Source organism: Phaethon aethereus (genome assembly GCF_964289735.1).
Source record: "Phaethon aethereus genome assembly, chromosome: 8".
In the NCBI taxonomy this organism is placed as follows: Eukaryota; Metazoa; Chordata; class Aves; order Phaethontiformes; family Phaethontidae; genus Phaethon; species Phaethon aethereus.
In genome coordinates this window covers 11,561,169-11,633,257 of record NC_138584.1, presented here as the reverse complement: position 1 = coordinate 11,633,257, position 72,089 = coordinate 11,561,169, and the positions used below count along the sequence as shown (strand labels likewise).

The window sequence follows — 72,089 nt, the reverse complement described above, 5'->3', positions numbered from 1 at the left end:
TACAGTATCTCGTGTACTTTGTTTATGGATTGTGCCATACAAAACGATTCGTGAGAACGTCTGATGCTTTCAGAGTCAACTACTGAAAGTTTCAGAATATAAAAGTTCTAGTTATTTACAGACGCTTAATTCGGCTTCCTTGTATTCAGTAGAGACTTGGAAAATTGATCATAGAGGTTTTTGCTCCTTTTTTGACACCCTGAACAAACAGAGGTGGACTCTAAACACATTTCAAAGTTTATAGCCTTTTTAAATTTGGGTGGACTTTGAAAAGGACAACAAAAGGAGTGGCTTGTGTGGGTCCTGTACTAAATTTCATATCATTTTCAAACCTGATAATTTTGTTTGTTTTCATAACTTAGAAGAATACATGTTTTACTTCTATATCTCATCCTAGAAACAATTAAACTCTCCAAGGATTTAACTATGACTGGCTCTCAAAATGGATAAATTTCCCAACAGATAGTGAAAATCAAAGTTTTTATTCAACTGCAAATGTCTAATACTGAAAACTAACTGTAGATGGATCTGTCTGTATTGTTCCATGCTTCCACTGTTGAAGTATTGCTTTACATTGCATCAACATTGTTAAGACCAAGATTACTTTTAAACAAGGCAGTTTCTAGATCTTTTCAGGGATTGAAAGTTGCTTTCTAGGTTTGCAAATGTATTTCCTAGACTTCAGATTTTTTTTTTTTGTGGTAACGATAAAATATACCTCTCAATGGTAGCAGCTTCTAACAACTGCAACAATTTTCTTTCTAGCATACTGAAGCATGTTTCTGCCAAGATCTGTTAAAGTCAAGAGGACTGCTGATGATGACAAAAGTTGTACAGCAAAGAAGAATAAATTGTCTTCTGGAGGATCTTTGCTAGAGGAGACCACTGAGTTCCAAGACTGTAAATCAGTTAGAACAGAAACTTCTGTTTCAACATGCAATTTGAATGAAGTTGTACAAAGATGCATAGAACCTGTAGCTGCGGATCTTGGTGATGCCAGTAGAACTTTGGGAAAGGACAACCAAAATACTGATGAAAATAACTCTTCAGAAGAACCCATAAAATCCTTCAGCAAATCCCAGCGTTGGGCAGAACCTGGAGAACCTGTATGTGTTGTGTGTGGTCGCTATGGAGAGTATATCTGCGATGAAACAGATGAAGATGTTTGTAGCTTGGAATGTAAAGCCAAACACCTTCTACAATCTCAAGAAAAGGGAAAAAAGCTAAAATCTGATCGACTCACAAAAGCAGAATCTCAAGCAGAAACTCACCTGCTTAATACACCTTATTTTTACAAAGATCATTCCTTTATTTTAGGTTTGCGAGATGAGCAGATTGAGAACCTTAAACTGCAGCTGGGTATTGCTGTCCAGGGCCAGCAAGTTCCAAGACCTATTGTAGAGTTTGAACACTGTGGTTTTCCTGAAACTCTAAACCATAATTTAAAGAATTCTGGCTATGAAGTCCCAACTCCCATACAAATGCAAATGATCCCGGTTGGACTGTTAGGGAGGGATATTGTGGCTAGCGCAGACACGGGCTCCGGAAAAACAGCAGCCTTCCTACTCCCTGTTATTATGAAAGTTTTGAAAGAGGTAATGAAACTTTGTGTGTTTAGAGAAAGTGGTTTGCAACTTTGTCTTTTGGATTCCGAATGTAACTGAGAATGTAATTGCAGTGTTTTTTATGAACATTCAGTGATTTATTTTACTTTTGATTGATGGAGCATTGCTTCTTGGAGAGTTGGAGGTGCTGATTATTTTTAATGACTTTGAATGGTTTTTCACTTTTGTCAGCAGATAAAGCAACTCTATTACCTATTGTACAGTCTCTCCTTGTTAAGAAAGGTAACTAAATTCTGTGGTAAACTTCTTAAAATAGAAAGTGAAAATAATTCCAGACACTCTGCAAGTACTTGTTCTATGTCTTTGTATATCAGATGTCTGAAAGAGATTATTTTGCATTTTCATAATTTCACAGAGTAATTTCCGTCAGAATATGTTCGACTGACCATTAAATAACTACAGGAATTTGGGGTTATATAATTTCTGAAATTGTCTAGTTATACTGTCTCCCCTTCGGTAGTGTAGGGAAAAGGCAATTAAGAAAACTTTTGCTTTGTAAGAACATGAATGTATGATAAGAAGTAGTGGCAAATAGTATTCTGTAACTTGTGTGTGGTTCAGTATTGCTTTTTGCTTTAGTGGTTTTATTAAAAAAAGGACAAATCAGAATATATTTGAAAATTCTGGACCTGATTCTAGTTGATGGTTTGGACTTTAGATGCCTTTATATATATACACACACACTCACACATGCACGTCTCTATGTATATGTAATTTTTTTTTCAAATGAATAATTTAAAGATTATTTAAGTAAGTCTTTTAAAGTACTGTAGCATTAGTTTGAAGAATGGAAGCATTATATAGGAACATTTAAGAACAGGAGTATTACAGTCCAGTATCTCCTCTGTCTGATTATCACTAAAGTCTGCAAGATAATTATAAGCTGACAATAACATACACAAAATTGGAGCCCCAATGAATAATGCTTAATTTCTTTACATGATCTTTCTCATCCTTCATCTTCAGAGTACTTTACAAGTTAATATATATGTCGAGAGAGAGTTTAATTTTGTTGTTTAAAATAATTTTCATTTGTAATGTAGAAGAGAGATGAGATGTTAAGAGCATAAGGGTAATCTGGTTATGAGATATTTGATGTTTCCTGGGTTTTCCGCATCTACATAGGTGCCTTTTTTTATGGTGGTAAGTTGTTCAGTTAAACACTGTTGCCCAGTGTTGAAAATAACTTGAAAAGCCTTTCCTGACACAAGTATTTAACTATGTAGTTCTTTGATGATGTAGTGGGAAAGGAACAACCTCCTACTATTGTTCACTTATCAATATTCCAGTTGAAGACCAAGACAGACAGCCATACCATACAGAAAACTGTTAAGTGAATTTGTATCTGTATAGGAGAGAGCTTTGTTTATTTTATGAAGAGGTGATCAGTATTACTGAAATAATGCATCTTGCAGCTAGACCATTATTCTGCCCTTTTTTTTTCTCCTCTGTTTTACCTTATGTTCTTTTTACGTTGTTAGTATATGTTAACTGGACTTAGGAATCTATATTAATCTGAGAGGAATTAATCTTAGTTACTACCTGCAATTTTGTGTTTTCTGGGTTGCAGAAGTATCAGTGAGTTGTTAATTTGGTTGAAGATCTTTATATAAGCAACAACAAAAAAAAATAAGACTAGCATTTTAATGAGTCATCTCTACCTGCCTGACTAATAGTGGGTCAGAGGGGTTACTGATTTTGTTTTTAAATTTCAGAGACATATGTTTCTGCAGTATAAAGTTCCTATCACTGCTTATCTTCTCTGGCTATTACTTAATGTTTTTATTGGGTGGTGTGCAAGACTGCAAAGGGAAATAGTCTGTTCCTGTAATATGAAGACTTCCAAAAACTTTTTTTTATATGATCTCTAGATTCAACTAGCATCCTGTGTTTTGAGTTCATGTGGAATTTATTCTGAATTTCTGTTACAGATTCAGTGCAATAACTAAAATAGCTAGTAGTCATTTGTAAAGATTGCTTTTTTCTTTCTTGGCCTTTTTTTTGTCGTCAGGAAGCTATTCTAACAGTATACTTACACATGAATTAATTTTTTGTTTTCAAAAATTGAGTAATTGAGGTATAAACTTCCTTGGCCTGCATTGTTGAAGGTGTAATCTCTTTCTACCTGCTGGTCTTCAGATAGAAAGAGTATTAGCAGTTTAATTGTGAACACAGTAGCTGCACTATAGACGTTGTATTTTAGTATTGGGAGATTTAATCTTGAAAGCTTTTTATTTAAACAATAAAGCAATTCTGTATTCAACAGATTTTCCCCCTTCTTTTTAGACAGAAACTCCAGCTGCCCTTATTTTGGCACCAACGAGGGAGTTAGCAATTCAGATAGAGAGACAAGCTAAAGAACTGATGGCTGGTTTACCCAACATGAGAACAGTTCTCTTGGTAGGAGGTTTACCACTGCCACCACAGCTTCACCGTCTCAAGCAAAGTGTTAAGGTAAGGACTATAGTGTGGAAAGATCCTGTGGAGAGTTATGTTTTCATGACATTCACAGAAAAGAAAACTGTTACTGTTGGCATGTATGGACACACAAAGGCGTGTTTTTCCTAACCCTAAACTACTAAAATAGTTGTTAGGTCTTGAAAATTTTACAGTGATACATTTTTTTAAAAATGTTTTTACTTCTAATTAAACATATAATAGCTTTTTTGGTTTTGAAAAAGCTTCATGCATGATATTGCTGCTTTCAAAGACTGAAACATGCCATTTTATTAGACAAGGAGTTGTAATTTACAGCAAAAATAGTTTTGTTTTTAATGCAGATTACATTGCTTGTACTGAGACACTTCCATTAGTTCTAAAAAGTCCATTTCCTTTTGAAGCTTCATAATTTATTATCTATAAAAGTTTTAAGACTTATTTGAACATAAGTAATTTCACTAATTAGTGCCCTTCTCACCTAGGTGCTATAACTTTACAGTTTTTCTAGAACAGGCATCTGTCCTTTCATGCAATTTCTGACTCATGGGCTGTTTTGGTTTTTTTTTTTTGTCTTTTGTTAGGTTATAATAGCAACACCTGGAAGACTTCTTGAGATTTTAAAGCAAAGTTCTGTTCAACTGCATGGCATAAAAATTGTAGTGGTGGATGAAGTAAGTTTTCAGTTATCAGGGCTGTATTGCCTATACAGAGGTCCATGAAGAGGCAGTGTGGGTGCCTAGTCAAACTGATTAAACATACAGAGTGTTCATTATAAAGATAAAATATATTTCTTAAGAGAAAAAATTAATTTTTAACACATTTTGAAATGTGTTTGAACAATGCATGTCCTATTGGCTATAAAAGACTTAGATACCTGTGATGGTAATACTGCTAGACCAGTGTGAACCATTTAAGTTTTATTTTCTCACTTAGCTTTTCTTCTGACTGAAAATACTGCTGCATTTGGATTATTACATGCCAGTCACGCACATTATGGTTCTTCTGCCAATTCAAGTTCAGGATTCTGCTGTTTATGGAAAAATCTGGTACAAATCTAATATTTTTCACTTAGGTGGATACCATGTTAAAAATGGGTTTCCAGCAGCAAGTGTTGGATATTTTGGAAGACATCTCTCACAATCATCAAACCATTCTGGTGTCAGCCACGATTCCAGTGGGCATTGAACACTTAGCAAATCAGCTTCTGCACAATTTTGTAAGAATAACAGTTGGTGAAAAGAATCTGCCGTGTTCCAATGTTCGCCAAATTATCTTGTGGATAGAAGAACCATCTAAAAAGAAAAAGCTGTTTGAAATACTAAATGTAAGTGTAGTATTTTTCTCATAAGAAGAACTTATAAACTTGTTCATGTCTCCACACATCTCTGTCAGGTTCTCATCTTTAATTCTAATCTGTATGTAAGTGAAGAGGTGGAGTGCGGCTAAGCATGTAACTGCACTAACTAGCTCAGTAGTTCTGCAATGTAGCCGCTTTAATGGCAGTTTCAGGGATTACTCCACCCCCGTTGCTCGCAGGTCCTTCTGTGCAGCAGCAAACTAGATTCCTGTGCTGGGATCCAAGTTAAAAATTATAATTTTGGTAATTTTTTTAGTGTTTTGCAGTATGGCATCACACAGATTTGTACTGGTTATCTGTGAGTCGTGGAGGAACAAGATTTTCTTAAACTGTTATAGCTGCTATATGGCCTGGGAGAGGTTTGTCATTTTAAAAGTCATTAAAGAAACTGGTGAGAAAGCTAATTTAGTTCTTGCTTGAATTTTCTTTATATGAATAATAGTATATATCTTTTATGAGTGCTTTGGGGAGGGCAAGAATTTTGGACTCTTGGTTGAGGTTATCCAAGAAGTAAATAAGAATCTTTAACTGAACCTCAGAACTTAAAGAAATTCAGAATTTCTTTGTAACATTTAAAGAAACATGAAAGAAAGCTTTGACTTCTAAAAAAAATGCATGTATTGATATAAACTTCTGACTCTACAAATCATTATATGTTTATGATGTACAGATTGATACAGTTCATGGCTGGTATCTTACTCCTCCTTATCTAGAGTGTAAGAACATTTATTCATCTGAAAGTGTTGCTAATGTTGGAGATAATGAGCAGAAGAAATTGAATCCAAGTTGCTGATGGCTTACATTTACACAAGATTACAGCAGCAAACTGTTGTAATACCTTTTTACGTAAACTGTTTAATTTTACAGGATAAGAAACTCTTCAAGCCTCCAGTGTTGGTATTTGTGGACTGTAAGCTAGGAGCAGATCTCTTGAGTGATGCTGTTCATAAGATTACAGGATTGCAGTGTACAGCTATGCATTCTGAAAAGTCTCAGGTGGAAAGAACAGACATATTACAGGTTTGTGCCTTCTAAAGTTACGGGTTTTTTTCATAGCTTTAAAATGGCAGGTGTGGGTTGTTTTTTTTTTCTTGGGTGGCTTAATTTGAATGAGTTAAGTCATAATTCACTGCTTTTCTGCAGTAAAACCTGGAATATTGCTGGGGGAGATGAGAGACAGATGGGACCAAGCAAAACTGTAGATAATAATGCCATTTAAAATGTGGGTAAATACTGGAGACTCTTTCCTGGGTTATTTGCTTTGAAATGGGAATTTAAATATGCACTTAACTTTAATTGATGATTTTATAAATTAAAATTGTGGTTTTGATTTCTCTTTAATTAGTGCTCTGAATTATATTCCTCTTCAAATCAAGAATACAGGGGGGCATTCTCTCTTCTGCAATAGAATAATCCCACTGGGTGTATTCTTACACTGTATAACTAACCCTAGCCTGTGCTTGGAGAGGTTCAGGATATAAATAAGGAAAAAAGAATTAATTTTTGTTTATTCCTCCCTTGCCAGGGATTACTTCAACAGAAGTATGAAGTTATAGTAAGTACTGGAGTCCTTGGGCGTGGGCTTGACTTAGTCAACGTCAAATTGGTAGTAAATTTTGATATGCCTTCAAGTATGGATGAATATGTACATCAGGTAAATAAATTAATTGCTGAAATATGACATCTACCCGTGGAAATGTAAATTTAAATTTGAATGTAAACGTAAAGATTATTTTCCTTTTCATAGTATTGTTTTTATAGGAAAGAGAGGTAGGTGCTGAATATCTCTGCCATAAGTCTCTTAAGTAAATTACTAAAATCTAGAACACTGTTCTTGTATCTGCTATGTAAGTTACTAAAACCTAGAAGAGGGTTCTTACATCAATGATGTTTGCAGTATTATTCTTCCTGTTTTGTACTCTCTTGTATCATTTTCTGTCTATAGAAAGCAAAGTTTACCACGTTTTTACTATCTATGTGAAGAAGGGCTAAATACCCCTCTTTCTGCTGCAGCTCATCTGCAGTGTGGGATATGCATGTCATACAATCGGGAGACCAGTCGTGAACTTTCTTTTCATTCCCTTTTCCTACTCCAGTATCTCCTTTGTTGTTTTTTGTTTGTTTGTTTTGTTGTTGAGGACTTCTTGCTTTAGAAAAGATGGTGTGTGGGTTGTGCATATGTGTGTATTTATGTGTATGTATACACACTCCAACCCCAGTTTGGCTAGCAGATCAAAAGAACCAATGATTACCCTCTTTTTGACACTTAGGAAGCCACGGTACTCTTAGTACTGTGTCTAGTTTTGAGATCAATACTGCAAGAAAAGCCAACAAACTGGAGAGAGTCCAGACAAAGTTAGGGGCCTGGCACAAGTGACACGTGAAGAGGGGCAGAGGGAACTGGGCTTGTTTGGGCTGGAGTAGAGATTTAATTTCTGTCTCTGTTTGGTAACAGGTGGTTACAGAGGAGACAGAGCCAGACTCTTCCTGGAGATGCACAGTGAAAGGACAAGAGCCACTGTCACAACTTGCAGCAAGGGAAGTTCTGGCCTGATAACAGGGAAGAATGTTTTTCACAGTGAGACTAGTCAGGCAGTGGAGCAGGCTGCCCAGGGAGGTTGTGGGACCTTTGTGCTTAGAGACACTCGAAACTCCCTAGTACAAGACTCTGAGCGAACTGGTCTAACTTTGAAGTTCAGCTCTGTCCTGAATAGTTGGGAAGGACCTCTGGAAGTCATCCAGTCTCATGAACTCCTGAAATATTCTGGGTTACTAACTGCAGTGTACCTCTCTGGTTTTTAATTATCTTTCTGCTAAAGTTTCAAGTGAGTAGTAAATAAATATAAATGATCTTTCCTAGCATCAAAACTATACCGATGTTAACATACTGTCTGTTCCTAAATAATCTTTGTAGATTCTCTTCTAATTTGTTCAAGTACTTTGGAGAATATTGAGAAATAACTTCAAGTTACTAGAACATTGAAAGTGAAGGGCTTTTTTATGGTCATGCTTAAAGGTGTCATGCTTGATACAAGATACATCTAAGTGGCATTGCTATAATAAACATTTTAAAAAATGTTTTGCTTGGACCAGATTTACTGTAAGCCTTGGCCTGTAGGCCCATGTCATATATCTCAGCATCAATATTGGACTTCTGGTATGTCCCATAAGCAAGCGGTGATTTTAGATGCATTTAAGATAAAGCTTCAGATCTGCATATCCTGAATTCAGGATGTTTATTAAAACTTTCTGCTTAGAGGATGAGACAAAGAGATTTGGCACCTGACTTTGTCTGGACTCCCTCTGGTTTGGTGGCTTTTCTTATAGTGATGTTCTCAAAACTAGACACAGTAGTAGGAGTACTGTGGCTTGCTAAGTGCCAAAAAGAGATTTGTTACTTAGGTAAGTTGCTGTTTTATAACAGAAGATAAATTTTAAGGATATATGGAGGGCTTCCACTTGCTAACTTAAAATGAGTTTTTGCTTTTTCAGGTTGGAAGAGCAGGAAGGTTGGGTCACAGTGGAACTGCAATCACTTTTATCAATAACAACAGCAAGAAGCTCTTTTGGGATGTTGTGAAGAGAGTAAAACCAACGGGCACCATTCTTCCCCCACAGCTGCTTAATTCCCCATATCTTCATGACCAAAAGAGAAGGGAACAACAGAGACTTAAACAATTACAGAATAGCCTTGTAACAGGCGATAATATTATGGACATTATTAGAAAACATGACAAAAATAATTCTCAGAGGTAATAAAGATATAGTTATCTTATGTAATTATAATGCAAGTATGATTAAAAATAAACATGGAGTCATGATGCCTTGTATATTGCCTTTTTAAAGTAAGTTTATGTATTCAGTTTTTTAAGGAGTCTCTAGGTAGTGCCTAGTAAAAATACTCTGTAAGCCTTTTTCAAAACCAGTAATCTTTGGTCTTGCTTGCAACATAAACTGAGAAGATACTCTGTATTTTGTTTTAATATTTCTGAATAATTGTTTCACAAGAAACCTGAAACAGTCTTCTGGTAATTTTTATGTCATTATATTGAGGTAAGATCTTTGCAAAGGACACCTTCCTCCTGCTACTCTCTCCCCCCAAAAACCAAAAAACAGTGACAGGTTAGTCTCTGAACACAAGCCTCAAGTGCTCCCTGTTAGTTTACATAAAAGCTTTCAGGGGGAACATTTCTCCAAATCCTCAGCATGCGCTCTGGGGGTTCCTTATATGCATATATGCATATAACGTATATACAAGTTTTGTCTGTAAAGAGTACTGAAAGTTTAGCTTCTCCTTTATTGTCTGTGGACCAGTTAAAACTCCTGCTCAAGCACTTTACAATAGCAGAACTGCTCTGTTATTAGCGTAACTTCATTGTAGAGAAATAGGATAAACCACATGAGTTAAATAAGAAACTGTGTTCTTAGTTAATGAAACATTATAGTTAATATATAACTGATCATATTTCCTGACTTACAACTCATTTAAGCATAACTTGCCATGCTCTGACACCAGATGCTGTTTATTTTTTTTTTGGGAAACAAGACAAACTGTATTAAGGTAGTATTGTGTGACTTACTGTCTAAAGTCTGAGATAGAATCAAAACTTCCCTCTTTTTTTTTTTTTTTTTCTTCTTATAGAGCAAGGCTTGGCCAATTGCTTTCATCAGACCTTTCATGCTGCTGTGATGCATCATCCCTTTTTGGCAGACTGAGATGTCCAAGGTAGTTAGGCGTTAGCCCTGTGCATTTTATGTCTACTCTTTGGCCAAAGCACAGCAATACGACAGCCAGACTTTGTTTGGTAGCAAACTAATTTTTAAAAGCTTAGTAGCTTTCTACCCCCCCTCCCCGAAACAAAAACAGTAGGTCTTACTGCTCCGAGACAGATGACATAAGCATGGCACTGGGGGCAGGGGTTCTTCAACAGTAACAGGTTTATACACTTATCAGTGACAAATGTCTCCTATGAATTCTGATCATCTGGTATGTATCTGTTTATTATTATTTCCTCTATTTTCTATGCACTGTTGTTACTACTTAACGTAATCTGATGGGGTAATCTCAAGTTTTTAACTTGCCCCCGCCCCCCCGCCCCGTCCTTTGGCGTTCGTCTCCCTCTGCTGTTGTTTTTTTTTGAACTTTTTCATACTCGCGTGTACATTACCTAGAAATACCAGGCCTTTCATGAAAGAAACGCACGTATCCTTCAGCAACAGCCCAGTGGTACTATCTTACCTCCCCGGCTTTTCAGTCATCCGTTTTTTCCTGACGGGCCAGAGTGTGAGCGCTGCTCGCGCCTGGGCGCCTCTGCCGCACAGCTCCCTTGCCGGCCCGGCGGGTAGAGCAGCGCTGTGCCTGGCATTGGGGAGGGGTGACCGACTGCGCCGGGCCTCCGCGTTCCGGCCGGGGGGGGGGGCCTCCCCGGCGGGAAGGAAGCGCTTCCGCCAGGAGAGCCGCGGGCAGGAGGCCCGGTGTTCCCCTAACCCGCGGGGCTGCTGAAGCTCCCCGGCGCTCGGGGCCGCCCCCTCTGACGCAGGCGCTCGCGGGAGCCAATCCCCGTGGGCCCGGCGCATTCAAACGGAACAGGGAGAGAGCGCGCGTCGCGGAGTGAGGTTGGCGGTTGAGGCGGGGCCGCTGTGAGGTGAGGGACGGGGCTCTCTGCCGGGTCCCGGCGGGTTTCCCCGGGGCGTCCCGTGGGCTAGTGGCTGGCCGTGGCACGGGTGGGCCGTTGTTTCGGGAACGGCAGAGCTAGGTCGGCAGCGCGGGGTGGCGGGCTCCGGGTGCCCGAGGCGTTGTCCCACGACGTGGCCTGGGGCTCGGTCAGTCAGCCGCTGCGTTCTCCTCGCCTTCTCTCTGAGGGCGCGGGCGGGCTCGGAAGGGCTGAGGGGCGGCTTCAGCGGGGTGGTCGTGGAAGAGATCTGTGGTTGTGTCGAGAGTCTTACGGGGGCTCGCCTGAAGAGGGTAGGTTTGCTGCAGGATAGCAAAGCTATCCTTTTTTCCTAGGCCTTCACCCTGCTTTGAACTCTTGGGTTTCACCTCTAGTTAGTATTTGTAATCAAAGATGAGGAACTAGCGTACTTTCAACAAGTCTTGAACCTTATCTCTCATTTTAGAATGGAGGAGCTTTTCATGGCGATATTAAGTTTTCTACAGAAAAGCGTTGTGAATATTCGTAAGGTATAGCTATAGCAACAGGAGGTGGGAACTTCTGTTCTTATGCTAGCTGTTTTAAAGCTGAACAGGAAAGATGGACCTTTCAGAAAACACTGAAGCAGTTCATGGCTTACAGCCATGTTTATTTACTGACTGCTAGATGGAACCACAAAATGTGTATTTTACAACTCATGTAACAAGTAGTTTCGTGCATCAGACTGGATTGAGCGATAAATACACTCTGGTTTGAAATTCTTCAAACTTTCTTCACAACTTTTGAGCTATGGAAACTTTGTGCAGTCATGACACATGTAGAAGTGGATTGAATTGCATAATTTCTGAGACCACTTCCAAAACTATAAAGTACAAGTGTAGTATTGAAAGAAACTTCTGTTGGAGCAATGGTTAAATGGTTGCTTCTGTATCACTTTCTCTAATCTTGCTTTCCTGGTTTTTCCCCTGACAGTCTGCTTTTTTTGCTAATGATATATGCAATATCTGAAGGGTCTAAGCTAGGTGACTTCTTGTTGACTTTTAATAGCAAATTAATTGCAGCTGACAAGTCTGTACTGGGTAGTGACCCCATAACTGTGATGCATATGCAACAGTCCTTTAGAGTTTGGATATATACAGCTGTGATACATATGCAACAGTATGCTTTTCTGTACAGATTAGATATATACAGCTTTCTAAATATTTACATGTAGAAAGGATGATGGAACACATTTTACAGTTTTTGCTCTGTCCCCTAGGCTAGGTATCTTTTTGGTTTGCTATGCATGTATGTATTATAGTGAACTAAAGTAATGTCCAAATGTTTATTAACCGTCCTATTCTGATAGTGGTTTTTATATATATATATAAAAATTCTGGGAAAAAAAATCTGTTTTCTGTGTGCACAGATTCTCTATTCAACATTAATATTCTGTTGTTTTGTTTGAAACTGTTAGTTGTGAAACACTAAGAGCATAAATAGTAGTGAGTGAATGGAGGCATGATCTTGAATTCCCTTTCTTGGGGGATCGTGGTAGATCATTTGGAAGAAATGTCCATGGTCATCTTTGTTGCAAAATAGATCGTTCATTGTACCAGCTGGTGCTTCTTCATGATGTTTGTTTTACTTTCTGAAACAAATCATCAACTCAATAAATGGAATCAAATAGGCTATTATTGGTGGAAGCAGCATTCAAAGATAAAAGGTGGCTTCCTTTTTTCAAGAACTGGAGGTGAAACAGCGTACTAATTGTTATTAAGGTTTGGGAACATGTATTTACTGCAGTATATGTAAAGAGCTCCCCATTATATGTAAAGAGCTCCCCATGCACTGAAACAGAACTCACAGTGGACATGAACATCATAAAATTTTTTTATCATTGTCTCTCCAGATGCCTTAAGAAGAAGCAACTAGAAATAATCTTTTAGGAAGTTGTTGTACTTATTAAAAACCTAATGTTAACTTGCTGGAAGACAAAATGCCTATTTACAGAGTTCCTCCAAGAAGCCCCTCTGAGGCACAATGTACTACCACTTTGCAGCAGACTTCTTCACAGAATACCTGTACCAGCAGCAAAGCATCTGGGCAGCAGCTGAGATCACAGGTGTCAGAAGAAAAGGGTAGTCTACTTTCATGTTCTTGGAATAAGACTGAGGAAGTAAATAGGACCTACGTGATTTCAGCCTGTAAAGAAGTGAGTGACACATCAACTACATTTAAACCTGAAGGCAGATTAACACTCCAGAGGAGAACTGGAGCAACCAAAAAATCAGTGTCCAGGAGTGAACAATTGCATACAAACACAACACAGGGCATGGAAAATACACAAACAGAGAAAAGACTTACTCTGCAGAGGCGTGTGAGGACTGGCTCTATAGAGAAGAGTAAAATTAATCAGAATACTGTGCCTAGAATAGAAAATAATGACTCTGCTGCACAAAGAAATTACAAGATTGCACTTCCACCAAATGTTAATAATAATGATACCAATGACATTAAACCAAGGCTTAAGCTAGGTGAGGGTCAGTCAGCTATGAATTTGCAGTGTCACCTGAACAGCAAGGATCCCTTTGGCTTTGTTGATGGTCTGTGTGAAAATGATGGCTGCACGTGTTTAAAGTATAGGGCAAGTGCTGCTGACACAAAATTTCAAGATGAAGTTCCTGAATCAGAACAATTAGTTAGCTCAAAATATATTAATAGGATATCAGGAGAACAACTGAATGAAAAAGGCAATGTAAATAAACTAGCTGGAAAGCAGGGGTTACAACACTTCATTATAAAACATAACAGTCTGGAAAAACCAAGGACGCCAACAAAAGGTTCAACAGAAGGATTTAAGCTTACACCAAAGAACAGCACTTCTCAGGATCAACCATCTCTGCCTTCTTCAAATAAACGAACACCTCATCTTCAAATTTTAGCCAAAAAGAAAACTAGTGTATCCAGCTCTCCCTCTGTGAGTAGAAGTTCAAAAGAGAACACAGAAACTCTAGCTGAGAGCAATAGCACTGAGAAAGATGTTTTCAAAGTGGAAAACAGCAAAGTGGTGGTAGCTGTGCGTGTACGGCCTTTCACTAACAGGTTTGTATCCTGCACTTATTTCTGATGCTAATAGTAGCTTTTATAGTGTATGTTGATTCCTGCTTTGTATTTTTTGAATTGTTTATTCATTGACGCAATAAGGATATAACGCATACTTTGAAATTAGTTGATATTTCATGCAACATCAAGATAAAGATTTTATTAAGAGGTTGAATTCACTTTATGGGTGTTTGGGGCTATTTTTTACGTACTCATTATCTGAAGTATTTTGAGGTTGAATACTTTGTATGTTTGTCAAAGAGTTTTTTAAACAATGATTACCAATCTTTATTTTCTATAAGGCAGTTGATTGAAGTGACTAACTTAAAGCCTGTAGTTTATGATTTTTAATTGTTTTATTTTTCCCTCACCTTCCATTCAGAGAGAAAAATGAAAACTCACTCCCTGTAATCTCCATGAGTGGTTCAGAGACAGCTGTACGAAATTCAGCCACAAACCACGTTTACCGCTTCAGTTATGACTTCTCTTTCTGGTCTTTTGATAAATGTCATCCTAATTTTGCAAGTCAAGCGACGATTTATAAAACTTTGGCAGTGCCGCTTCTAGAACGAGCTTTTGAGGGATATAATACTTGTCTTTTTGCTTATGGGCAGACTGGTTCTGGAAAATCGTACACGTAAGTTCCTGATAATAACTGTTAAAATTCTGTAGGAGCTGATTGTTATGCAGTGTGAAGTCATGAAAAGAGATTGTATGGAGTAGATTCCATAGTTACTGAATTGTGTTAAAACATTTTTGCATATTTTAAAACAGAAACAATTAGAAATGCTTATAATAATTAAGACAAAGTTAGCTGTATGACACTGACCTCTTTCTACTTCTAGTGGAAAAAATAAAAGCTCTTTCTAGATATTTCAGTGAAGAAAAACTTTTATTAATGCTGAGAGCTTCTCAGACTCTCCCAGTGTTATTGTTCACCACTGTTTGTTGTTTTGAGTGTGAAGTGACATGTTCTAAAGTATACTATGTTTTTTGGACACCTTTAAGAGATCATTCTAATTATGGTCCTGACTGTTTCGGGACTTAAATAAAAAAATCCAGAAGTTTGTGGTACTGCTTATTTAAAGTTCAATCTTTACACAAAATAATCTCAAAGAAATAATATTTTGAGGGTTTATACCCAATTTTCTGTACCTTGTACATATCTTTCATTAGAATGCCTAGTGAACTGTTTTGTTTCCAAGCATGCATCTATTAAAATCAGTTTTATGAGGTTCAGTTACCAGTTTTATAATTCCTACGAGGTACTATAGACTTTTATATATGTAGTTGAGGACCAAAAACGTTTCCATTGAATTTTTCATAATTCTAATGTTTCTATCCAATTTATAATAGATATAGAACTTATACAGAGATGGGGTTTTCCTTTTTAAGTGGGAAACTCAATTTTTATTAGTAATGTTTATTTATCTTGGCCTAAAAGAAAGATATGCTCAGTGTCGCAATTGTTGTTGTATCTGTAAGTTTGTTGGTTGTTTGCTGTTGGTTAGGGTTTTTTTTCTTCACCTTCAGGTAAATAATTATTTACCTTCACCCCTTTGTACTTTAAGTAAGGCTTGAAATTAGTATCAGTAATAACTGTGTCCTTAGGTCAAGTGTACACAACAATTTTCTGCTGACAACCATGTTGTGCAGCTGGGTATGTCTGTAGACTGTAGCTGAGTTAGTCCAGTATGCTGGTGTTCTGCAGTGGCAGGACTACACAAAAAAACCCCTATGCTAGAAGTGGAGAGGAGCTTAGGTTACTACACTGGCAGTACACAGAGAATATTAAATGCATGCATGTTAGGGTATCAAAAATCTAGGTTTACTGTTTATAGTACAACTTGCTCTTCAGTTGCTGTAGGTTCTTGTTTTACTTAGGTTTTCAGCCCATTTCTCAAGGGATGGCTTAGAAAGACCTCTGGACATCATCTTGTCCAACTCCCCGCTCAAAGAAGCACCAACTTAGGTCAGCTTTATTTCTGTCACTTATTATTTCTATAACTTAGAAACATACGGCATTTCAACTTTAGAGCTATACGATTAACATTAAAACTAGATGTAGAGGGCTACAAAACTGAACTAGCAGCTTTTTTGTAACTACAGGATGATGGGATTTGATGAAGACAGAGGAATAATTCCAAGACTTTGTGAAGATCTTTTCACTCAAATAGCACAAATGGACAAGCAACAGGTGGTATATGCTCTTGACCTTACATTGAATTATGGGGAAACTGATGTGTTTCAGTATTTTGATACCTATTTTATTTTATAACTTGGTGCTGATCCATTTATTAATGTCTGCATTCCTTTGCTGAGTCAAATCTTATTTCTGCTAGTAGCTGTGATTAGCAGGGTTCCCTAAATAGTGAAAGTGAACATTGTTTTGCTTCCTTAATGACAATAATGTAACAAAGAAATACGAGCATGATATTTTTGGTATGTCACTAGACTAGGATTCTTTCCTCTATATATCATGTCTTACAGGATAAGATTTATCTAAGGAAAGGTAAAAAGAAAGCCTGATGGGTTCCATACTTTTACTGGAGGCATATGAAATGGAACTAAAATACGAATTTATCGTTAAACATTGTCACATATCAAGGCAAAGTGCACTTTAATAGTATTCTAATTCTACTATTGTACCTCAGTATTCTTGCTGAAATAAAAAGAAAATCAGCTATCCCCACGTGGATTTTTTTTTTTAAGACTTCAAAATTTTCATTGTAAACAATGTTTTGTTTAATTTTCAGTTTTGAGAATAGTTCTTTAGTCACACATAAACTATATGGAAGTGGACTTCTGAGAGAGGGTCAGAGTGTTTCATTTGATCACAATTTTGTTTTGAATTCCTGTCCTACACTTATGGTATAGCGATTTAAAAACGGCAAGGTGGTTACCCTTTCCAGAGTGGTTTAATGAAGGGACACATTTTGTTTCTGCACCAATTAATTAGTGTGGTAATGGTAAAGTTAAAGAATTATAACTAGAGAGACAATTAACTTGAACTCTTAAAAATTTATTTAAACTACTCATGTCTTAAGAAGAAAAGACACAAACTGAGAATGCAGATATGCCGGGGGTTGGTTTGTGGGAATTCTTCAGGTATATGTTTCTGTCTGACTGTTGTTAAGGCTTTTTCTAAGACTGAATTTCTGGTCCAGAATCACTTTTGATGAACCAGCTTGACTATAAGTACGGTGCCTGAGATTTGAATTGTGCATCTAAAGCTTTCCGTAGTAATAACACAAGTCATAATTTGTGGTTAGAAACTCTGAATGCCTCTTAAAATTGTGAAAAGGATTAGAAACTTCCCTTTACTTACTTTCTTGGATAAGGAATATATGATGCAAAATGTGCTGGTGACAAAGGCTGTTCTTTGTATTCTTTTTCTCTGTATGTGTGTCCATGTCTGCAAGGACTGACTTGCAGGTCAGTAGACCTTAACATTGTTAAGCTTATGCAGGCAAACTTCTCCATTTTTAACTATTCCAAATTTCTTTATTGCTTTATGCTTGAATTCTTGACTCTGAATCCTAATACCAGTGAAAACATAATACTCGAATCATATAGCACATTGATAGACACTGAGAAATCCGAGAAGGTTATTTATTACTGAGTTTGGCTAGAGAGTATAACTTCTAAAAAATGCAGAGCTGCTAGGTATGTTTGTTACTCCTTTACTTATGCATTGTGAATAAGTGATTCTGTTGCTGCAGATTGTCTTGAGTTTTGTATTTCTGATTTTGGTGTTTTAATTTTTTAGCTGCAATCTTCCTTGCCTCTTAAAGAAAATCCCATTTTATTTAAAAAAGAAAAAAAAAAAAAGACCTAGATGCCTCCTGAGGAAGGAGATGTGTTTTCACAAAAGTTTGTTTTTATATTTTATAAATCGCTGTGGGTAGAATCAAGGTTTATCTTTCCATTAGGTCATTCTGTTCCATGTCAGGATGTTCACAACATCAATCCGTTACATGTATCTTCTCTGTTACGTGTATCATGCTGTAGAAGTGCAATCCCCAAGGGAATGAGGCTAGTGCAGGTGCAAACAAAACTACTTTTTCATGTACTGAAAACCCAACACTGAAGCTTCTGAAGTGAATGTATATACTTTTTTAAGCTTGATAACTATCATCTAGGAATGGCTGTGGATGGGATTCCAATAAATTGTGTTCTGGGCAGTAGCAGATCCCTGCATTAGGATATAATTTCTCTTGGAAAGTCCCTTCAGTACAAATGCTTGTAACATTGAGTAGTTGGATGTGGTAATTTATGTTGATTTTTTTAAAAAAAGGATGGTGAAAATATTTTGTGGACTATATTAACTCTTTTATCATTAATTTTGTTAGATTTTGTATCATCTTGAAATGAGCTTTTTTGAAGTATACAATGAGAAAATTCATGATTTGCTTGTCTTTAAAGCTGAAAGTGGACAGAAGAAACAATCAGTAAGTTGCTCACAGAAACAAGTATATGCATAATCTTAAAGTAGTGGCATCTATTCTGTAAACAAAAATGCACAAACGACAAGTGATCACTCTTTTTTGTTGTCTAAGTACCTTATATTGTTGTGAATAATGGGATTAAAGTAAAAAAAACCCTCAATATATGACTTCATGCAAAATGTGTGGCACTTCAGAAATGCTAAGCAAAAAAAAAAATTTGCTGAAATGAAACAAAATGATTAAGTAGAATTTCTCAAAATTGTTAACAACTCTCCTTATCAGCAAAACTAAGATGAACTTATCAGCCTGTCTAAAAAGGAAAAGGCCCTTAGAATATTATTTGTCTAAATCTCCGGATTATATTAAGAGTCTTCTCTGCAGTATAATTTGAGTTACAGTCTTGTAATTGAGGTGGAGGTCTAAAATGGAAGGATGACAATGTCAGGAGGCTTCTAAGGTGGTTAGGGGGGGAAGTAGCTGCCTAACTGTATTTGATCCATCAGTCTCCTTAGTTCTCACTGCTACTGAAATATCCATTCACTTCCTGAAAATATCTGTGTATTGTTTATCTACTGGGATGCCACTGACTTTATGTATCTAATTGCAGTCCATAGTATATTCATGAAAAAATGTTAATATTTGCAAAAGGGGAATTTTTCTCCACTTTGTTTCCTCTGTGTATTGACATTGCCCAGCTACGGAAAACTACAATCATATAAGAGCTTAGCACCAAGATGGATACTCTTTCAGACTCTGCTCTGGGTTATTTACTGCTTAGAGCCATGGGGCTGTTGGGAAGTTCCTTTTTTTGTGTTGGTCATTTGTGTGTGTGTTTTCCAAGAAGCTGGAGGAGAGGAATGTGGAAAATATCAGCAGCCTGATCAACTAGTTAAGGATCACTAGTTAAACTAGTTTAGCTACTTTTTAATACTTGTGTGTTGGAATATGTAAAACCATAAATTAAAGGAATTTGTGTTAAGTTGGGGATGGAGGGAAGGAATTTATCACATTTGATATATATAAAAAAAAAAGTACTTGCTGTACTTTGACATATTGAACACTATGCTGGCCACTTGTGTGTAAACTATGAGTATTAATTTATGATAAAGAAGATATTTCAACAGCAAGTTGAATGTAGTATAAGTCCTTTGTCCTACACTTGGGACTTAAGTGGACTAGCTATACAGAAGTGAAGACTATAGTGTTGCTTTTATAGTAGGAGTGCTTTCATCTGAGTTTTGTCAGTGATTTTGAGCTAAGCTATTTAACTTGGAAACATAATTAATGTTGCAGAAAAGATTCTGCCCCCCCCCCCCCCCCGGTAAATATCTTATATAAGATAGATGTTCTTGCAATTAGCTCTCTGAGGAATGGCCCAGTGCAGTCTGCTCTGATTTTTCGGGCAGCTGGAAAAATTCAGTTATAGGTATTTTCCTGAAAGTATTGTTCTAGATGACTCATACTAAGTTTTGTTGATGATGAATCTCATACTAGGGACATGGATAGACTTTCTATTAATTTTAAGGTATTTCTGAGTGCTAGGTCTAACTAATACACTCCTAATAATTTTTCTTTTAAAATTGTTCTCACCAGCTTCGTGTAAGAGAACATCCAGTGTTAGGACCATATGTGGAAGGCCTGACCGTGTAAGTCTTAACTGTTCTCATTTCAATAGATGTATGGTGTAATTCTGAAAGAGCATGCTAATTATTATGTTCAGGCTCTGTGAAAGCTTGTGTACTCACCAGTAAATTAGGCAAGATCTTAGTATTACATAGTTTTACAAGAATGTGTACCCACATCTAGCTCAACTTGACGTATTTCCTTTAGTGTATTGCTTTAGTGAAATAAGTGTGTGGAAGTCTTAAGACAACTGGAACTTTCATGGTATATTTGTATTTTGTCTGTAATGGGGGAAATGTTTCAGAACTCAGGCAGCAGGGAAAACTGTAAAGGAAAACAGTCTGAATCCAAACTTTTCTTTTTCCCCCACATTAGGAATGTTGTCAGTTCTTACTCTGATATCCAGGTAAGAGTTATTTGGTTACTAAAAGGTAATACAAATATTGCTACTTGCTCCTTCTTTTACTGCTAAAAACTAAATTCCATTGATGGGAAGAAAATGCTTTACAAAATGCCCTGTAGTCTATGATATTTCAGCTGATTTTTTAAAAGGATAATGAAGACTAGTCCTATATAATGGAGCTGAGTAGATGCATACAGGCAAGTGTCACTCTCTTCACATGGTTATCTATTAAACTTAAGTTTTAATTCCTCCCTTATAGAGTCATCTTTTGTGTTAATAACTTTATTTGCAGACTTTTTTTAATCTTCGGTTAACTACGCAAAGTAGGTTTTAGTTTCACATCCTGACTTTTATCTCTTACAGAGTTGGCTTGAACTAGGAAATAAGCAGAGAGCAACAGCTGCTACAGTAATGAATGACAAGAGCTCTAGATCTCATTCTGTCTTCACCCTTGTCATGACACAAACTAAGGTATTGCTGGGTGTTTTATATCAGTTCAAATTGGGTAGTAAAAAGTTGTTTTGTGTGCTGCCTAAAAAATTGTTGTGAGAATATACTTGAAAATTATAAGTAAAGCACAGGGCATTTTAACATGGCTTTATACCCAGCAAACCTGGTTTTATTTTACATTCTTTGAGTAGATTCTGATGTCTCTGTGCTACATATATTTATAGCAGCAAAATAAGTATGTCTAGACTGGCAAATCTAGGAGTAGCTCCAAGCTTGTGAGTGTGAGTTTTGAGATGTAACTGGAATACAAATTGAGGCCAGACCTAATTTCCCACTGCTGCCAACACAGCTTCTAAGAAAGCTAGGCTATGCAAAGAGGATAGCTGTGCAGAGTTCCTGCAAGTGATGAGCTGGGACAATGGTAGGAAATGCAGTTTTTGCTCAGTTTCAACACACTTCACTGGGTAAATGTTTCCTTGCTTCAGGATATCCCTCACCCATGTGTCTCCAGGATATAGGGACTATAACTCCTCATCTGATTTACAGATGTGTAAGAGACAAAACTGACTCAATGAGATGAGCCTGAAAACAGGAGTGAAATAGGTAGAATTCCTCAGAAGTCTACAGACTATCAATCTTCTCCATTCACAAATAACTTGTTGGTTTGGGTTTTTTGGTGTTCTTGGCTGGTTTAATTTTTCAGCCCAACTCCCTAATCTTCTCCTTCCCCTTACCCTTCTCACTGCAAGATTATTTCTTTTCTCTATCAGAACTAGTCCTGAGACTTTTCCACTAACTACTTGGGTGATCTTCATTGGTATAAGTCAGCAACAGCTTACTGATTTCCATGGTTATCAGATAGCCACCAACTTCAGACCCAAACTTGTAGTTTGCTAATCGGTTGTGTTTGCAGTTCATGCTTATACAGTTATGCAACCACAAACAATTGATACTATGGTTAAAAGTCTGAACTTAGTCTCCTTCAAGGGATGTACATGAAGGTATGCTGTCAGAAAATAAATGGAAGTATCAATTTTTTATGTATTTAAAGTGAAGAGCTGGTTACATTTCTGATTGTGCTCAGGCTTTTTCTTTTGTCTTGAATGCCAACATCTCCCTTTTTTCCAGGTAGAATTTGTGGATGAAGAACAATGTGATCGTAGGCTTACCAGTCACATAAATCTAATTGACCTAGCTGGCAGTGAATGCTGCTCAACAGCTCAGACCACTGGAGAAAGGCTGAAGGTAAACCAAGATTACAAATCTGTGGAAAAGGATTGTCTCCAGCGAATACTCCTAAACTCTGAAGCATACTTACCTACCAGGGCTCTTGGGCAGGAACTGTAGTTATAAAAGGATATGTAGCCCTTATGTGTATAAGTATTGCATAGCATTTTGCTAGTGAGGGTGGATGGCTCTAAGAAGCTGTTTTGACTGTGCAGTATGGCAGGCTAGATTTTGCTCAGGACAACATTCCCCATGCTGTGCAGGCCTAACAGTCCTGTAGAAGGAATGAGAAAAAAATGTCTGCATGACAAGTCATGATTCAGATATTGCACAGAATTGGGGCTTGCCCCTTTTTTGAGGATTTAAGTAAATAGAGTTTCTAATAAGAGACTTTATTTCAAGCTGCCTTCATAAGTTTGATGGTTCTTAACACTGCTTATTTTAAACCCCGTGTCTCTGTTCTTTCTAAACGAAGATCTTCAAGGATACTCTTGCATCTTATTGTAGTTTTTTAATCAGTGATGACATTTAATATGGTACAGGTGTACCATACATTGAATAAGCACGATTAAATCAACTGTACAGTCAATAACATAGCACAAATAAATACAACTGTATTATAATTATTTTTATTTTTGCTTTGCGTAGGAGGGTGTGAGTATCAATAAATCACTGTTAACCCTTGGAAAGGTTATTTCTGCACTCTCTAAACAATCTCAAAATGGAAAGAAAACTTTCATTCCTTACCGGGAATCTGTCCTTACTTGGTATGTACTCTTTAGAATTTTTTCTATAGAAGTAAAGGCTTTCTCAGATTGTGGATTCCCCTTCTATACAGGAGGCATCACTTCCCCTTCTTGCCTCCTCTCTCTCAAATGACTTATGGAGGGAAGAAGTAGCCTGTTGCATCAGGTAAAGAACAAACACGACCTTGGTTGCTATTTTAAGTAGCTAACAATCACTCTCAAATAAGTAGCAAGATTCTAAGTATTTTGTATTTAATCTGTTCAGCTTGAGAAGCTTAATTTTTCTTTCAATACGGGGGCTGGGGATTGACTTCTAACTCTCCTGTCAAATGAAGGTTGTTAAAGGAAAGTCTTGGTGGAAATTCACAAACTGCTATGATTGCCACAGTAAGTCCAGCTGCCAGCAGTACAGAAGAAACACTCAGCACTCTTCGCTATGCAAAACAAGCTTGTTCAATTATCAACATTGCTAAAGTAAATGAAGATGTGAATGCCAAGTTAATCAGAGGTGAGGTTGAAATCTGAAGTCTTTGTGGGTTTTTCACTTGCATGTGTGTTTAACTTATTGCTCCATAAATGTTGTTACTACTGATAATCTATTCTGTTGACTTGTCAACTAGGCTAATACTGCCTAGGATATCTTCCTTTTAATATCATTCTTCTTTGTGAGCTTTTTTTTTTTTTGGCCAAAGTTCAGATGATATCTTAGGCTACACTTGAGGACCTGGAATAGGGAAAGGTGTTTCATTTTTAATTAAATAACAGGATGAATTTTCTAGTATTGTACTGAAATGTCTAAAGCCTATTTTGTCTTGATTTTTTTATGTGTACTCTGTCTGTTTTGTCTAATGTAGAATTGAAAGCTGAAATTGAAAAACTGAAGGCAGCTCAGAAAAGCACTCTGAACACTGATCCTGAAAAATACAGACGTTATTTGCAGGAAATAACATCTTTGAGGGTAAAATTGCACCAGCAGGAGAGGGATATGGCAGAAATGCAAAGGTTGGGTGGTCATTAACGTCTTACTTTAAAATAGAAATGGTAAAGTTTATATGCTGTAATTTTTCTCCTAATATGTTGTGTTATTTTCCCCTTAATACATTTAAGGGCCTGGAAAGAAAAACTTGAACAAGCAGAAAAAAGGAAATTAGAAGATATAAAAGAGTTGCAGGTACATTTTCTTTCTTCACTTTCTATAAGAGAGTGCAGAAAATACAGTATCAGCAAGCCTTGCAGAAGAATTAGAGTAGCTGTAGGATTTGGTTTCCTTAATGCTATTCTTTTAATGGTCTACTGTGACTCCATAGAAAAATTTAATACAGATATTTGAATGCACAAAGTAAATTGTTTTTTATGCAGAGCTCTCTTTTATCTAGAAAGCAGGGATTGCATTCAAAATGGACAATCATTTACCAAACCTTGTCAATCTCAATGAGGATCCTCAGCTTTCTGAGGTGCTGTTGTATATGATCAAAGAAGGAGAAACTACAGTTGGAAGGTATACACCAAATTCAAAACATGATATCCAGCTTTCCGGAGTGCTAATTGCTGATGACCATTGGTATGTAGTGTTCTTTTCATACTTGAAATGAGAGCAGGAAATATTTCTTCTCGCTTTTCCCTTTCTCTTGGAGTCACTCTTCCTTCTTGGTGGTAACCAAACATGATTTTCTAAACAGGAAAATACTGTCGAGGGAGAATTTTATACTGTTCAATGATTAAGGTAACTTCCTTCTGTTCCCTCTAGAAATCTGTTTACCAAGGTGGTTTAATTTCTTTTTTTATTTCATTTATGTAGCTAAATTTTCTATTCATGCAAAAATACTGGAGAAAGACCTGATCAAATGATGCTGTGTGATAACTCTATTACATTAAGTTAAATGGAAAAGTGTAATGCCTTGACAGTTCTTACTTAAAACTAAAAGGAAAACGCATCCTGGCCATATTGCAGAAATACTGTTTAAAGTGCATTCCATGCAATTGATCCTACACAAGATGCTGGAAGAAACATAACTAATCATATTTAATAATATGATTATTAATTACTAAAAACATGAAAGATGTGGGTATGTTGGGAAATTAAGCATTATCAAAGAAATGCTCAGATGACAGGGTGTTATAGTAATTTTTTAGCCGCTAATTTTTCTTTGATTTAAATATCGATTCTCTTTTAAAATATAGGCTGTCGCTCATTAATTTTTTATATTGTACCTAAATACTATGAAGACAATCTGCATCTGGAAAACCAATAACAGGACACTACCTAAAGCATGAATTTTAGTCCATTAAGAAACATCATTTGCAATTAATGTGAGCTACTGAAATCACAATGTTTCTTGTTTTCAGTGTTATAAAAAATACTGATGGCAAAGTGAGTATTATTCCACTGAGAGAAGCAAAGACATACGTAAATGGAAAATGCATTGTAGACCCAACAGTTCTGCATCATGTAAGTAACTGATTTGGTAAGAGTAGTATGTGCATGTGTGCGTTTCTTAGCTTTGTTAACATTAAATCTTCAGGCTGCAGGTTTTCTTAGAAAGCTCTGAAACCATAAATGTGTGTCTCTTCGTCTTTGATTTCAAGCCCCACCTGTTATGTTTTAAGTACTGTAAATTTGTTTATAAATCTAGAAGTTATAGAACAAACTTTTTTTCCCCCTTTTCTAATAGGGTGATCGAGTGATCCTTGGGGGAGACCATTATTTGAGGTTTAATCATCCAGTAGAAGTTCAGAAAGTTAAAATGCCAGTTTGTGGGACTATGTTTTTGCATGATGGTCCAAAAGATTTTGAATTTGCAAAGAATGAGCTGCTTGTTGCACAGAGGACACAGTAAGTATTGTATCTTCTTGTTCTAAACATAAATTCAGTTGTTAATGCAACAAGTTAAAGAAATAAGGAATTTAAGATTATTAAATATTTCACAGTAAGGGAAAGCTGGAAAATAGCAAGGTTATTATTAGCTCCATAATGGAAATGAAAGTTCCAGACTTTGCTGAAATGAATGTGTACCTCGAAGAGGTGATCACCACAATCTAGTCCAGTTGTCAAGAATGTAGATCGCAATTAAACGAACACTGAGCTCCAGAGGTCCTCAAAATAGTTTATCTCTTCCATTACATTTCTCTCCAAGCACATGATGAGTCTGACTTTTGATGTTTTAGAGAGATTTATAGCCTGAGAAGCAGATGCATTGGGAAAATGAGAAGAACCCAAAGTTACAACCTTGGTCTTCTGTGATGGTGGAGAATTTGAGAGACAGTAAATGTTATTTGTACGTGCCTCATTCCTGGTAGTTATTAAACTGCAAGACTCATTGACTTAAAATTTACTTTTCTGCATCTTAATGTGATTTAGTGAGTTTCTATTACAGTTCTTAATTTTGTGAAAGGTGCATAATAAAATAAATACAGAAATCAAGTGTATCTTAAAATTCTAGAATCTTCTCCATCTTTACCAGGTCTATATTTTCCCTATGAAATAAAAAATATCTAGGTAAATTATAAAAGTTGAGGTTTAAAAAAACCCACAAAAACAAACAAACAACCCCCCTCCCCAAAACAAAACAACAAAACAAACTCTTTTTACTGTTAGAATTGGAGGTGCCTCTTATAATTAAAGATTTTTAAACTCTATGCAGCCTATAAGAGATAAAAGCCAGTATTCTAAATACGTGATACTTCCACCTGTAGGCTTGAATCAGAAGTTGAAGAGGCACGGCTCAAAGCCAAGGAAGAAATGATGCAAAGTGTCCAAATTGCGAAAGAGATGGTTCAGCAAGAACTGACCTCACAAAAAGAAGCTTATGAAAGCAAAATAAAATCACTGGAAGCAGAGGTGGTAAGTTGCCCATTGCATTATTACATGAAACATATCAATAAAATAAAACAGAAGCTGTAGTATAGGGTTTCTATTTCTTGTTTGTTGTTCTTTGGTTGTGGTTTTTGTTTTTTTCTTTGGTCTTGCATATTATAAACAGTGTCTTAGGGAATGCTAAGCCTTGTTCTTTTTATTCCGGAAAAAAAAACCCCAAACAAAAAAACTAGCCTAACTAATGCAAGAAGTTCTAAAGTAGGTATGCCCTTCAGAATTATTCTAGGGATTTTGGCTTATAGAATTAGCCAGGAACTAAAATGTTAATCTGGTGTGAATTTGATGAGGGTGTTTCCGTGAGACTTTTAAATTACTGCAGTGTTTTAGTTAATACAGCTTTTCTTTTTCTTGCAAGTTTGCATGCTGCATTGTTGTTAGTCTTTTAAATACTTTTATGGTGTGTATATATAAGTCTACATAGAATAGTGCATCATGGTAGAACAAAACAATGGTGGAGTATCTTATTTCTTAACTGTGCTATTGAAGACATAATGTGATGCTTGTAAACTGGGATATAACCTTTTATTGCTGACACTGGGCTGAGTAGCCCACAGGGGCTGCATGTTTTAAATGTATTGAAGCGAAAATAAATCTTAATATCTGCCTAAGGGATGGATCAGAAATGCTATAGAAGTGGTATACCTCCTCTTATCTGTCCTTTTTTATATTAGAGAGAAGAATCTCATAAAAAGCAAATCCAAGAACTGAATAACCAGAAAGCTGCAACTAAAATACGTGAGCTAGAGAAGGCAAAGAAAAATCTTGAGCTAGAACTAGACTTCAATAAGAAACGTTTAGAAATGGAGACCTTAGCTACCAAGCAGGTAACTTAAAAAAAAAAAAAAAAAGGCACTTTTTTGGTGATAAACTGTGGTCTATTTTGTGTGTGGTTTGTTTTTTTACATGTATCATTGTAAGTTAAATGTTTCTTAAGTTTTTTTTTCTTCTACGTGATATTATGCAAAAGAACAGATGTCTTATTTACACTCTGAATATGATACTTTATTAAATTTGGGGATAAACTAATGCTGATTTTATTTGTTATATAATATGGACTGTGTTGTTCATGTACAAAACTTTAGGTACCATTGCCCGTGCCAAAAATTATGACTGCAGGCATTAATGTAAGTAATGACTGGTTTCTGGCTGGTGTTCATATATATGTGACTGCTGCAACATATATGACTTAATTTTTTTTAATTGTTTCTTTTTAATTCCAGTTGTTTTTTTTAAAGCATGTCAATATCTAAGCAAAACCAGAAAACTGCCAGAGTTTGAAGATAAAGGGTTTTATATTGAAATGGCAGATGTCCAATATAAATTCCATTCTGTTTCCAAGTCCATAAAATGACAGCAACAAAAAATTTGCCTAAATAAACCACATTAAGAGTTCTGGATTTTCTTTTTTCTTTTTCTCCTTCTTCCTTCACCCAGGCTCTAGAAGATCATACTATTCGTCACGCGAAGATACTTGAAGCTCTGGAAGCTGAGAAACAGAAGATTGCTGAAGAAATACACAACCTTCAGAAGAGTCGTGGAAGCGGGAATAAAACTATGCCTAGTATGTATATACATAAAGTTGCAAGGGCAGTGCTGACTTCTCTTTGGCTTTGTGGTCTTGGATTTAGTGGATATGGATCCAGAAGCTTTTTCTCTTTTCTCTAACAACCCTGAACCAGAAGAGCCTTTTGGCTGCTATGATCCTTCATATTCATAAGCTGTATATACCAGACAGTGCTAAAAGCTCTGTTTTATTCACACCAGAGTGATTAGCTGGATATACATGTAGTCTGTATTTACCCCAATTACTTCGAAGTTCTTCCCCCATCTGGCTTGAACTGGTTAGGTGTTAACTCACTGGGGAACTGGAGTACCAGAATTGATTCTGCTTAGTTTCCTATCTCAGTTTAGTCTAATATATAGTGTCTGGTGTTATGCTTCTATTTCAGAAATACCTTTTACCTGACCTCTTATAAAGGGTATCTTGGCTGGGAGGTTTATTTTTCCCCATGTATTGGGAATTCACAGAACTGTTGTTGCCTAAATTCTATTCAATTTTTTTGGTGGGGTTTCTTTTTTGGGGTTTGTTTGTTCGTTTTTGTTTTTTTACCCTGAAGGTGCTTGATCCAGTTAATCATTATGTGCTATATTCTTTATTAGTTCCACTTAATTGGAATTCTCTGAAGCTATCTGTGATGATCAAAGAGGCCAACACCATTAGTAATGAATTAGGGAAAAACACTGTTTTCTACAGGTGAGTATCTGAGTTAATTATAAGAGGGTATGTATTATATATAAAAAATATACATAGAAATTGGGGGGTGGTTCTGGATGTGCAGTGAGCTGTTGGTTTTTCTTTTCACACTTTTGTGAATTGAACATGACAAATAATTTTTCCAAACTGGCTTTAGATAAGTGTGTAGTTTAGCCTCATTAGTTTGAAATGTCAGTTTGAAATTTGAATTTTACATCAAGACTTTAAAGTTATGTCTACAGACAACTTTGGATCCAGTGTGCTTTGGACGTGAATCTTTGGATACCAATGTCCATCCTGCTTTGGTTCACATATTAAAGTGGTCCTAAAGCACACTAACTGCATTCCTTTTGCACAAAACTAAACCAGGGAATATGTGCTAGCCACTGGGCGGTGTTCAGTTCGTAGGACCACAGCAGAGGTGGTCCAAAGTAAAAACCTCAGAACATGCATATATTTGGATATTGAATTCTTGTGACCAGCTGTTTCACTCCACAGATACCTTGTAGCTGAAGAGTGTTCTAGTAGTGGACCTGTATATTGGTCAGGTGGTGTTAGTGTGAGCAGAGCTATATTAATGCAGAGGAAACTCTGTAGCATTAAAAAAAAATGCTACACTAGATGTAGGTAAGCTAGGACTTTCTAGCAGGTGTAAGTATTGCTGTGTTTTTCAGATGTTTTTTCACATTCTTCAACAAGAACTCTGCCAGTAGAATTCTGTAGCGTATGTTTGATCCTGAGTTTCTTGAGAGCCAAGAATTTGTAGGCTAGTACCTACTTCTATCTCTGAACGTAGGGATTCCTTTTTTCCTTTACATAAAAATAATTTTACTGGCTACACTAATGTGTGTGGTGTGAGATGCAAGTCTCAAGCAATTTTTGTGTTTGTAATCAAGGTTTTATTCTCTGTATAATCCTATCTACAGGTGCCTTGTTTATTTTTGCAATTTGAATAATGTTTTTTGTCTGTCTTTTTTTTTAAACTTTCTCAAATTCTTAGGCACGACAGAATTGATGATAAAACAGGAACAGTGTCTTCTGTACTGGTGCAGGTTCGTAACATCAAACTGGGAATAGCAACTTTCTGGAGCCTGGAGAAATTTGAATGCAAACTAGCAGCAATGAAAGAACTCTATGAGGTCAGTAACAACTGAAGGAAAACCGCTAATAATCAGTAATATTTTGTCAAAGACAAGATTTTGATAATCATACAGGAGGAAAATCTTGTGGGTTTTTTTGTTTGTGACCTTAAACACCAAGGCACATGATTATTTTTTATTAAACACATGTACACGCGTTTGTCCATCACACAGAAAGAGGACAGTAGAAATCAATGACTTTATTCAGGTCATTTTGTGTACAGAGTGTGAAGTAGTAAACCAAGGACTGCTCTGTGGTTTTTCTGTCTGTTCAATTGCTTATCTGTTTTAGACAAAAACTTGACTTTTTAAAGGTATGATGATTTTTCATTGCTATGTTCTATCTATTTTTCTTTGGTTCTGGCAAGTTAATTTGCTACTGGTTGCTTTTGTATGTGCTTTAGGTTCTTCAACGGGAGTTTTTTAAAGACCTTTTTCATCATTGTTTAATAAATGGACTAAAAAGCTGCACATTAATCCCTTTTTCTAATTCCATTGCTTTTAATCAGACAAATGGGATAATTTTCTACTGCACCTCTCTAGATATACTTTGTTTTGGAGCGTATCATATTATTGTGTTGAAGCGGAGGATGTAAAATAGAAGGAAGGGAGAAGTGGGAACAGCACCTACATTTGATTCTGTATTCCCCCCAAATTTATAGTCATTAGCTAAAATCTTTGTAATTACGTACAGGTAGACAATGGTTCCAAATTGTGTGATTCCAAAATGTCCAAAAATATGGAATACAAATAAGATTACAGTATCAGCACTTATTTGCTGGGAGAATTTTTTTTTTTATCGTCTAAGGAGAGAAATATCATAAGAAATAAGTTTATCTTCATTGACTCCATGTGAACAGACAGTCTTTTCATTGCGTTCCATTGCATTTTCTTTCCTTTTTTTTAGAGCTGAAGACTCGAGAGCCCTAAGAACTACTTAAAACAAAAACAAACAAACACAAACCAAAAACAAAACACAAACACAAAACACTATCAGATCTGGTGGCCCTTACAAGTATTTTCCTTTTTTTAGTGGCAATGGACTATTCTGGGATTTTCCAATCTTCAGGGCTGATGATTGCATTTTATTTGTTTTTTGGTTTCTGCCACATGAATTGAATGTTGTTTTAGACTGCAGCGAAATAAAGACGGGTAAAAGAAGGAAAATTCTTGGAGATGAGGAAGAGCTGGTTAACATGAAGGAAGGATCTAAAACAATCCAGTAGAACCAAAATGTTCTTCTATTTGATGCTATACTAGTTTGGATATTTTTTGATTAATACACGAAAACATGTATTTAAGACCAAGTTTTAGATTAAGAGAACAACTTGTCTAAATTTGTTCTGTGCTTGAATTTGTGATTCTCCTGATCATATAAACCTTTTTCATTCCAATATCTGTATTATCTTTAGCCTGGAGCAGTATTGAAAAATGAGTAGAAATTGCTTCAAATAATATATAAAGAAATATTTGGATGCTTGCTATTTCCAAACATATATCATGTTCTGCCATAAATAGCATACTTGAAGGTTGCAGAAGAGGAGCTCTCGACTGTTGGGGCATGGAAGGTGCTGGTAGGGGCTTTTTACAGAAGAATGGTGCTATAATTATTACTAAAAACTGTTGGGATCTTGGCAGTATCGGAGACTGGATTCTATTTCTTGTGGAAAACTCTTGCTAAAACCAGGTATAAAAATAAATAAAGATTGTAAGTTATATGCCCAGATTTTTAATAAATCTGGCAGGTGGAGAGAGCTGTGAAAAAGTTTTGTACTTGGTGTTCCTGTATCTCACATGCTGGGTAGCTAGGTGTCTTCACTAAATGTTTAGCTTGATTTAGTTTGTTTTCAAACACTTACACCTCAAGTTGTCTGGCAGTCAGTTATCTTCTAGATTATATACATCCTAACAAAAGAAAAAACATTAAAACTATTGTTCTACTGTTAGTAGAACATGTTGTCTTCATCCATGTTGTATGCTTTATTATCACTCTATTTCTGTTTAACCCTTCTCCTCCCCTTTATTTTTTCAGAGTAATGATAGCAATAAAGCTGCTGATGTATTTTATGACCCTGCTGATGAGTGGGAACCTGACCTTTCTGACGCCTCTGTTTCCTCTCTTTCCAGAAGAAGGTGATACTACTTTGTGGCTCTTTCATCTATGCTTAAAACAAAGCAAAAAATAATTTGTGTTATTATCTAAACATGCTTCTGTGCCACTAATATAGTCTTACTTCTTAATTCTTCTTTCACCTTACTAGAATGTCAAACTTAAAAATTAAATGAAAAGTTATGTATACATTTGTGAGGAGGAAGGAAAGTTTAAATATGTTACCTTACTATGCTTTACTGGCTTCACTTACGAAATGCGTCTCAGTATGCAACATGTTGCTAATAAAAATTACATGCCCACTAAAGCAGTTTGGCAGATGAAACATCAATGTTTGAGGTCAGGCATAGCATATATGCAATGCATGTCTGGTCAGTGCCAGAAGGTTTTATGTATGATTATTGACAGCTAGCTGGAGGTAATTAAAGGTTGTTCCCAACTATTTCAGAAAGCTATCTCAGAAATTAATACATTTGTCTGTAGCACAGGACTTTTAATTAACCTGCAGAGGACCCACAGGTTAAGGTTATAGATATCCACCTATTTAACTAGTAACACAAGCGATTTTTAAATAGGCACATGGACAGCTCTTCCCATCCTTACTTACTGCATACACTGTGCCAACTGATGAGGAGTTCTCTTCTGTTAATTCATTCTCTTATCTTTCCTCATGGGCAAGAAATAAGAACAAAAGTTCCTCCAAACCCAGAAGTATATTTTGTCAAAACATATGTAAGGCTTTCTAAATCTTGTATCTAGATATCATGAGTGCAGTTTGAAATGTGTAATTTTAAATGTTTTCCTCACAATTCTATAATATGAAAGCATTGTTTTTAAGGACTAAATTGCAGCTGGCCTGGGACCTTGTATGTCAAGTTTTAGCCTTATAACAATATTTATAAATGAATTGCAAACTTCTGCAATTTCTACAATGGAAATGCTAACAGATCCTTAATTATATCTTTGCCAGTGGGTAGCAGCCCATATGACTATTGTTATTCTGCTGTAAAGCAGGTCAGTTTTCCTGACTGTAAATTTTGGAAAGCGTTCCTGACCATTCCAAGTAAACAAAAGTTATCTGAAAAGCATGCAATGAACAGTTTCTTTATTCTTAGTGTAAGTAGTGTTTTAATGATACAATAACGGTGGAATATTCCTTTTGTCTGATGCTGCCTTCTGGACAGTGTTATAATGTGTGTGCTTGAATCTATGGCTTCAAGTTGCGCCGGGGGAGGTTTAGATTGGATATTAGGAAAAATTTCTTCACTGAGAGAGTGGTCAGGCATTGGAACAGGCTGCCCAGGATGGTGGTGGAGTTGCCATCTCTGGAAGTGTTCAAAAACGTGTGGATGTGGCGCTTCAGGACATGGTTTAGGGGACATGGTGGTGCTGGATTAATGGTTGGACTTGATGATCTTGAAGGTCCTTTCCAACCTAGTGATTCTGTGATTCTGTGATCTTCAGAAGTGTTTTTTGGTTCATTCTGCCTATTTAAAAATGCAACAGTAGAAGCTGAACTGAACAAGAAAAGGTACTGGAAAAGGGGACTTGGCATTGCATTCTGCATTGACAGCAGTTAACTGCTGTCAGTCACACATACTGGGGAAATAAATTAAATTCCATGTGCTACTTAAAGATTTGGTGATCCTGATGTGTAGTGTCATGGAGCATAAAGGACAGTCTGTTCCTAAAGGGAAGGGCAGTGTAGGGCTGGATGTGACAACAGAGTAGACAAGGCACTGCCCTTGTGAAAAAGAGCCTAGCCCCACAGTTTCTGAGCGGGGTGAGCAGAGTGCATCTGGCCATGGTAATCAGGGTCAGACAACAGTCCAGATCCACAGGTAAGTATGTAATAATGAGGCAGGGCTGAGGTTAAGCTGGGAAATCGTATCAGTGAGTCAGGATTAGGTGCCGGGACAGCTGGCAGGGTCAGCCTGCAGTCCAGTGATTGCCTGACACAGCCATCATGACAAACTTCCAGGTCAGACTGGGTCAGGTCTGCAGGCCCAGAACAATGGCATATATGGCCAGGCATCAGGCATGGTTACAACACAACTGCAGTGTAAGTCAGGCAGGACCAAGGGCAGAAGATTTACCTTAAACACAGCTCCTAGAAAAGCTGGGGAGCCTCTGTTGGGTCTCTTTCCAGCTGTTTCTTTAACAGCTTCAAGGCTGGTTGGGGCTTCTCAAACAGCTCTCTTCCCAAGATCTGGCTTTGGGCACCGGCAGCTAAGCACCCAGAGCCAGGCCCAGGAAGCTAAGTTACCTTGTCTAACTGACAATGGAGAACTTTACAGAACGTTTGCCTTTTACCAAGAACAAAAGCCCTCCCCTCTGGCTTTCCAAAGCAATTCATTCTGTCCAGCAGACAAGATAAAAATCCAATATGTCTGCTTTCTGTGGTCCCAGTACGTAGGAAAGAAACGTATTTTGTCTCAAGTTCTAGATAATAATAATCCAGTAATAAACCAGTAGCTTAAAAATGGCAACGTGGAATGAAAATCCTGCTGTAGTAGCAAAAGCCTGGGAAAGTAAGTAGGATCCATCCTATGGGCTGTGTTGTCTTGCTTTCACTCTGCTTTAGGTTTTGTGGTCCATTACTTCAAAGTAGATGTTTGTTTCATTTGCCTGATGTCTGTTAATATTAATTGAACTTTCAGTGGGTTATGGGGAGAGAGATTGCTTTCTTTTAAGGTTTTTTTTCATGTTCTCACTGTATCTTCCTTTCCTAGAAGTAGAAGTTTCATGAAGAACAAGAGAATTTCTGGATGTTTGTCTGAGATAAAGTTGCAACCAATGCAGAATATACAGACTTCCTATATATCAGGTACTTACTGTAGGGTACAACATCTTTCATTTCATACTGATAAATTGAAACTACTACATGTATGAAACATATGCACTTCTAATAGTCATTAAAAAAAAGTGTAGGTTGGAAAGCAAAAAATGTCTTATTTATAGTCTCTTCAAGTTTATGATGTCAAGCTGTTAACAGTAGGGGTTTTTGTATTTTTGATTATGCTGTCTTAGGGCAAAAACTTCCTGACCAGCACTTATGACCCTTATTTAAGAAATTTATCTAAAACATTACTCTGCTTAACTATTAACTGGAGAAATACGATAGTTCATGTAACAAATTGTCAGAGGCTGAGTATTGATATAAATTGGAGATGTTGTTTGAGTTGTTGCTATTCATTCAACTACTGAGGTTCCCCCAAGCTTTTTGTCAGGTTTTATGAACTTCTTTTCTGAAATACTAGATGTTTCAGTCTTGCACATACTTTTATGCATTTGGTTATTTTAGGTTGGCTGGATTTTGTTATTTTCTGTCTGTCTGTAGGTTCAATTGTTGAAAAAGATGGATTCATGTTAAAGAATTTCACTATGGAATTTGTCTTTGTACTAACTGAATCGAGAAACTATGCAGAACATTGTATACGCATTTTTTGACTTGCTATCTTCTGTAGTTAAACAATGCTGAAGAAGCAATATAAAATAGCCATTAAAGGCATGCTGACTGCTCAGTCCTATGAAGAGTTTCTTGCATATATGTTTTGCTTTTATGTCATACAGGTTCACAGAATAAGTCCAGCATATGCCCAAGCTTTTCTGAATTGTTTCTTCCAGGAATTTTCAAAGAATCAATAAGTTCAGCTTTAGACGTACTGGAAGAGAATCATGAAGGAGGAAAGAGCATAGCAGATAGTCTCCTAACTAATTTGTTTATAATTTTCTCTGGAGCTTCTGCCATTTCAAAAGCTTACGAACAGCAAGACGAAGAATGTCAAGAAAACTGTAAGTCTTATTTTCATAATAGTTTAAAGTAAATGTTACTAATTACTTGTCTTTCAGATGCGCAAGCATTCGTATGTTTGCCTATCGGAAGAATTAACATTCCTACTTTCATTTACAAAGGACACGTTCTGATAAATCTCCTTCTCTTGTAGTTTTCTCTCTTGATCATGCTGCTCAGTCCTACAGTATCAGAGTTATCTCTGCTTTTGACCGTCTTGTGGTTCTAACCAAGCTCTGGCTTAACAATGTCCAGAAGTGCTCTGGATCTATGAAGGCTGATGAAGAAATAAAACAGGAAGTAAAGAACTTGGGAGGTTATTTACAGTTACTATTGCAGGTAAAGTATATTAAAGAATTCATCTATGTGTAGGGAAGTTTTATGCATTAATGCAATATTTACTATAGACTTGTTAAAAGACACTTAAATGTCTCTCATATGAAATGACAAATGGACACATCTAAGGAAGGTGAATTGCAATGTGTGTATTTTTGCTGGCTAGACTGGTAAGTTCATATCCTAGTTCAGAGTAATGTAGAACCTTTCTGTGGTCAGGCACTGAAAATAGCACAGGTTCTTAAACATGAAAGGGGAAATTAAAACATGCAGTGACAAAAGCAAATGCTAGTTTTAGATTGTGAAGTGCTACTGTTCATAAATTTATAAACCAGTGGCCAGTAAATATTACACTTGCTACAGCCTTGTGAAAAGTAGTTTTTGGTTTTTTTTACGGTGTGACTATGATGATACCATTCTTCCCTGTGACTGTAAGGTGGGGTTTTTTAACTGTGGTAGATAAGCCATTGGGAGTAGGAAGATCTAAAGCTGAAAATGCCTCAAGCTATTGTGTGCTACAAACTCTTGCATTATAGAAAGTGTGTGCTCTTTCACCCGAGATGCTTTCTAGCTTCACTGGATGATATGCCTTTATTTCTCAGGGATGTTCTTCAGATATATCCTCCATGGTAACAGAAGCATGGGGCAGAGTAAACCAAACAGTAAAACAAACAATGAAATACATAGGATACTTGGCAGTAGTCACAAGAGCGGATATTTCCTTTTTTGAAGAGAACATTTCTGCAACTAGTCTACAGGTGAAAAAATGTGTATTAGAAATAGTAATTTTAATGTTCACATCACGTTTATTTTCAGTAATTGTACGTTGAAGCAAATTGTTTTATACAACAATTTGATCAACTGAATTAAGTATGTTCAGAGTTTATCTAATACTTAATTTCTATGGTGAAAATGCATATGTGTCAATACCCTTGAAATGTTTGTGTTTTTCCTTAGCAAAAATGCATTTTAAATCTTTATAACTTCCACCCATAAAAAGAAGGAAATACTGTGCTTTTAGGTAGACTTGTGCAATCGCAGTTCAGATACAATCCTATTTCACTGAAATACAATACTTATTTCAATAATCTGTGATTAAGTACCACATAGAATTTTCAGAAATATGAAGCAAGTTAGGAAAAGGAGGTTAAGGTGCTGAGCCCCTGTGGTCCAAGAATGGCATGTGACTGAATATACCAGCGCTGAACAACTTGCTTAAAACAAAATTATGTTTCTAGCCCACTATGGAAAATATGTTTTCATTCAAGGCCATGCAATTTCCCTTAATCCTTATGTTTTGAACCTTTATTTTAAAAGGACTTTGTGCTTGCCATTTATGATGGAGTAGGCTCAGGGCTGGAGTTCCTCATTAATACTGTACAGGAAAAAGCACGAATGGTGCAGAAAGAACTTGTGAAAGAATATCCACAAAATGAGGTGAGATGAAAGTAAGATTAAAAATTATTACTATATCTTAGAGGCACTTGATCATGTCCTATTTTTCAGCAATTCTGTTTAGAAAGTTTATATTAAGAATACAGTTATAAGTAGTAACACAGGTTTGAGATGGGTGGTAAGTGGGAATATTGACTACAGTCTTGTGGAATTTTTTACAGTGTTTAGACTTTCACCCATATGTAGACTGAACATTTAAGTGTATTTTATTTAGAATTATGTCTCTGTGCATTGGAGGGCATTTTGTGTGAAATTTTACAGTGTGACCATGGAAGAGAGGGAGAACATGAAAACTGACACACAGGAGCAAGAGGACCTTTTGTTCTGTATGCTACTGTTAAGTTGGTTGTGTAAAAAGATTGCATATCTAATACATAAAACTTTATGATTCTGTAAGTTAATTGGTATTTTATATTGATAATAGTAATAGCAGATGTGATTACTATACTCACTGTTATTGTCAGGAAGATTATTAGAAAGCTTGAAGTCTTCATTTTGTCATACGTTGTTCTTACAGTCCTGGTCTCAAACACCATGCTACCTAAATATTAAAATAGTTCAGTATTACCTTTTAAGAGCTAGTCTTCTCCTGTGCTTAACACTTGGGGTATGCTGAAGCACTTTCATGAATTGGGCACTTTAGGGGGAAATTGTTTGACTAAAGCAGCTATTTACTAGCTTGTAAGACAGAAATGTCCTGCTTGAGTTTGTGTTATTCAAATACTTTCCAGGTTGATAAAGCAGCAGTGGTATTTCAATTTGAGCAACTTCTTTATTACACTTTATAGGAAAGTTACAGCAAATTCTTCATATTGTATTGATGAGTTACCCTGTCACCTTCCAAATTTATTGTGTTATGAAAAGGAATTACAATGGGAACCTTTTATCTCTCAAGACCTCAATTTAATTATTCTTGTCATTTTAAGAAGAGATATTCCTACTACCTCATAATAAACAGATGTGTGTGTGTACTTTCTGTGTGCTCCCCCACCTGATAACAGTTCAGCAGTTATTTTACCAAACTGAATAGGTTTGGGAAGATTGTTTGTTTTGGGGGTTTTGTTTTGTTGTTCCTTCCCCCTCTGCCCCGAGTATGCTGAAGCCAGAGTTCTGGGGTGGAGTTGCTCTTTCATGAAAGCAGCATACTATTATTGGTGTGTCTAGTGTATTTTGACATTTAAAGCAGAACAGACCTCATTTCATGCTGAATTTAGTAGTGAGTGGTTTGTTTTTTTTGCATGGAGGGGCTTTTTTTTTTTTTAGCTACCGCCTGTTATTTTGTGCTCTTATTTTGCTTAGGTAAAAAATCATGAGGAAGATGAAAATATAGGGAATTATGCAAAGTAGACAAAGTATAAGGAATATGCACCATAGTTCAAAACATTTCTGTGACTGTAAGAAGATTGCAGTAGGCAAGCTAGAGTACCCCTTGGAATTATGCCATTTTCTTAGTGGGAGAGCCATTTTGACAGAAAGTCTGGCTGAATTCCAAGGAAATACTTTGGAAAGATTGAAATGTTCTTCAGCAAGGTACTAGATGTATATAGAGTACATGCTTCCTTTCAGTGTTTGGATATATAGGCTTGTTCTGCCACTTTTCCTCTGAATAAATATTTTGTACAGACAGAATGCAAGGCCAAAGGTGATAGTTTACCTGTGTCTGAGCAATACTGTCTTCTGCCTCATGTATTTTTATTTTTGTTTTTCCAAGTTGAGAAATTTGCAGAACTGTGGCCAATAAGAAAATCTCCTTAATGAGTTGGGATATATAAAAAACGTATTTCTGAAGAAGTTGTTATTACTCAAAAATCTGTAATACATGATCTGGCATAAAAGTTTCAAATCAGTTGGAGAGGAGTGATAAATTTCTTGTCTCAAGGAAAGCAAAAATTTCTTGCTGCTCTGGTTTTCACTATTGTCATTCTTAATCCTACAGATAATAGTGAAACTGTCCAAAGTCTTGCTTAACTCCCAAATGCTTCATGTTTCCAGCAAAAGGAATTGAGCAGTCTGCTTTCCAGATAATGCTGTTCACTTGCAGCAGATTGCTGTGCATCTGCAGGAGTCCTGTGTATGCTTGTCGCTGGGGGAAACTAATGTGAAGTTGGGGAGGGAACACCAGTGTATTAACTAAGAGATTACCCCTACCACCAAGAATGACAGTGATACAAAAATTACAGGACAACCTTTCTTTAGCAAACACCTAAATTTGCTCATTTGATCCTTTTTATTAAGGGCTTATTTAAAACCTCACAGATGTAGTTAAAATATTAACTGGTAGAAAACGTTATTTGAAAAATTGCATGTTGAGTTGCAGAAAACATTACTTCTGCTTTTGAGTGTTTTTCTCATTAGTATGCCAGTGTTCATTGTTATCCTTGTAAAATATTAATGTACTTTTAACTTTGTCTTGAATCAAGTGTACAATATAATTAAAAGTTTCTTTGTAGATTCAAAATCGAATAAAGGATAATGTTGTGGCATTAGCCAGATTCCTTGAAAATAACATCTCTTATTGCAGAAAGGTAAGAGAAATGTTTTACAAAATGCATGCTTTGAGCCTGGGGTTTAAATTTAAAGGGTGCATTTAACAAACAAGAGGAATTGAAACTACCTTCTGTATGTTTACAACTGCATAGTAACACTCTCTGTCTCAGTGGCATTCTTGTGATTGGAACGCTAACTTTCTGGCTACTGCATTTCCACTCAAAACTATTTTATTTTAATTTTACTGGAGGTACTTGTATCTTATCTGCTGCCTTTTTGTGCTCACCATGAACAGCCTAGCCACCTGTTTTGTTTTAAGTTGAAAGCCTCGAATTCAGTAATGCTAGTGTAATTGTGTTATAACTACTGCAATAGTTTATGGCCACAGTTATTGGTATTTTTCATTAAAAGCCAGGATAGATGATATCTGCACTTCTTTTCGGAGCTGTCTTACATTTTGTGACTTGCATCACTTTCGTTTTGTGTTTCAGCATTGGCCTGTGTTATGTGAATCCCTAACAGGCATGCTTAATAGTTAATATACCGTCATGTATTTGTTTCTTTTTAAATTCCTCTTTATTAATACAGAAAGAAATAGAATCTCAATTACCAGAAGAATCTTTATATCAGGAAATAAAGAAAAGCACTAACATCGCTGCGAAATATTTGGAATTGGAGCAGTGCCTAGCTGAAGTCTGTCATATTGTTTCTTCTACATTACGAGGTATTTAACTGGGTTTTTACCTGTAGGAACAGTAACCTGTGGACTATAGGAAAACTGTAAAGCAAGACGGAGGGAGGGCCACTTGTTCTCTCTTTGCAAAATGCTGCATTTGATTCTTCTTGCTTTTGTTTTTCATAGGGTTTTACAGAAACACAAGCTCTCTCAGGAGCTTTGCAGAAAAGATTTGTGTCATAGCTGGATATTTTAACAACTATTTCAGTTTATTTGCCTTGTCTTCTACTTCTGCAAACAATCCTATCCAGAAAATACCTATGCCTTTTATGGACTTGGATGAATTGGACTCTCTGGTTGATTCCCTTATTTTGAATTTTGAACTTGAACAAGGACAGCCATCATTGAAATCTCAAACTCTTTGTAATGAAACTACTGAGACTCGAGGAGGACAGGTTGAAACAGGTGACATTGAATTTGCTTGGAAAAGGAAGGGGATTCCAAAACATGCGCGTAAACTCCAGTCTTCACCTCCATTTACTGCAGAGCTTTCACCTGGTAGGATACAGTGGGTTTAAATGCTATTATTAAGAAATTCAGGGAAACTTCCTTTACATGAAGGGAAAGAACATATCACAAAAAGCTAAAATTTATTCCTAATATTATTCCTAAGTGGTATGAAAGTAAATGACATGATTGTATGAGGATAAGTACCCTAAATTTCACAAGAAGAAATTGAATTCCTTGAGGGGCTGTTAGGCTTTAGAGCCTTTTGTTTTAATAAAAGTCTATTATTACATAAGCCTATAAGAAATAATTTATTGTATTAAGTAAAAAAATCTCTTGGAGATGATATGAATGGAGAAAATAAAAACTGTTGAGGAATAACTAGGAAACACAGTAAATGCTTGGTAGGACATTCACATTTCTTCATCTTAGACCCTTGACTTAGGACTCTTGTGTAACAGTGGAAGGAGATTCTGTTGAACGGCATTTGTAACATAAATGTGTTGCATACATCAGGTAAGAATACTGCCTTCTTATCTTAGACACTTGAAAGGTAGGTGGTGTGGGTACCAATTTTTTTGTTGACATCGTTACTTCACCTCTGCTGCATTATTATCTAGCAATGCTACTGCAACTTTGAAGTGTTTTTTATGGCTTTCAGTTTTTTGAGTGTCTTTTTTTTTTTTTAACAAAGCAAAATTGTGTTTATTTCTGTAGGGGAAAACTATGAGGGATGGTAAAAGTACTTTACAACCTTATCTGATGAATGCTTTTTTTAAGAAAAATCTGGCCTTAAAGTATCAATGATGGTGCTCTTCAAGTTGATCTGAAGTAAGTTTCATGTTGAATGTTGCTTTTACTTAATTATCTTTTGATTGCTGAAATCACTTTCAGTACTATTCATTGTGGATTCTAAATAATATGTAAGTCATCCCATGAGGTTGTAGAGAACTTTACGGTATGCTTTTTACTGTAGTCATCATTTAACCTCTTACCTTTAATCTGCTGGCTGACACCAGTGAAAATAAAAAAGCAAGAATGAAAATTAATTTGGATTTTTATTCTTTAATAGCTGGGTTCTAGGAGGCCTGGACATAGTATGTTTTACTCAAAACAGTGCTGAGAAATTCATAAGCTAAAACCTAAGTTTCTTCTTGTATATCAAAGCTTCCAAGCCAGATATTCACAGCTATCATCTTTCCTTCTGAGGGAAGATGCCAAACATCTTGAGCATTTCAGTCTTCGAGAAAATGTCAAGCTCTTAAAACTATTTTCTGTGAAAAGACTACAGTAAAGAGAGTCAATCATCCTTTTTGTCTGAAAACTTTCACACTATGTCTATAATGGATGCTGTCATTCAGTGACTTTGTGCTTTTCTGATTTGGAGGAAATAGGGAAAGATAATTATGCTGAACTAGTAACCCACATACAGTTTTCTTAAGGCTAGTATACCTTAATATTTTGTCAAAAAATGTCTTGTAGTGCAGTCCTGCCATCAAAAATATTCAACAATTTTAGTTCAGTTAGTAATTTCCTTCTTACATGAGGTGAGTAAAGCTTAATTGCTTTCCTACTCTAAAGGCTTTGCAAGTCTGCTAAAGGATTAACAGAGTATATTCAGTTGTTCAGATTTATATGCTTTAAAAGTGAAGAGAAACCTGGTATATTTCTGTTTTTGTAAATGTATTATTTTGTATTTGGCTGGAAGTTTTAAAAATGTAACTGGTTCTTCTGAATCATGTATCTAAGCTTAAGTATTTTAAAGAGTAAAAGTAGATCATGTAACTGATCACCAGTTTTTACAACTTCAAGCGTAAATTCCTTGTCAGTTTTCTTCTGTATATAGTTGTTTTTGAGACCTTCCTTTGTCACTGAGAGTACGTCATTCTTGTTGAAAGTATTGTAGTGTAAGATCTGAAATACTACTAAGAAGTGTTTTCTGTAGCTCACAAGTGAAACAAAACAAAAACCCCACTTCTTTACCTAAGTTTATTTCCTCTATTAAGACATGCAACAGTACACATTTAGAGGCTTGAATACTCATGAACTAAACTATGCCTATTAATGGCGCAATATTCAATCCTTCCTAATTTCTGCCAGTATAGTGGTGTTATGTCAAGTCTCCACTGCAAAATTATTCAAGTGAGTTACTGGTGTTCCACCTGCCCAGATGATTAATCATGTTTGCTTTTGTTCTTGTATTTAATGAGAAGCATTGCTCAGACAGCATCTTGGTTTTTGTAGTTCTGTGTGATGTTATCAGACTTTGTCTTTTTTTTTTTTTTTTTTTTCTAAAACTGAAGACAAGTTCTTCACAAACTTGGAGCTCAAACTGACTTTCAGTTTTTAGCCTTTCTGAAACTCAGGAGAAAATATCAAATCTAACTTTTACAGGATGAGTGAAAATGTTGCAAATAGCTTCCTGCTGCTTGGTGGTTTGGTTTTGCTTTGGTGTTGTGTTGTTTTGTCCCCTCCATGCTACCTAACCATGTCTAATCAGTCTCTTATTCGCATTGTTACTACTATATTCACATTTTGGAGTAGTATGTTAACAAACCCAACTTCTGCTAGTGTTTTCTTCAGCTTGGTGCACTTTTTACAGTTATACATCATTGAAGTACTTCACTCTTAAGATATATACAGTGACTATACATCATCAGAGTGAGCTAGTGCTCTCACAACATATTGCATTAATACATCAACAAGCCTAGCTGAGACTCCAGTAATCTATTGGTGTAATATACCATAAGGTAAGGTATATTTATAACTATAGGCTAGTCCACCTGTAAATTACAAATGTCAAAGAATTGGGATCATAGCGGGCAGATTTTGGGATGGATTGATTTGAACGGTATATTATTTTGCTAGTCTTTCTGAGGAGTTGGATGGAGGTGTGGGTTAAGCCCAGGTCAGCAGAAGAATTGATATGGCCAACCATAGTATCTGCATCATCTGCTAGGTCTAGTGGTGAAATGAAGTAGACCCTAATGAAGGGTGGTGTGGTATGATCCAGATATTTTCATCATCTTGCATTTTCACAGATATGACTGTAAAGTCAGGGTCTGGATAGCTTCTAGCAGATAGTGGTAATACACAGAAGAAGCTTCTTATCATAGTATCTCTAAACTATAAACTAAAGCAGGCAGCAAAACAGTGCAATTTAAGTAGAGTTTTTACTTTAGTATGTCACAAAGTTAGTTACTTTCACAGGAATATATATTGGTATTGTAAATTTCTCTGATAGGGGAATTGAGATGGGAGTGGGATCACAACCAGTATTTATTAAAATGCCTTTTATTAATTAACTGTTGCTAATAAAATTAATATGCTTACTTGCAGCAGATAACTGTTCACATAGTACCTTCACTTATTCCTTCACACTTCACTTGCACCCGCATGTAAAAATCACTCATAGCTATAAGGTTAGAGGAAGAACTGTGAGCTTCTGGCTAAAGCGGAGGCTCATGCTGGCCTACCTGTGAGACTTTGATGTGCTATGCCCCTCAGCATGTATGCTTCCTCTCTTTGGCTAGTATTTTCAAGTTACTATTTTTCCATCTGCAGCTACAGTCTACCAGTAGAGCCCATGCATATACAGTTGCATAGATGAGGCTTTTATGGCTTTGGCTGAAGCTTAGTCGCTATAGTAGCTGATGTTATAGTTCTGCTAAGAGCACTGAATTTGGTCTTGAAAGGTTTTCTCTGGGGTTCTCAAGCATACAGTGTTCAGCTGTTTCCCTGAAAGAAACATTGAATGGTCAGGAACATGCATGGGGGGGAATGGGAAGTGTTATAAGGAAATGTTTAGAGACCTGAATGGGATGTATTGTTATAATGGCTTTACTTTGTTATATATATTGATGTAATCTGTAGTTTGTGGGTTGCTTGTTGCTGTGGTGTTTTTTGTGTTTTGGGGTAGGGTTGGTTGTTTTTTTAGTGGGTTGGTTGTTTCCTTTAATGTCCTCACTTAATCTCTCAGGAAAATATTCTTCAGTCAGATTTCAGGTAAAAAGTAATTAGAACGTTATGTACTTGACCTGTGGATTTTATTGACTAATGTAAAAGACAAAGAGAGGGGCTTTGTTTTACTTTTAAATATAAAGTGGGGAGGTGGAGTATTCAGACTTCTGCACCCTAGTCTCATTTGAAAATACAAAACTAAGAAAAATCTAACTAATGAAAAAATCTTTTCATAATAGAAGTAACTTAAAGAAGTTCATAAGAAATAGGTATTTCTTCAGTTTGATACTTTATTTGAAAAATAGTACTACATTAAAAAAATTCATAATGATTCTGAGAGTACTGGTCTGCTGCTTTACTGGTTTTTACAACTCAGTCTCTAGTTTTATTTGTTTAATAGTAGGAAAATAAAATTGCACATGTTAACAGCATCCAGCACTAATACTCAAGGTAAACTGCCACAAAAAAAACCCCACCATGTTAATTGATTTTTTTGTTGTTGTTGTGGAAATTGATAAAGCCATGGGAGTCAAACTAACTGTGATTAGGCACTGAACTGTTAATTTTTATCCCTAACCAGGAATAAGAAACATCTTTATCTCAGGTAAAGATAACAGTCCTGGGAGGAAGTATGTCTTCAGAATATGAATGCTGCGTTACTTGAGAAGCCTTCAAACAATGTTAGTCCATCTTTATTGAGACACATTGTGTATAAATGCACTTTTAGAAAAAAGTGCATTTTAGCTATTATTTTTAAAGAACATGTACCAGTGTTAGAAATTAAAGATAACTAAACTCTTCTAGCACCCACTGACTCATGAGAATACTCTAGATGAAGAGAAACAAGCTGCAGTTTAGATTTAATTTGATCCGGTAATGGCATCTGCAGGCAGAAGAAGAGACTACATCTGATTCACCTCTGTGAATACAAGCTATTATTTTTGGACAGGAAATTTCTTCTAATTCTTTATATACTCTAACATACTGTGATTAGAGAGTCCTGTTGCTTTTTATGTTTTGCAACTTTTCTGAGTTCATGGTGAAGTGGTGGGGTTTTGGTTTGGGTTTTTAAAATAATAAATAATAATAGTTCTTGTTACTATTTTAGGACAACATTTTAATTCCTTTTCTAGCTTTCAGTAGGATCTGAGATTTGTTTATGCATTTTTCCAAGGAAGGGATGTTTGCTTTTTTTGAAGTCCTAATATTTTATTTTTATATATTAAAAAAAAAAAAGGCATATTTTCTTTGTTTTCTGCTCTTCTTAGGACTTGAAGTCAGTATTATGTAACAAAATTTGGTTCCTCTTGAATTATTTTCCTGCTCTCTTTTTTGTTTTGTTGTCTTAGTATGTTTATGTTCATTATAGTGTTGGTTTCTAGAATAGGAGATGGTGTACATAATCTAATCAAAATGCATATAATTTGATTGTTGCAGTGAAAACAGGACAAAACTGAAAAAGAGGTCTCCTGAGCTAACATTTCATCAACAGCAAGCGTCACAGACAACATAAAAAATATTATGTAAGGTGTATTTCAATCTGAGTTAATTTTGAATACCTCTTATCAACTAAAGTAAGTCCAACTAAATTGTAATCAGAAAGATGTATGAATAGTTGAGGGGAAGGGAGGAAAGTATTAGAAAAAACTCATGGCATTCATCTATAACTAATAATAAAAAAAAAAAACCAAAAAACCACACCCAAAACAAAAAAAAAAAACCCCAAACCACCACCCCATATTCGTATGGAGTTAAACTATATTCCATGTCTTCTATGTAGATTCCTTAAGACTATTGCAAGCATTATTTGATTAATCTTTATGCAACCATAGTAGCTTAATAACAAATACTTCATTTACACTGGTATACGCTGTTGTCCGAATAGTTCAATTTTTTTTCTCATACAGGGATGTATAACATAGAGGCAAACAAGGTTAAAAAAACCCCAAGCTAACAATAACTACTTTGCTTTATGTTGTTTAAAATATTTAAAAGTCTGTGGTTTTATTAAAATGTTATTTGTAGGGATTTAAATAAATGTCAAACTACAGCTTTAAGTGCTTTTTAACTGTTACAACACTGGTTTTGGTCTCACGGTGTACCTAACTATTTGTACTACATATTGGTGTAAAACCCTCTTTTACTGAATTATGTTAAGATACATGGGTTAATTATCTGTGGCAGAAAATTACATTGCAGTAACACATTTCTACCTCTCCCTCTAGTGTGCAAACAATGGTATTGATACTAAGAGATGGTTTATGTTGGAAAAATGAGAAGCTATGTTACATACTGACATATTTGTACAAAATCTTGCACTCAAACACACGGATACATATGTAGCTAGCTAACTATGCATATACATAAGCATAGAAGGCACATTTTCAAAATAGTAATGGTGCAAGAACCAGTCATAGGTATGAAGTAAAACTTACTTTCCAAAAGCTGAAGTATAGTTTCCGCTACTTTGAGTTCCTGAAAAGGAAACAGGCTGGCTAACGTTCTGTGTATCTTTAGCAGTGGTGATACTTTTGTTATACCTTTGTATCAGCTAGTTGTGTCAACGAGTTTAGTTGCCTTCTACGGATTTGTTCAGGACTTGGTATTGAGGTTTTAGAGAACCTTTCCAGTTTTTACTTTGAACACATGTATTCGTTTACATAAACGCTTTTCCAGTTTTCTATTAAAGTCTACTGCTTTTTATTTTAACTGTATGTTTCCTCCTCATCCCTAGTTCTTGGGAACCTGGTGTGCCCTATTCAGACTGTAAACTATCTGTACTAGAAAAACCTGGTTTATTAAGCTCCGCAATGGAAGTCCGATCGTCTGCTAAGACTATGTGCCACTGCGATAGCTCTTACCGTAGCGCATTCCATCCAGTTCATTGGTAGCTAGAGGGAATTTGAGTGTGTTTCTCTGCAGAGCAAAATACTGCATTCTTCAGGCATTTAACATCACAAAACACATTTCTGGGATGGAATTCAGAACTGTATTCATGAAATATAAAATATAAAGGTCATGATATAACGTTTTTAAGAATTATGCTTTTCAGTATTTTTATTGCTTAAGAAAAGAATGCATAATGACAACTAAGTACGATTTTTATGAAGCATCAGCTATTGAAGACGATCATCAGCATAAATGGGAGAGGGAAAGCAAATGTAAATCAACTTTCGAAGCACCAAACTGAATCTGAAATTCTCTACTGGTAGTCTGTATGTAATTTTACTGTCCATATACAGTCATGTATACCTGGAGACCAAAAAAACTAAGGTGAAAAGATAAAATGTGAAGTTCAAATGTCTAAGTGATAGTTAATGTCAGATACTTTCGTTGAAAGGTAAATTGTCCTGTAGTTTAATTCTGGAGTATGCTGAAAGTAGGTGTTCTAAATGCTTCTTTTAAAAGAACTCTTGACCACAAGGGACTTAACAGTCAGAAAGGTAAGTGTGGAATTAAACAAATGCTCCTGAGCCATCTTCAACTGTTGATAGCAAAGTTGATAAAGATGACCCGGTTTGTTGGTCTTCTGTTTTGCCCCTCCTTTCTCCCCTTACAAAGAAATTCTTTCAGTTCTGCTTCTGCTCCTTACCACTAAAATACCAAACTATATTCTTAAAAGCAGTTGTTGAAATATTTGATTAATCACGATAAAATCAGAAAAGCTTACATCACTGTTAACTTATCTGGCCTTCAGATATTTTTTGATTATGACCAGTAATGTGCAAGTTTCATCTCATAAACTTGCATCTTTCTACAAGATGATTAATCAAGTTGTGAAGTGTGTGTCTAGTACGTATAAACACTTTATACTGCGCTTAGCCCACCGCGAGCATGCAACACACAGTCCAAAAGGAAGTATGCAAGGTGTTCCTTTGTACTCCTCACCCTGCTGTGCAACAGTGTATTGGTTCTAATTTTGCTGGTTATCCAGAGAGGGAATCCAGACAGCTTTAAAAATCCATGCAGAGGGCTAGTAGGTAGCACTGTGAGGTTTGTTGTGTGTAGCAAAAGTGATGAGTAATGGACTAATGCATTGAGGGTATCGGATAAATTATTTCCTGTTTGCATAAAGCTTTAGTAAATGTGTTTCTAAATAGTCACCTTACAGCAGTGTCTAACGCTACAGGACTGGACCCATGCTCTTCCCTTTCCTGCTGGTATTGTTAGAGGGTCACTGACTTCCCTGCAGTCTCTCTGGGGCAATCCCAGAATTGACTCTAGCTTGATGTCATCTGGGGGATCCATACAGAGTGCTCTTGACATAGCTTTTGTTAGACTGCTGACCCCTAAAATATTCCACCAGCAAGAGTTCTTGCTGGTGTTCTCCTGTGTTGGTGTGCTGCCATGTCCCACGAGTATTTCGGGACACAGCTGGGATACTTCCCTGCTTAGTTCTACTGTAAAACTAACTAAAATTTCCCACTGTCAGGGCTGATTCAGTAATTCTCTATCCAGAGCCATTTGCCACTTGTTAACACTTCTTTCATGATTCTCTTAGCTGTTTTACTTCTGCCACTTGCCAGCGTGGTCCCTGAACAGCATTTTCAGAAAAAGATGGATGGTAACAAAAACTTCTAGGCTTTTCTAGTTTGGGATTTTTTCTTTTATTTCAGAAAGGTTCTGCTGGCTATACCATGTGTTTCCTGAAAAGAGTAGTTGCAAGAAGATGGACACTTGATGTAGCGATATTTCATTTTTTTTTTTTTTTTCCCTGCTGGCAAGGTACTGGAAAAGCTTGGTCAAATATTAAGCCATTTATTAGAGGACTGTTTACTAGGAGATTGTACTACCTGTTGGAATGCCACAATGCAATTTACTTCAGCAGTTCGTAGTATTCCTATTGCAGCCACTAGATGGAAGTGTTTCACAAGGGTGTACCAGTTATGAGCCCTTTGGCAGCATGTCGTAACCAGGCGGGGAAGGAACTTCATTGCCACCTAAAAGTTAACACTCATACCATATTCGTAAAAAATTAGTTTCTATAGATGAATCTGCTTGTTTGGAGGCTTGTATACTTTATAGGATAACTTTTCTGTTACATATTCCCTTAAGTAATTATATGACAGCTGTAGTACAGCTGTAATGAAGAAGATAGCTGTTACTTTATGCAAAAATATGCACTATCCTCGACTTATTTTTCACATTTAGTTTAGCATTTTCAGTGTATTAAAGTTACTATTACAAAAAATAATTTTGCTTGTGCAAAGTATAGTTCAACAACCGTTTTTATCAATATCAACTATTTTTCTAAAATAGTGGGCCTGGCTGTATAACCAATCTCCAGGAATAACTTTTCCTGTGACGTTCACAGGAATAGTGCAGAAAAAGTAATTTTATTAGCTCAGACTTAATACTGGAAAATGTAAAGCTAGGAGAGATGATGGCGTAGTGAGGCAAATCATATGCCTGTTTAACTTCCAAGTTGATTCTTCAGACACTTCTAATCACCAAAATGCTTACAAATAAATTGATGTTTTGCTGCACAGGGTCTTCAATGGCCCCTTATTCCTCTTTGTCTCTACCACAAGTTACATAGTGGGTTGAGGATGAAATGCAGAATGGAACACAGAAATCCTCATGTTTCCTGTTGTAACTGGTAGGTAAGAAATAGCTTACAATCTTTTGTTTTTTAACATGTTAACTTTGTAAATAGGAGTTGTTGCAAATGTGTTCTAATGGTGAAACTGAGGTTTATTAAAGTTCATATTTGCACTGAATAAGACAGAAATATTATTAGGAAAACCTGTCAATGTCTTCAGAGAAGCCCAATGTTCAAGAATTATTTATTAAATAACTTTTTTGTTCCCTGTTTAACATAATCCTTGGTGTTTGTTAGCATGCCTTGCATCATAATTTCAAGCTATATCCAAATGTCTAACATCTGAGATAAACTACACTTGTCTTTCTCCAGCCTTGGCTATGCTTCTTGTGAAAGTGAGGTTGTAAATCAAATGGTGAGGTAGTGAGGGAGGAAAAAAAGATTTTTTTTTTGAGAGAGATTCCTTGTTTAATGAGCAATCTGCGTTTACTCACAATCCCACCCCTCCAATAAAAGCATAAAAATGGGCATGAAGCAATCTAAATTCTCAATGATTGTACTTGCAAAAACCACCACAGGATTAGAAACTATGTTATTAACTGTGTCTTGGTAGCATGGGATTCTTCCAGAATTGTTTTGTCTGCATTTTAGTGGCACTGCAATGGAATAAAAGGGTTAACAAAATCTATGAGTAGGTGTGAAATGTAAGCAACAGTTAAAAAAAATTTTTTTAAAATTCTTTTTTTAACTAATGAGCAATACTAAATATTATGTATTTTGCAGACATATCAGTAAGATCAGTATTGGATATATCTCCTGATGTATATATCAAATCTTGCACTTAAAGTTGGGGATTGCTTTTGGTTGATTGGTTGGTTTTGTGTGTTAGAAAGCCAGAAGTAGGAACATTTCTTGATTAGATATAATTTGAAGACAGGATTTCTCTTTGCAGAGTACTAATGTACTTGGATCATAATAGCTGCGGCTTGACCTCTCCAACTTCTGATGCTATTGAGTCATCATAAAACTATCTCCTGTTCTGCTGTAGCTGGAATTGCATTAAAATCTACAGTGTTTCTCATCTAGTAGCTCTCAAAGTGCTTTGCAAAGGTGAGAAATTATTTCTCATTCAACAGATGGGGGGAGAAACTATTCAAGTAGATTAGTAGGTTCCTATCTCTCAGCTGCAAGCCAAATCTGTGTCTAATTATACCTTTACGAACAGCTCTTATTGAAGAAACAGATTCTTAACTTCAGGAAGATCTGCTTAACTGAGGTGGTATTTTTTAACCTTTAGCCTATGTATAAGTTGTTGCAAGACTTTAACTGTTATCTTGGTACACACTTTGGATGGATACAGTTATAACACTGTAAAAGAACTTACAGTTCAAACCAGCAGTAGACAACATCCTTGCATATAGTAATAGGTGAAGTAAGCTCTATTACTTGAACTTGGGAGCACTGCGTGTCGGTGAGCCCTGCAGTTTTGCTTGCCTGTGCTTTTTAATATTGATGTTAGATGAACATGTGTGGCTGTTCTTAAAGAACCTAGAACCCTAGTGGAACCTGCTTTTTAATCTGTCAGTTGAATGACCCCTTTTCATTGTGCTTGAGACTAGACTTCCATGCTATTAGTTTACAGCAGTGGTCTAGGAAAGATGAGACTTCACTAAGATATACAATACATAAACCACATTTATGACACATTGCACTGGCATCACTTTTGGTAGGTTATGATGTCCAGGGAACAAAGATCATTCTGTGCTATGTGCTTTAACCAAGTGATGCTGTGTCCTGAGAGGGCATTTACCAGCATTCTCTGCATGGAGAAATAAAGACATCGGTGACCTGTTCTTCACAAATGCATAGAGGTGCAAAAGAGCATAGTTGGCTTTTCACCTGATTTCTCAGATAATTGGAGCTTTCAGAGAAAACAAAATTCTAAACGTGGAAGAAATCCTTGAGAGAATTTGTTGTTCATAGCATCTAAAAAAACTGGTTTGTAAACAGTATTGAAAATTATCAGAGTATTTTGGAAATGTTGAACACTGCATATAAGCAGTTAAACCTAAAAATAGGTTCTTGTGGCTGGTTCATTTAAGTTTAAGTTAACTGGGACGTTTCTTTGAGGCTAAAGGCATAATGTGACTCTCAAATATTTCTCTGCTTTGTCTACGTGTTGGAATGCGGAAGCCATATGTTTAGCAGGATGCTGATACTTTTTACAGTTATACACTGTTAGGGTGACTACTGCTTAACAGAAATTCCCTTGTCACAAAGTGTCTTCATTTCTTATGTCTCTTGTGAGGAAGGCGTCATCTGCCAGGCATTTTCAATAGGCACTTAATAATTCAGTAGGCAGTGCAGTGCACCAACTACTTTTCTCATTTCTGTTTGGGCTGTATAGTCATGATAAGATGTAATAGTAGAACTTTTGTTACTATATAATTGAAAATACAGCTCTGAATGCACAAAGTTAGCTTCTGTGTTGAATAAGATTCTTTTTGCTGTCACTTTTCTCATTGTAATGTTTGAGTATTTGTTGCATAAATTGGGAGCTCTGTACATTTCTTTTAATAGCTTATCAATGCTCTTTTTATGATCAAAAGAGGTCAATAAAAGCTATATTCATGTCAAATAGTGGTTTATGACTGAGTTGTTGTTATGTTCCTGTTACATTCTTCTAAACCTGATATGTAATGGATTTCCGTGCTATGTATGTTTTCCTTATAAATAGAGAGTAAGCACATTCTTATGTGTGTGCACATTGATCTGTTTTCTATTACTTCTGTACTTTCAAATGTCACAATATTTGGAGCACATTGGTATGTTCCATCTTCATGAGGTGCAGACCTCTAGGTTGATACTGTCTATGGTTTCTTAACCTGTGCTTAGTCTGCTGGAAGCAATTTTTTTCCCTTCAGTTTTTCTTGTTTATTTTTACACGAGAAATATGTGGGATTTCTATTCTAGTGTTAATGCAAAATCAGATTGTTAAGTAGTTTGAAGAGGGTGGAGTTTTTTTAGTTTGCCACTGCAGAGGCTGTATCAGAAATTTGCTTAGGTAAAGATCTTTGTTATTTTTTAGACTGTGTAAATGCTCGTTGTTTGGTAGGCATTTTTCAAATGTAGAGGAAATCTCTGTCCCAAAGAGTGTAGAGCTGAAAACAAGTGGGGGGGAAAATTAGTTTGGAAATTATGGCAGGGCCTGAGAATCAAAATTCTTTTATGTTATACAAATAACATTTACTTTATGCTATTGTTCCTAGAAATGCCATGTAGATGAAGAGTGAGTTGTACCTGTTTTAGAAGGGAGGAAAAGGAAGGGAAAAAAAATTTCCTTAAATCTCCAGTGTGATCAAGGTGACAAAAGGTAGGAAGGTAATGCATGTTAAAATGAATAGCAGTTGTGTCATACTTACCAAGTTTTTCATAGGGTTAGAAAAGTAGTTACAAATACCATATCACTTAAGTGTTTGATTCTAAATTCAGAATTTCCCCAGCATGTTTACTGTGACCATTCTGCCATGTCAATGCATATAGCAGTCATCTGTTTGTCAAAATAATTTTAATAACAAGCATAGAAGTATATTTTATGATATTACACATGATATTACATGATAATATGTATTACATGAACAGCATATAGTATGTCTCAGAATTTTGTCCTGGTAATAAATGAGATCTAAGTTTAGCATGAAAGACCTCTCTTGACACTTTGGTTGACACTATGATATTAAACGAAGAATTCAAAAGTTAAGTAAATTACTTGCCTGTGGTAATTGTGGGCTACTGTTCCCTTGAATGGCTATTATACATTTTGCTATTTGATGTTCTGTGCTGTTGTACAGCAATTATGCTAGGCTCTCTCTCTTTTGCTGGTATATCAACTAGATAACTGTTGATGCTGTGTAAATAACAACAATTCTCGGCAAATACGCATGTTTTGAAGCCTTATAAATTGCATGCATTTGTAATGTGGTCTTTGGAAAATACCTGTGCCATTCCCTGGTAATTAGTAAAATTTCACAAATGTCATAACAGGCAGCTAGCTCTTGTAAACCCATACACTATTAAAATACACAGCTTTTGATAAAAAGGTTGAATACAAATCTTCAATGTCATGACAGCTGCATAAATAAGGAAGCTATTTAAGTCACGTATTATATTGGGAGATTTTCCAAATCCTGCCATGTTTTCTCGATGCGCAGATACCACTAGAAAATAAAGGGATTCTGGCTTCTAAATCTATTTGGTTATTCTGAAAACCTCCTTCCAGGCTTTAAACTGACACTGCAGAGAGATAGACCAAGTGCACTTAATCCTTCCAAGTGGTAGCTTTAAGTATCCAGGTTTCTGCTTAAGTGCTTTCTTTGATGCCTAGTTGAGCTTAAAGCTTCTGGCCTGTCAACACCAGACTTGAATTCTATGTAACAGAGAGCACTGGGGGCCAGAAATTCAGGTACTGCCAACTCCTTATTACTAGAGATCTCACTCGGGTTCGCCTTCTAAAATCTATGGAAAGGTGTTCTTATGTTACCCTTTAACACTTTAGGGAACTTGCAATAGGTAGAAATACTTTTCTTTGTTCTGCTTTTAATTAATTGATGCTACATTCTCTGAACCTGCAACTTTGTTTTGGTGTGAACAGACTTGCGGTCAAGAAAAGCAGGAATTGCAAAATGCATTAATGACTGGAAAACTAGTGAACAAGCAAATAAATTACAGAACTGCCTACTCAGTTGTTCTAGTGAACTACTAGCCGCACCAGTACTGCAACTTAGGTATTGAACAAATCACACTATTCCTTCAAGACCTGCAGAATTTGCACATCCAGATGAGCTGGTGATGTATGCAAATAGTGGGCAGTGGTGCCCCTTCAGTCCTTTGCTCAGAGTGCAACTCAAGTTCATAATAGCTTTAATATCAATGGGAAGTACACTTATTAAAGCACATTTTACAAATAATAGGAAATCTACCATCAACTAGAACATATCTAATTATGTTTCAGTTAGTGCAATTTGGTGCATTCTATATATTTGTGTATTCTGTCATTTTTAATGTAATTTTAGTTTTCATTTTTTCACATAATGAGAACTATATTTAAAGAGACCCTTTTTAAATGATAGAGTAAAAGCTATTTATATTCTAGGTTGTCTTGAAGATACAGACCTATCAGTCTACTATTGACCTTAAGTTCACTAAAATTAGCACCTATGTCACAGCTTGGCAAAAGCAGAAGGGAAATGCCTTCTTTTCATTTAAAATTAGACACAAAAAATCCAGTAAAGGAAATTTTGAACACTTTTTGGAAGAAAGGCCTGTGGATATTTTAACTGTTGCTTATTTTTTTTTAAATGCAAATATAATAGAGATTTTAAAAATAAAGTAAATAACACAGTCTCTCTGACATTTTTTCAGATGAACAATTTTTCAGGAGGATTACAAGGCTGAGTAGTCAGTTTTTGAGAGGTGGAGTACAGTTTAGTTGGTGGGCCTGCTGTGATTGGAATTGATTAATGGGTGTTGTGATAAGCATAGAAACAGATCTGTGGCAGCTTATCCTGCTTTCAGCTGTCACAGCTGTGCCTCTTCACTCTTCTTCTAGCCCTATCACACTCCCTGGCAGCCTTTAAAGTACCTCTTTCCCTGTGGAATTTCTGCAAATCATTTACTCAAATGCCAAGATACCATAGAAGCAGCTGTTTCTGAGAAAATTTGTTCAGGCTTACATATTTGCTGTGATGAAGAATATTGGGTTAGAGAATCCTTTCCTACTGCACTAGGAAGTACGCTGTGCTATACCCTGAAGAGAGGGTTAAACAATGCTTCTGATGGGCAGGTGCACTCCTTAGTCAAGAACTTTCAACCCTGGCTCACAGTGATGGAGGTTGCAAACCTGCTGGCTGAGTGATACTACTGTTTCTGCTTGACAGTTGCAATAATCGCTGATGGTTAATTTTATTGCTAATGGCATGATAGAAGCAATGCTACTGTGTGTTTAAAATCCTCGTAGCTGACATGTTTGTTGTAATGTTCAGCAGATTTTATACACATTTATAAATGCAAGTTTTAGAAGTTCTGAATAGGTTTTGAAAATATTTCCCTGGTTTCCTTATTAGGAACTGTGATCTCCAGCGTGATCACATACGCAGCTAGGTAGCTTGATAGGAAGCATGCAGTTTTAACAGAAGACTAGATGTATGTGGATTTTATACAAAATAGGCACTGGATCCAAACTTTGTATGTCACTTTAGGGATTTGAGGAGGATTGCCTAGTAACGAAATGTTTGCAGGATATGAGACTTAATGTGCTGTAAAATTTCTCCTATTAGTTACAAAATTTTTTTTAAATTTTATTGGAAACTGAGTAAGCCTAGAGCATGAAAATAATCATACTACTAATTCTGGACATTTTGTAGAATCTAATACTTAGGTGGTACATAGCCTTTATGAAATCTTTGGGTGTGATGTAAATCATTGTTGGCTTATCTGTATGCTTTAAATGCCTGAGGCAACTGTATCAGCATTATCAGTAAATTAAAAAAAATAATTGAGCAAACTCAGGCAAATTAAAGCTAAACTTAAAAGCAAATGATGCACACTGGAGGTCTAAGTGATCCACTAAGACAGTATACAGTTTATCTGCTGTGGCAGTCTGTGAACAAGAATAAATTTAGACAATTTTGGAAAATAAATACTTAAAACCAAGAAGATGATTTGTTAAGTTTCTATTAATATGTGCATGTACAGTTCCTGTGTTGATTAGAGTCAACTAAGTCTTATTAGTGGACTAAATTATTATTTCATCTTTTTTCTTTCAATTTTTAATTATATATTACTGAGAGGAACATATCTAAGAACATTTTTTTGTTTTAAAGTCATGCTATTTATTTATTCTACAATTATATTGTATGTCATCTATATCTTGTAATGTCTTCTGACATACAAAAGCAAACAAAGTCATGTTACATTAATGACTTGTCTGAGATCGTATGACTGCCTGTCTATTATTCCATGCTCCTTTGCTGTAGAAAAAACATGACCCTAAGTCTTAAACAGCTTTTGAATAAAGGCACCTACAATCATGATATGGTAAAAAGTTTATAGCATTTATGACTCAGTTATTTCAGTTTTTTTCATTTAGTCATTTTATCTTCAATTTTCGTTAGAAAGTTATGTAATTAAAAAACAATATTAGCCATACGGAAAGCATTACTTCTCTCAGTGTTAAAATAATACTAAAATAGTGGACAAATAACACCTATGAACTTGCACGTCTGCTTACTCAACTTGGAACTAAGCTTTCTTTTTTTTGTACAGTATTTTATATATTTGAATTCAGTACAACTTAAAAATGTCCCATTCGTATGTTATCTAGTCTTATGTAAAATGAAGATTTTAAGTGAGAATTGATCAAAAGGAAAGGATAAATGTGATGAAATAGTGTTCACATGAAATGTGGTTGGTTGAGTTTTCCACATCTTGATCTGCTACAGCAGGACTTGTTCTTTGGGGATCCAGCCTGCGCTTTTGTCCTTCCTGCGATTTCTTATTTCAAGCTTGATAGAAAAAGCATCCACTGTTGTATTATTTCCTTCAGGGCTAACCGCTTTTATTCTCTTCAACAAGTGTTTACAGAAAAGTGTTGATGCTTATTAATCTGTTTCTTGTCTTACAAATGTGCTTATACATGATTTGTGGTAAAATTGGCATTTCTGACAGCTCTCAATGTAATCTGCATAGCACAACAAGATTGTTACATTGAACAGATGTGGTTTGGAGTCGTTACTCTTTATAATTACCATCATTAAGTGAAAGCCTGTGTCAATCAACTTTGTACTTTAAACACACCAATGATTTGCGAGGGACATCTGCATTTCCACTATAGATATAAAATGTTTTGTTTTTAAATTTATTGCTGTTGTTTCTACTTAATGCAATACTCCATGAAACACATGATGACCAAAGATGTCAAAGCAACAGATCATCAAGTTAAGAAGGGCCTTACTGGGGGAATCATCTAGATAACTTTGTTTGTTTGTTTTAATAGACTCATCTTTCTTTTCTGATGTAAAAGGAAAGACATTTAGCTTTAATGTTATAAATTTCCAAAGTTACTATGCTGCCTTGGTCTTGGACCATGACTTTCTTACTTGAGAGAAGGATGTTGTGGGAGTGAGACCCTCACTTACCTTTTAGGAGGATTTTCAGTGTGATTATTTGGGGGCAAAAAGGAATCTGCATCAGTAAACTGATATACTGCCTTTCTGAGAATTAATGTTTGGGTCAGTAATGTTGGTAGAAAACATTTTAGGGTCAGGAATGATCACACTGGTAATAAACAGGATTAGATCTGGAAATTATATTTTGAGTGGAGCTGAAAGCAGAGGCATCTTAGCCTGATTGTGCAACAAATGCCAGTAGAAGTCTGACCAAAGCACACAAAAGCAAGGACATTTGGAGCTAACGTTTGTTTTCTCCTTTTCTCCTTGTTTCCTTGTATACTGACCCCAGTTATTTGTGTTAGAGGCAATAGAGATGACGGCACCCAGGTATTGGGTTTTTTGTGGGTTTCATTTACCCTGTGCTGCAACATTTTTTCTCGGTGTCAAAAAGCGTAGCTCATCATGGTGAGGTGGAATGGCCCTCAATCTTTGAAAGTATTTTAGCCTATATCTTAACAATGAAAGTGTTTTTTCTGTCTTTTTTTTTTTTTTTTTACTATCCTCCCCTCACCCAATTAAGAGGAGGAGGGAACCAACCCCAAAATCTTTTTAGCCTTCAACTTCCCCAGAACGGATCCTTTTAGAACTTTGCCTGCTGTGTTACAGATGGTTCTGGTATCCTGTATACGCTGTGTGACTTGTATCTGCCTTACTAACAGCTAAAGCATTGCATAACTATCCGTTCATATCTTTCATGAAAGTATATTGTTTAGATCCTGCTGGAGGCACTTAAGATTTCATATGGATGTTGATTATTTGTTAGACACTAATCATCTTATTCTTAGCGAGTGTCCTGCTAGAACTATTGAAATAGAAATTGAGAAAGTCCATCTGAAAATTATAAACCAGATAAGCTACATGTACAACTGATAGAGAACTAGAAAATAACTTGTCTTTTCAAGGAATTGTGAAGAAAAAATTGTGTTTGCAGTCCAAGTCTAGTGCCATACGTAGTAGCAGAAAAAACATAGAAATGACATAAGGAGCACAGCAGTACAGTCTGACAGATACTCAGATGTCTCTTATAATTGCAGCCCTTTCAGTTACAGAAGAAACTTTGTGAAAATAACTTGCAAGTTATCTGATATCTGTATAAAACAAATCTCTGGGACACATGAAAACCAGGTCTATGCATTGCTTAGTACTTACGTGGTCCCACACAATTTTGAGGACCTTTTGTGGAGGAATGGTGTTTGGTAATTCTCTTTGCGTTTAGTTTCTCCACCTCTTAATGGGGACAATACTTTGCCACTTGGAGTTTATAACTGTACTTGCAAAGCAGTTTAGAAGTGTTAACATTCACACAAATTCATATTTCAATCTGTGGGCAGGGGAAACCTTCACAGCTCTAGTAACTTCTTTAGATCATTGTCCATTATACTTGCAGACTTCCAGCTGCACAACAGAAGTAGCTAGGCTTCTACTGGAGCAAAGTGCTGTGAAGAAGATTCCCTCATATGTTTTTAATTTAATGTAACCACAATTATTTTAAATGTTGCTGCACAAAGCACTGTTCATGGTACCTTCTTTGCAATGCTCAAACCTGCCTATTGTTTTGTGTAGTAAACCTGGAAAATTGCCATCCATATTTATAGGAATTTCCAACATATTTGCAGATTTGACCCAGAAGTACTAAAGGTAGTACTTCTGAGACAATATGTGGTTGAATTTCACAGTCGCAATGTTATATAATACTGGTGATTAGCAAATTCCAAGGGAGTGATGCACAGTCACGTTTTAAATAGAACCCACTTTTGCTGAAAGGAGTGCTTGGGGGATTCTTCAAATTTTTGATACGTGCACTCGTGTTCAGCCAAAGGACATGCCCACAAATATTTAACTGATTTACTTAACTGTATTAAGTTGATTGTGTTGTCATATGCATGTATACAAATGTATGCTTAAATATGGAGAGATTCAACATGTGTAATTAGTGAACTTTTTGTTTTGTTTTCTGTGTTTTGAAACAGCAGCATCTCACTCGAGTGTACTATGGAGAGGGGAACTGAATTCATAAGATTTTTATATATTGTTGTATGTGAAAATTGGAGTTGAACTTTGTGTTGAACTTTGTCCCTTCTTTCTAGCGTGTGAAGCTTGTAAAAAAACAAACCCTGAGATAAGAATTTCATAGGCAAAAAGACCCTTAGAGGTATCATGTTTTGATATAACGGACTTGCTGGTTTTGATTGCTATTGAAGCAGTAATTAAGATGTACAGTCCTAAGTTAACATCCACAAAACCAGGAAGTTGATCTTTGCTCCAAAGAGCCCCTGGATATTCAGATCAGGTCTTGTTTTTTATACTATGTGCCATTAACATTTCTCTTTGTCTCACCTATGGAGGGATATATCTACCTACCTAATTTTTTTTTATCCAATTTTGAAATAATGTACTGGTATGGTTTCCAGGTTGATGAGAAGGGTTTGCATTGGACCTGTGTTCAAAATAAGGAATTAACTGTGTTATACTTTGGAGTTGAGTCCTTTCATCACTAGAAGAGCAGGTTTTGTTACTAATGGTAGTAACACAAGTGCTGATTTGTGATGTAAAATATATCACTGCAGCATCTTGGTGTGATGCAGATGGATGAATTTTAAGCGTTGCCTGTGCGGTTCCAAAAAGTGCCTCTAGCAGACCCAACTATAAACACATCTTTGAGGTGATAAGGCAGCTTAAAATGATGGCGTGCTAACCATATCACTCCCTTGCATGATGATGGTTGTAGAAACTAGTAAGTCTTATTTTTTTATTAGACCCTGATCTCCTGGGCTAGCAAAATTTAGGGTAGACATTTTGACTTTTCTTACCCGAATGACTTGTCTTTTAGCTTCTTCAAGTATAAGATATGAATAATGACAGCTTCTCATTTTCATCAGCGTAAAGAATTTTACACGAAGTACCATATGAAAGGCAATTATCTATTATTATATTTTTGCATGCTATCCTTTCCATATTATCCTGCTAAAAGAAAACTTGGTTTTAATTGGAAAATATTAATTCCTGGTGCTTTTTCCTAACCAGTAGTTTTCTTGCTCTTAGAGGTCCTCATTGCATATCTTTGTTGAAGATTGTGATACATACGCTTTTACGTTTTATTGAGTATTTAATTTTAAATGCTTTAGAAGGTCTGCGTAGCATTCAGTAAAGTAGTGTAGGACTGAACCCTGCAATTCATAGTATACAACAGACATAGTCTGCTGCTGTAGTGAAACCCCAACATCCGTCTAGATGGATCCATCAGAATAGGCACACCTATTCCTGAGCATATTGTTATTTTAATAGATGGATTTTCCAAGAAACTCAGTATTTGTCATCTTTGCTGTCCAATACCAGCTTTATTTTGTTGTTCTACCATGCAATACTTTCCATTACTTGAAATGTAAGTAAATATGACATAGAGATAACGAAAATGATACTGAGCTTTAAACAGTGGCACATACATTCTCATGGATTTGATTTTCTTTTGGCAGTTCACTTAGATTTTAAAGATAAGTTTAATTTTTTTACACTCTGTTTTAGAACATGAGTTTTGTTTCTTGAAGTTTGGGACCTTCTAGCTATTAATGTGTACAGAATGGACAATTGCTTGAACAAAACCTTTGCTCATAAAGATAACATTTTTCAAGAGAATGATGGCAGAAACAAGAGAAGTAACTGAATTGCATAATACATGCAAGCAGAGAAGATATTCAATACAAGTTTCAACATACAATTTAAAAAAAAAAAAAAATCTTTATTTTAGGGAAGCCGTATTATTGTTCACTTGTAGTTTCTTGAAGTGGCTGAAATGAACTATTTAAGTATATATGAAAAGAGAGGTAGATTCCTGGCCTTTTGATCACTGAGTTTCTCTGAAGTAGAAGCTATATTATGAAGAAACTTTTTCTCTAGATGTTCCCAAAATTATTGCTGTTTAAATCCAGTTGAAGGCATATTGTTAAAAAGTTTTGCTTTGGGTTCGTAAGAAACACTATCCTATGAAGCTACATTTACAAGAATTTCTATATCCTTATGTCAACCCTAAGTGCTTATAATTAGGAAAAACAGCTATTATTAACAGCTGATTTTTGAGAATTTCGAACTCAGAAGAATCAAGAATGAAGAAAGGTTTCATACCTCGCCATGGAATTTATATATAATTTTTAGTTGATACCTTTTTGGTTAGATAGTGAAATCTTTAATTTAATGTACTAATCCCCCTTTTTTTCTCTGCTATGATATTACTTAAATGGAGAAAGGCAACTGAAAACATACTTGGTTTTGTTTTAAATTAAATATTTGAGTAATTTATCATACTGTACCTTAATTAGAAGTGATGGAAAAAACCTCTTTAGCCAGGGATGACTTATTTTATTATTATCTTGGAAATTACTGAGATTATTTGCTTTGGAAATGGCAGTAAAAGAGAACATAAAGTCATATCACTTAAACTTATTACTTATTACTTCACTGAAGCTATATAGGCTTAGAAGTTAAGAAAGGCATAGAGGAAAATGTTGGGTGTAAAGATATTTCACTATTCCTCATGTGCTCAGAGATAGGCTTTTGCAATCAGAGTCAATGGTATTAGGTTCTCTTATACATAATTTATTTATTTTACTTTTTAATGTAGAACCATAAACAAATTTAGCAGTAACTATTTAGGAGTGTTGTATGTCCCTAAAATGGGATGTGTTTGAAATCCGGAATGGCATTTGTTGTGTTGAGAATAGTAAATTCCTTGTAAAAATCAACATAGAAGGGCATTTTCTTCCCTGGAGGTGCATATATAGTTTTCATGAATGTTAATGAGATTTATAGAACTGCAAAGGAAAACGTACACGAGAGTATATATTGTATATATGATATCAACATCCCATGGGACTTTTGTACTCTCCTTTATATGCTATGGAGCCCAGAGATGCACAAAAGACTAGCTTAAGTCTTTGACGTTTTGTTTGTTTTATTTGGCACAATTGCCTTTGAGTGTAATTAGCTCTTTTTGACAAACCTCTTCCTGCCCTCTTTTGGCGTGGTCTAGATATTCATTGATAAAAGTACATGTAATCAACATTAGTTGCTAATTATGAATTGACAGCTGAAAGCTAGCTAGCTTTCCTGATGGTTTATGCTGGGTTAAATGAGTATTAGTAAATATTTTAACTCTGTGTTGAAATGTAACTTTTTGTATTCCCATGAGTTTAGCCTTGTTTTGCTTGAATACTAAAATTATCTTCAGGATATCAATCTAGTGCCTTGAATTCTTCATTCAGTAGCTATCACTCAAACAGTTCTGCTTGGATTTAAGATCTGTTCCAAAATGAGAAGAAAGCACTTTAGCTGTGGATAATGAGATCTGACAGTACCTGAGCTGCAGAAGGAGATGAAATCACTATCGGTAGAAAATAGTATTTTTTCTACATATTCAGGTTAAGTGTGTGCACATCCTGGTAGCTGGAACATCTGTTTCTAGCTTGTTGTTCCCCATGGCTGCTTCTCAATTGGATTTCCTCAAGCAGGTCCAAAGCTTGTCACCTTAGCTAGGGTCTGTTAACTATCACCACTGGCCCCACATTAAGTAGGAGGTTCAGGGCTAAGCTAATAACTCTCCTGCCTTTCTGACTGATCACAGTGATTCTCCCTGTGGCTACTTATCATGCTGTGCTCCTATGGGAGGGTTATCTTCTTTGTCTATACTTCAGCTGGGAATTGTTTTTGTTTTCTTTATCCCTAAGTTTTCAGGTGGTAATGCTGAAAGCATTGTTGCTTTCCGAAGCAGCTGTTTGATTACTGTCCATTGTTTCTCCTTTACCAGTTTAAATAATGCTTTCTCACCTATCTGAATTTTGCTTCTTTCCTGTTGTCTGACCATAAATGTAACTGCTGGTTTTCAAAGCAGAGATTGTAACTAGACGCGTGTGGCAGAATAGATGCAATATGAACACAAACACAATATTGTAATGCTGCTAGTTTGTGTGAACCTTGACTCAAATTTTATGTTGTCACAGGTGAAGAGATTTTCATGATCTTAGCTTTAGTGTACAGTGATGCATAGTATTTTAACACTTCTTACCTAGCCCATTAGGCTGCACCTACTGTGCGCTTTTTAAGAGAGCTCAAGAGAGTTGAGCAAGAGAAAAGAATCTATGAAACTGCTTATCTGATTTATGGTCGTTGGCTACCTCTGAGCCTCATGTAAAACATTACCAAAGTCTATGAAATTGTTTTAGTTGGCTTTAGTGGGCATTGAATAAGGCACAGAATTAATATTAGAGTATGCAGTGGCGGGTTGTTTCTTGCTGAGGATTTTGAGGAAAAAAATGGTGGCAGGGTGGCAATGCAGGCAAATCCATGTGTGTCACTGGAAAATCTTTCTGTGGAATTAAGGAAATAGTTGTCCTTAGAGTAAAGCTAAGATGATTGGGAGTGGGGGGTGGGGTGGGAATAAAATCAGATTTGAGAAGTGCATCAGGCTTGATATAACATGCTACCACTTGGAGAACACGGACAGTTAAACCCAAGTTTTGTTAGTTCTCACATTGTAGTCTCATGTGTTGCTTGGCTTTTTAAATTCTTCCTTTCTTAAGTATGATGCTGTTCAGTCAATACATGGAAAAGAACTGGTGTAAAGTGTGTAAGGGGAGTATGAGTTTTGGTATGGGAGGGAAAAAACGTAGGAAAGGGAAACAAGATTGTTATCTTCTGGATTTAGGTCTGGAACAAAAGCATCCTGGGTCATGAATAATACTGTGGAGAGTTGAAATGGCGTTCTACTGAGTGAAACTAGTCTGTCATCCAGCGTTCAGCTTTGGCTTTTGTTGGCATGTCAAGAGATCAGCATAGAACTACGGTGTGTCATGAAAATGGTAGCTTTTCGAATTGAAAACAAGGGTAAACACTGAATAACCCTGACACAATTGCCTTTCTCGCTTTTTCTTTTATCTTTACTATACTGTGGTTAGCTTGGGATCAGTCAGTGCATAATCACAAAACTTGGTATAAGAAGGACATGGAAATGTAATAGCTCAGTGGACAGCTAGTACTTAATCCTCCGGGGATCTGCTCGCTTTCACTTTCTCATGCCAATGATTGTGAAATCTGAACAGAGTTATCAGGCATTCTTAAAAGACTTTAATGATTTAAATTAAAATAAAATCTCTCCAAATCTATTAAGAAGCAATTTTATTTTCAGTCCATGATAAAATACTGGATACTCTTAGATCTCTTTCAAGAGGCATGTAGTGAAGGAAAATTGGCGATAGCAGCAGCTTTCCCCAAGATATAGGAAGCAGCAGATGAAAAAAATTTCTGCGTTGAGATGGAGCCTAAATAGGACTTATCCCCAAATTGATCATGAGATAAGTCTTGAAAGGTAGCATAGCTTGAAGTGAACACAAGAGAACAGCAATGAGAAAGATGTCACTGGAGACTGAAATGTGAAGACAATAATGATAAAAATGAATAGGGAGAGATGACTACAGGAAGAGGTAAGGATACCTGCAAAATGTGAGAAAATATATAAACAATCCAAAACCAAACGAACACCCAAACCAAGTGTGACAGTGCCCTCCAGACAGACAAGGCAGACACTAGGAGAATAGAATAAGGATTCCTATTTTAAGAATTCTTTTGCCAGTTAACAAATTCATTCTTTCTTTTAATTTTTTCCTCTAATTTCTTTCTCACCAAAGGGTAATAACTTTATTGTTTCTTACTGTCCTTTAGTCATAGTGTCCTTTTGAATCTCATCCTTCCTGGTCTGTCCTCTTTCCATTCTTAACGTTTTGTTCTATTTTTCCTCAAATATCTGATGCTCTCTTTTTTTAAACACCTTATTTGGGTCATAAGTGATGTGGAAACATTGAGTTGAAAGGGCTAGTAGAGGAAAATTCTTATCAGAATTTTTTTTCTCCTTTTTTATTAATCTTTAAATACTTAGAATCTTATGTAAATATGAAACATTAATAGCCAAGGTCTTGTTATAAGTTACTGTAAGTAACTCTGATTCCTAGCTAATTAAATTAGGACAGTGATCACATGGTCACCTCAGTTGAGCACTGGCAGACATGAAATTTGTTATTTCAGTCACCAAAACTTGCTGGAGAATTTAGTGAAACTCCCACCCAATGTAATGGCTATACTTCAGTATAAGTTATATGTAGTGTATTCTCTTAACAGGAAGTCTGAATTGGACCACTTAAAAGGAACAAAATTATGAAGCTGAGAAGCCCATATTTCTTTGCATTTTTTACCCGCAGAATCAAAATAAATATAATAGGGATACATTTAGCATTAAAAACTAATAATGAACAGCAAACAAAAATATTCTTTGTCTTTCTGTGGTAGTGGTCTGTATTGTCACTTAAGCAAACAAAATACTAAAAAATATTGTCCATAACAAAATATTGCTTTTTAAAACATATTTTAAATCACCCTACAAATATGAAAAATATGACTCTGTGACCATGTAGAGGAAAGCAAAGAAGAGAATAAGGATAAAGAGAAGGAAAAAAAAAAAAAGCCAACAAACAAAACAGAGAAGTTATGAATAGGTCTGTAATGATAGCAAGTTTATTCTAGGCTGAGGTAAAACTTAATGGTTCATAAATAGCAAATTCATTACGTTTTTAATACTCAGGTTATATTAACACTATATAACATCTTTATGGTACCATTAGTACCACTTAATCCTAAACTCAATTTGGAAATAAACATTTCCAAATCTTCTTTTCATGGAACAATTGGCTAAATAAATTATTTCTAAAATAAATATTATCTGATTAGTGCATGGCTCGTTCAATCATAAACAGACTTATAAATGTTTTATGTCAACTCTTACATGGAGTTTTTAAACGTTAACAAATTAATTTATTTTAAAGGCCATATCAAGGTGAAAACACCAGGGCCCTAGGCAGCAGGACAATACATCACAGAGCCATTTTTCATTCAGTCACAGTAATGGCAAAGGATATGTTAAGACATAAAACGTGATATGGTTTGTTAAATATTCATTTATAATTTGCACTCATTATTAAATCATGTGTTAGAACTAATCTTTAATCTTAAAAATACATAATGTGTTGTAAAGCCTATTTGAAAACATAACAATAAATATTTTATGCTTTTCATGTTGCTTTTTAAAGGTTGACTAGAATACACCAAAATGCCTGTCATTAATGTCATTTAATTATTCCAAAGAGATTTGGTCTACACTGATGTTGATTTCAATGATTTATTTCAACCTTTAGGTCAATAGAAAATAAATACCTGTTTGGGAGATGGACTGTTCTATGATTAATGACAATTTAGCTCCCCCAGTACTCCATGGCAACACTGTAGTTCATTGTCTGAAACGGCTGCGGTGCAATGCGGTAGCTCCAAGAGGCTTATTTTGTAGTGGTCCCTAACAGTTTGCTTGGTGATAAGTGACGCTTGCTTTTCTACATGTTCTATTTCATTGCTTGTGATTGTTGGAGCTTTTCTTTATATGACACAACAGCTTAAACATTTTCACTATTGGGAAGTATAGTGACTAGAATGTAATATTTGCTGAATTTCCATAGAACAGCTATTCAGTTTGCATTTTTGTATACTGAGAAGAAAGGCCTGTATGAGAGGGCTGAGTGTGACGGAGAAGTGATTTGTATTATAGCAGACTAGGAGCTACTCAACGACCATGTAAAAACAGTTCATTAAAATGTTTATGTGCTTGGCTGGTTAATGCAAAGAAAGCTTTATTGCAGTCTTATAAAACTTCAGTAACTTCATGTTGAAATCAGATCAATGCATCCGTAATAATTCAGACAAATGCCCGACTCGGGTTAAGAACCACCAAAAAACATGTCAAGAAACAATATTCTTGAAGTCTTTCTTCCAAACCAAAGCACGTCTTAGTATTTAACCTATACAACTACAGGACTTCCTTACATAGCAGAAGATTTTTGGACAGAGCTACCATCTGTCTAGGTTTCCCTGGATCTTTTAAACCCTGAAATGTCTGTAGGTGGCATCTGAGGTGTTTGGACACTAGTTAACTCTGCAGCACTTATGCTGAAGCACTGTGAATATGTGGGATGCGCTTAAAATATGTATTGTGGCCTGCACGTGTGCTGTACACCTCACTTTATATACAGTTCTGGAGGAATAGATTGGATATTAGGAAAAATTTCTTCACCAAGAGAGTGGTCAGGCATTGGAACAGGCTGCCCAGGGAGGTGGTGGAGTCGTCATCTCTGGAAGTGTTCAAAAAACGTGTGGATGTGGCACTTCAGGACATGGTTTAGGGGATATGGTGGCGCTGGATTAACGGTTGAACTTGATGATCTTGAAGGTCCTTTTGAACCTTAGTGATTCTGTGAATTCTGGTTATCCTATTTTTGAAGACTACAGTAAAGAAGAAAAGTCAAGCCTGTAAACTATATTTCCCATTTGACTTTTGACTTGTCCTATGAGTAAGCACTTATCTGAAAACAAGCATGTCTGTGAAATGGCCTATTTGTTTGTTTGTTTTTATCTAGGCACAGTGAGTTACTGAGAAGGTCCTGAACAAAGAGTGTGATTGGCCTCATTAGATGCTATGGGATTAATAAATAAATAAATAAATAAAATTAAAACCCTTGTGAAATAAGGTTTCCTGCTGCCTGTCAGAGACAGTGGCAGAGAATGTTACAAAGCTACAATTTGTCCCACTACCTTAGTAGGCGACTAACAAAGAGTGTCTGCAAGGAATGTGACATCCTGGAAATTCTCCAAAAGCTAAAACGTTGGCCTGTGTGTGAACCCTAAGAAGACTAGGTGGAGCTGCCTGAGAGACCATGCTGGGCTGCCTAAGAAAGTAGAATGAGTTGGGTGGTGTTTTTGATTAATAAAGTAACGAAGCAGAGCTTCCTCCTCTAAAAGCAATACTTTAGTTGAACAGTGGGGAATCTAGTCTTATCACTACCATTCTCCTGAAAATAGTGGTAAGAGAGGAAAGAAAACTCTTTAAAAGATGCATAGTCAGAGCAAACCCCGGATTCCTAATCAGCCACATCCTCTCCCTATCCTTCTGGAGAATATGGACCATCAATTTCTCCGTAAGATGAAGGGGAGGCAAAGCAATAGTTTAGCATCCTATGCATTATCTCTCTTTTTATGATTACAAATAGAGCACTTATGTTCACTGACCCATATCTCATACCAGACATCAGTAGCCAGGTCCAGATTTAGGTTACTGTTCCAGTGCTGTATTAGGCCATGTGATCAGAATAAAATTTATCTAATATGATCACTTGATTGTAATGTTTCTTATTGGCACTGTATGTATGCACAGCTGAAGCTTGAAGACATAAAGCAAATACTCTTGAGCCCCAAAAGAACAGTTGTTAGTGCTTTTACCATGAGCTTCAGAAAGGTTGAGGAGACGCTCTCTTTTGGGTTTAATTAAGCTGTCCTTTTCCTTGCAAGTTTAAAAGGGAAAAGCCAGTTTGCTCCCCATGTGGCTTTCCCAAACTCTTTCAGATGTAGCTGTAAGCGTCAACAACCCTCAGTCCTGCAGCATATCAACTTGATGTGTATAATTGATTGCTAAACATTTTTTACAGCCTTTTAAATAGTAAGGCTAAAAAATGTAATATATAAATGTTGATTAAAGTGCTTTTGTACAGAGGGGTCAGAGACATTAGCAAGTTAAAAAGAAAGCGTGAGCTCTGCTGTGGTACTTCTAACCTGTATGCTTTATTTCACATAATTGATCCCACATGTCTACTCTAAGGTTGCCTTTTTTTTTGGTCAGATTTCAAACTGCAAATATTAAAATGCATTTAGAATAGACTCTGCTTCAGTAAGGACGCTATGCAGAATGCTCAGCAATGTAGATTGCTGGTATTATAATGGCAAAGATTATAAAAGGAATAATTTAAATTACCACAGTAGCTTGTCATTGTGGGGTAAGGTAGGAGAATAAAAAGATCAAGGTGTAAAAGCTCAGAGTAACAGTAAATCTGAAATGGATTAAGATAGACATTCAAATGATAATTGCCAGTAATTTTGTTTTCATTATAATTTGTGGGGTATTTTTAATAACTGACATAAGACATAATGTGTTTTTCAGGGTTCTGTGATAACTAGCCAACAAATGGAATCTGTCGCAAAATATTTGCAGCTCCTGTTGGTGATAAAGGTATGATGCTGTTAGAAGTACAGACTGAAAAATGTTGTGAGTGTACATCTATGAGGTTTTGGGCTTAATAATGTAGTGACTGGGTATCTGCAACAGAACAAATGGTTTATCCATTTGTAAAAAAAAGAAACAATAAATCCTCAACCCTTGTTTGTGAAACAATGCCTCGAGAGTTTAATAAGCATAACTTTTTAATACCGATGTGATATTCTGGATTTTTTTTCTTTAAACCATTAGTATTGTTAAAGAAAAGATGTAACTTGCTAGAGCTGCCCTGCCAACTGAATCCTATGAAATTCAGAGGAGAAGAATATTTTTGTCATTATTTCTCTGCTAATTATGCCAGTTAATGCTAGTTGCAAAAAGCATTCACTACAAATTGTACACAGATGCATTTAACAATGAATATAAACTAAGAGCTTTGTATATCTTGTTGAACATCCAATGCATAAAAGCAAATGTACCAATCCAAGCAGGATTTGAACAGTCATTTAGGGGTGAAAAGTTCAATGTTTCATGTACGAAACTCCTGA

General features: G+C 36.0%; 2 protein-coding genes across 2 annotated transcripts; both read left to right on the top strand.

The window, feature by feature from the left end:
* Positions 1-553: 553 nt before the first annotated feature.
* Positions 554-9,177, top strand: DDX59 (DEAD-box helicase 59; the record flags this gene model as incomplete). Its single annotated transcript, XM_082002973.1, has 7 exons — positions 554-1,595; positions 3,912-4,079; positions 4,646-4,735; positions 5,137-5,388; positions 6,289-6,441; positions 6,947-7,075; positions 8,914-9,177. Exons 1-7 carry the CDS (start codon positions 777-779, stop codon positions 9,175-9,177), a joined length of 1,875 nt encoding a protein of 624 aa, XP_081859099.1. The 5' UTR covers positions 554-776.
* Positions 9,178-13,050: 3,873 nt separating this feature from the next.
* On the top strand, positions 13,051-46,308 carry KIF14 (kinesin family member 14; the record flags this gene model as incomplete). The annotated part of the gene is made up of 31 exons (XM_082002777.1): positions 13,051-14,156; positions 14,539-14,793; positions 16,266-16,353; positions 18,509-18,607; positions 20,198-20,250; positions 20,603-20,633; positions 20,994-21,101; positions 22,209-22,325; positions 22,956-23,074; positions 23,389-23,561; positions 23,908-24,055; positions 24,161-24,224; positions 24,430-24,614; positions 25,400-25,502; positions 25,726-25,886; positions 26,747-26,894; positions 27,599-27,751; positions 28,362-28,488; positions 29,088-29,181; positions 30,182-30,320; positions 32,353-32,453; positions 35,163-35,257; positions 36,004-36,225; positions 36,378-36,562; positions 37,162-37,317; positions 37,877-37,996; positions 40,465-40,539; positions 41,090-41,225; positions 41,364-41,735; positions 45,664-45,689; positions 46,249-46,308. 31 exons carry the CDS (start codon positions 13,051-13,053, stop codon positions 46,306-46,308), a joined length of 5,019 nt encoding a protein of 1,672 aa, XP_081858903.1.
* Between the last annotated feature and the right edge of the window lie 25,781 nt (positions 46,309-72,089).